General features: G+C 47.2%; 1 protein-coding gene across 1 annotated transcript; it reads right to left on the bottom strand.

The window, feature by feature from the left end:
• Positions 1-25780: 25780 nt before the first annotated feature.
• Positions 25781-57748, bottom strand: LOC125946558 (uncharacterized). The gene is made up of 9 exons (XM_049670056.1): positions 57670-57748; positions 57531-57573; positions 53487-53584; positions 52228-52317; positions 47804-47836; positions 39209-39241; positions 31984-32049; positions 29923-29973; positions 25781-25865 (listed from the first exon to the last, which is right to left on the bottom strand). Exons 1-9 carry the CDS (start codon positions 57718-57720, stop codon positions 25800-25802), a joined length of 531 nt encoding a protein of 176 aa, XP_049526013.1. The 5' UTR covers positions 57721-57748; the 3' UTR covers positions 25781-25799.
• Positions 57749-72089: the final 14341 nt, after the last annotated feature.

Below are 72089 nucleotides of genomic sequence, written 5' to 3'. Positions count from 1 at the left end.
AGTTTTAAACCCCCAAGACACGTGATGAGAATTGAAGTCACCAGCGAGTATTATGTCTTTTTTGCACGAAGCTAATGCGATGTCTAGGCATCGGGTATCCTGCACTCCTGCCGGGAAATATAAATTAACTAGGGAAAAAGGGGAGCAGTCTGGAAGTGTTATGTCTAATGCTAAAATTTCACATTCAGCAGACATACATTGATACGATATCGTGGCCTTGTGACTAAATTTTGTTGAAATCAAGAAAGCAATGCCACCACCTCTAGAAGGGCGATCCAAACGAAATAATCGATAATTTTTTAGGAAAAACTTTTGATCATTTGAGAGCCAGGTTTCTTGTAATACAATTATGTCTGGGGAAAATTCAGAAGAAATATATGATAAATCTGTAGCAGCAGAAGCAATCGAACGGCAATTCCACTGTAAGATTTTTAGAGAGCCTATGGTGAAGATAGAACGGTGGCGGAGACCGCCTGCTCTAAAATGCTCTCTTTCAAGAAGTCTTTCTTGGAAAGATTCTCTTTTACAAATTTTTTAGGTTTTGACTTAGGGGAAATTTTGGGGGGAGGAGATCTGGTGCGTTTCATACTCTTAAGTTCCATGTCTACATCCTGAAATTCTTCATAATCATCTGTTAGGGGTGCTGGTTCCGTCTCTACACGAGTAGAAGGTCCTGCGCAAGGAGAGTTAGTTACTGGGTTGGGTGACGATGTTTGGTTTGGACCTAGATTTAGAATATTTGAAACTTGGCATGCTTGAACCTGGGTAGAGGTTGTGTTAATGAGCTGCGCCAGCTGACTAGACAGCATTTGTGCCAAGGACTCAAAAATAGTTGTCGCAAGACGTTCCATGGCCTTTTCTGTAGCCTTCTCTACTGCCTCTGCTATGGCCTTGGATACAGAAATATCTAAGCCAGCGGGTTGACGAGCTGTTACACCTGCATAGCCCTGGGTTCTTCCTTGAACCTCAATAAACGCTTCTCTACGTGAGCATCGCCTGCGTTCCACCACTTCAAGAATTCTTAATTCTTGCTCCTTCGCCGTGCAGTTCGAATAGTCTGCCGCGTGAGCTTCGTGACACAGACAACATTTTTCCTCCTGAGATTTACAGTCTGTGCTGTCGTGATTTTCTCCACATAGTCGGCATCGAGTGACAGACCTGCAGCCTTTTATGCTGTGCCCGTAACGCCAACATTTCGAGCACTGTAGTGGTCGTGGAGTTAGTGGCTCTACTTTGTATATTAGGGGCCATGCCTTAATTTCAGATGGACGGGCTGTTCCCGCGAACGTAACAATGACCGATTCCGTAGGCGACTTCTTGTTCTCGATAATTCGGCTGCATCGGTATACAGAAACAGCACCAGCAACTGAAAATAAGTCTAATACCTCTGATGGGTCCAGGCTCGCGTCGACACCGCGAACTAAGCCTTTCGAGCAAGCAAGGTGTGCTGGAATAAGCGGGCTCACCGGATTTGATGCAAATTCGGAACAGTTGAGAAGTTCTTGAACACATTCCTGGTCTGATGAGCAGCACAGAATACCACCGCGACCAAATTGACGGACCTCGGTGATCTTCTGGAAGTGGGTGGTGGCCTTTCGAAGCTCCACTTGAATGGCTTTCGGGTTTTTCATTTGAATTGATCCCCCATTGGTAGGTACTAGAGCCACAGGGACAATCCTGTTGCCACTGCTTAAAAATTTGTCTATCGGCCACTCTCGAGCTGGGAGAGAAGCTAGCAAGGGGAATGCCCTTGACCGGGAGAAGAGAGAGACATCAGGTTAGTCTGACTGGCTCGCAACACACTAAACGAGAAGGTGAAAAAAGAAACGATATACAACTCAAAATAAAAACGAAAACTCCAAACGAACAGTATAATACCGCCGCCCGATACTTGACCACACCGACTTAGAACATGGTCACGTTCACTGATCCAGGAACCAGAGAAAAGGCGATCCGCTTCTTCGGAGGTGAAGTCCGAATGGAGGTGAGCACGTAATGCGCGTGAATTCCAAGCAAGCGTGCCTCTTCTTCCTTGTCGTCTTCTTATCGCCGACATATACAGAGCTAGCTGGTCGCGCCAACAAACAGGCAAATAAAGGTGGGGATGATGATGATCACGTTTAAGATTGCACAAACCCGCTGTGTGGGGGATGGGCCAAGAATGGACTTGTAATGCACGTATAAGGGAAAATACAAAAAGGAACAATGATAAATAAAAATAATTACGCTTGTAAAATGAAAATTAGATGGAAGAACTAAAAGAAACATTCAGAGAAAGAGATGGAGAAATGGTATAAAGAGTACGCATATTGAAAGCGGTTCAACCTTGAAAGTGCCCCTGACCGACGCGCTGAGCACGACCTTGCGTGCGTTGCACTCTGCCTCTGCATTTATACCGAGAAACGTCCACCCGCAATTCAACGAGGGGCGCCGAAAGGCGAGGGCCCAAGCACTACTGAAATCGACCGCCAACTGCCCGGGACTGGCGGCATTTGTAGACGCGGCCCAGTATGGGCGCAGCGACCGGTACGCGGCCGTCTCGATACGCTGGGATGGTACGATCATTAACGCGGCATCGGTCAAGGGGGTAACGTCCGAAATGGCCGAACAGGTGGCAATAGCCATGGCAATGAGGGACCCCGAACGTCCTTACGTGTACACAGATTCGCGATCAGCGGCCAGAGCATTCGCCTCGGGCTCCATATCGGGGGAAGCGGCGGCCGTCCTCGGCAACGAGGGAGCCGCGGGTCATCACATCGTCAAATGGTTTCCGGCCCACATGGGGGCCGACGTGCACCCCGACTTTCCCAACGCCAACGAGCTGGCGCACGACCGCGCGCGAGGACTCACGCACCGCGGCGATCGTGGCGAGCGAAGTGGCGGGGAGGGAGGGGAGCATCGAGACCCGCTGCTCACCTTCAACGAAATAACAACGCACTATCAGCTGTTGAGGAGGGCCTTCCCGCTCCCCCACGCTAAACTCAATAGACCACAGTCATGGATATTCAGAATGCTTCAGACAGGGTCGTTCCCCTCGAGAGGCAGACTGAGCCTTTATTCACCAGAGGTAGAGCCGCAATGTCCGGATTGTGGCGAATCTTACTGCTCGCTAGCCCACATGCTATGGCAATGCTCCGCGTTAAGCGGCACCATGTTCCGTAAAGAAGAAGACTGGGAGGACGCCCTGCGAAGCGACGACCACCAGACCCAGCTCCGGGCTGTCCAGAGGGCTCACGAAAGGGCGGAGGCTCACGGGCTTCCCGTCCTAACGTGGGTGCGGCCCGCGACCCCTGCCGACCACTAAACAAAAGTGGGTGGGGAGGGGTTCCTCAGGACTCATAAAAGTTATTTCCTCCTCCTCCTCCAGTACGCATATTGAACTCAGTTTTCGAAATTTCTCCTTGTGGAGTCTGAATTTCGAAATTTTATAAAGGAGAAAGAAATCGTGGGAAAATGGCAAAGAAAGATAAATACAGGACGCATTAACAATGTAGTCTTTATAATTGCCACAGAGACAGAGAAGGCAGGCAGGCAGGCAGTGAACTTTATTTTAAGTCCTGAGGAGCGACTCCGAGAACCCCTTACGGGGGAGGAGCCACCGCGGGCCGCTCCCACGTTGGGACGCGCAGGCCGTGCCTGACCGCCGCGTCGTATGCCCTCTGGACAGCCCGTAGCTGAGCGGTGAGGTCGGAACTCTTGAGCGCCTCCACCCACTCTTCTTCCGTGGTGAGATTATCGTGGTCCCGTAACGAGGGACACCGCCAGAGCATGTGTTCCAAAGTGCAGAAGGGATCGCCGCAGTGCGGACAATCGGGCTCGAACGAGTCCGCGTACCTACTGACCCTGGCTAGACTGGGATAGGACCCGGTCTGCAGCATGCGAAGGCTGGAAGACTTGAGGCCTGGAGAGCTTGGCGTGAGGCGGGGGATAGACCCTCCTGCCGAGCTGATAGTGCTTTGAAATCTCGTTAAGCGTGTGGAGCGAGTCCTTGTGGAACCCCGCGTCCGTGCCCTCGAGCGGCGTTTCCCCGGCACGGTGGGTGAGTTTATTTTATTTGGGAATACTGTAGCCCTCACTTGGAGGGCCATTACAGGAGAGGAATTGTCAAATAAAACATAAATATAAATATCATCACTGACAATACAACAACATAAAGCACTGTAAAACACAAATTACAGGGAAAATGAACTATAGGTATACACGTGTAAGGACTGTAGATATGCAAGAAATAACAGAAAGCATGATCAATTCTTACGTATCCCGTTGCCTGTAATACAATTCTAGTTGTGTATAAAACTCTTAACATTTTGAGCTGTTACAGTGCAGTCCGGAAGGCCATTCCATATGTCAATACATGAGGGAAAGAACGAGTGTTGGAAACCATCAAGGCGTGTTTTATAAGGTTGTATACTGGCACTGTGGTTTAAACGCGCACTGTGTTTTAGAGGGGGACGAACGTACGTTTCTTTGTTTATTTTTATTTGATTTCTGGTTATCTGGAAAAACAATTTCATTCGTTGTTTTTCTCGCCGTGTTTCTAGCAGTTCCAAGTCGCAACATTTCAACTTGTCTGTTACAGAATCGGTTCTCCGATAACGCGAACAAACAAAACGCACAGCAGTTCTCTGAATTTTTTCAAGTTTATCTCGCAAGTACAGTTGATGAGGGCTCCAAACGGAGGAGGCGTACTCCAAAACCGGGCGAACAAATGTTTTGTACGCAATTAACTTTAAGCTTTTTGGTGCATGCTGCAACTTTTTTCTCAAGAAGCACAATTTTCGGTAAGCCCTAGAGCAGACCTCCTCCACCTGGGGGCGCCAGCACAGATCACGATGAATGATCACCCCTAAATATTTAAAGCTACGTACATTGAGCAAAGGGTTGTCACCAATTTTATAGTCAAAGGAAAGCGCGGTTTTCTTTCTTGTTATATGAGCAAACGTCGATTTCGAGTAATTTATTTCCATTTCCCATTTTATGCACCAGTCATATAAACCTTGCAGGCATCGGTTAATTTTCCTTTGATCGGTTTGATCTGCCACGGTGGAATATATTAAGCAATCGTCGGCAAAAAGTTTTGTTTTAACAGGTGATTCAAAAACACTGGGAATATCATTGATGTAAATCAAGAACAATAGCGGCCCCAATTCTGATCCTTGTGGAACCCCGGATAAGACTTCTATTGAATGAGACAAGCAGTTTTCAATGCGGACGGATTGCACACGACCACTCAAATAGGCTGCAATCCAGTTCACAATGTCTGGAGCAATACCTGCATTCTGAATTTTAAAAAGCAATTTACAATGCGGTACCTTATCGAAGGCCTTCGCAAAATCTATGCAGATGACGTCAATTTGTTCTTGCGCATCCAAAGCTAGATAAAAGTCATGAACCGTCTCAATGAGTTGCGAAACAGTGGATAAACCGCTTCGGAATCCATGTTGTGACGAAGAAAAGAAGTTATTCGCCTCAAGGAAAAGAATGATATGCTTGGCTATTGCGTGTTCTATAAGCTTACAACTCACAGAAGTGAGCGATATTGGACGATAGTTGTTAACTTGACTTCGACTGCCGGATTTAAAAACCGGAATCACAACAGCGCTGCGCCAATCTTGAGGCAGTGAACTGGTTTCCAACGACTTTCTAAAGATTATTGTTAGATAAAATGAAACCCATTCAGCATATCGCTGCAAAAATTCACTTGGGATCCCGTCTGGTTCGCTTGCTTTTTTGGTGTCAAGCACAAGCCATTGTTTAAATATACCTGCTTGAGTGATTTCTAGTGGGTCCATTGCGCAAGCTCCCAATTCACTACGCTCATTGTTTCCTTGCTCTGTTCTCGTCTTCGTAAATACTGACTGGAAGAACACATTGAAACAGTCTGCTATCTGATTCTTTTCCGTGATCATTTCAGAACCCTTTTTTATCTGGTCTATCTCTTCCTTTTTATCGCTTAAGTACCTCCAAAATTTTTGTGGAGAAGACTTCAGGAACCCAGGAAGCGTTTCGTTAAAGTACTTTTTCTTGGATTCCTTTAACGCTAATTTTAGTTGAGCACACAAATCGGATATTTGGGTTGGGTTTTGTTTATTTTTGCGTAACAATTTTATTCTACGCTTTGTGTGTATAATTTCCCGAGTTATCCATGGGCTATGCTGCTTTGTTTTTTTCATGCGGGTAGGAATAAATTCATCTACGCAATGGTGGACGATTCCCTTGAAACGTTGCCACAGTTCCTCTACTGACTCACTAGACGACACAAGTTCAAATTCACTAAATGATAGACTTAAGTTATTTACTATCGTTGCATCGTCTGCCCGTGCGTAGTCTTTTATAGGTTTAAAAACAGGTGATCGCCGACTACTTTGTGTACCGACTGGTATATCGACGGATATCATTTTGTGGTCCGATATTCCTGGTTCAACTGACACCCTACTAGCAGCTACTTTGCAAGATAAGAACACAAGGTCTAACAATGACTGAGAACATGAAGTCTCTCGTGTATTTTCTTCAACAATCTGCCTTAAATTGTGATAAAAAATAATTTCCAGGAGTTTTTCAGCACTCGAGACTTCTGTGTGTCCGGGCGAGAGAGTTTCCAGTTTATGTGCGGTAAATTAAAATCTCCAGTCATTATTAGCCTCGTACTATTATTCAAATGAGCACACAAAAAAGCGTTTAATTCGTCTAGGAACTCAGGCGTGGTAGCAGGGGCCCTGTAAATGCCTCCCACTAAGAACGCAACGCCATTTAATGATATTTTGCACCATACTGCTTATGAAAAGCCACAGTCTATTCTTTCGGCCCTAAGTGATGATTTCACAACTATAGCTACGCCCCCACCTCTTGAGCCCCTATCCCATCTGAACATTTTATACCCTGGAGGAACAACACAGTCATTAGGAACTGAACTATTTAACCACGTTTCTGTAATAATAAGTACGTGTGAGCTATGAGAGAGTAGTATATATTCAAGTTCTGCGATTTTATTTACGACACTCCGTGCATTCAACAAAAGCAGGCGTAGCTATGAGTGCTGCTCAGAATTAGGAGCACTCTCCTGCGCAGTAGCTACAGAGAAGCCGTGCAAGTTTGGGGCAGTTTTGTCCCTGCTTTGTGGTATCTCCCGACGCTCTCCTCGAGTTTGGTCCCAAATGTAACATTTGTCTTTTATTTTCAGTTTTTCATGGCTCAGGGAAACCTTCACCCCATTAGCTCTTTCCGAAGCAGCACTTTCCCATAACTGCTTTCGAATTTCCACTGTTTCTGGTGCATAGTCATTGCTGACGGAGTAGGAGGATCCCTTGAGTTTATAGCAGTTTTTCATCACGTGCTCCTTTTCCTTATAGTCGTAGAATCGCATAATAACCGGTCTACTTTTCCCTTTTTTAATCCTGCCCAGGCGATGTATTCTTTCTAACGTCTTTATCTCAACGCCGAGCTTGTCCTGAAATACCTTTTTCATGACTGCTTCTTTCAAGTCAGTGTCTGTTTCAGAGGCACTTTCTTTTATACCAAACACGAGAAGATTGTTGCGTCTGCTTCTGTTTTCGTATTCTACCAGTTTTTTGGCTTGTAACCGCACAGTGGTCTCAAGAGCATCTATTCTGGTTTTCATTTCCTGGATAACATCTAGTGCACTGGATAGCTTATCTGTCTTTGCATTCAGTTCGCAGATCTGAGCCTTAATGTCATTCAAACCACTATCAGCCTTGGCCTGGTTATCTAGTATCATTTGCAACAGTTGGGCGGTCGTAGGCCCAGGGTTTTCTTCAATATCACCTGACATTATGAGCAGTAACACCATTGACCAACAATCAAGAGCAATCTGGCAAAATCTACGAGGGCACGGCAGGACTAACAGAAAACGGTTGTCGCTACGAAAAGACGGAACTTCATATCGAAAACGAACCTGCAAAAGCAGCAGTAGTGGCTTAGGCATGCTGTCCACAGGCCGAGTGCCGTGCCCTCTGAACTGGCCCGTGTCTCGATGGTCCTTTAGTACTGTTGGCACCGATGACGTCACTCCACGAGGCAGATGATTCATCAATGCGTGGGCGATAATTCTGTCGGCGAGATGATGCGGCAAGTGTGGCGGCCGATCGGTGTCGCTTGAAGAAGCCAGGGCGAAAAAACACGGCAAGACCTGCAAAAGCAGCAGTAGTGGCTTAGGCATGCTGTCCACAGGCCGAATGCCGTGCCCTCTGAACTGGCCCGTGTCTCGATGGTCCATTAGTACTGTTGGCACCGATGACGTCACTCCACGAGGCAGATGATTCATCAATGCGTGGGCGATAATTCTGTCGGCGAGATAATGCGGCAAGTGTGGCGGCCGATCGGTGTCGCTTGAAGAAGCCAGGGCGAAAAAACACGGCAAGACCTGCAAAAGCAGCAGTAGTGGCTTATGCATGCTGTCCACAGGCCGAGTGCCGTGCCCTCTGAACTGGCCCGTGTCTCGATGGTCCTTTAGTACTGTTGGCACCGATGACGTCACTCCACGAGACAGATGATTCATCAATGCGTGGGCGATAATTCTGTCGGCGAGATGATGCGGCAAGTGCGGCGGCCGATCGGTGTCGCTTGAAGAAGCCAGGGCGAAAAAACACGGCAAGACCTGCAAAAGCAGCAGTAGTGGCTTAGGCATGCTGTCCACAGGCCGAGTGCGGTGCCCTCTCGCGGGCGTGGGCCCGCTCGTTGGCGTTGGGAACGACGGTGGAGACCTGAGGTCCGATGTGGGCCAGGGGGAGAGGCGCTCGTGGGGGGAGACGCTCCTGCCGCAAAGCAGGGGGCCGCTTCCCTCGAGACCATACCCGTGGCGAACGCCCTGACCGCCGCCCGGGAATCCGTGTAGATCTGCGGCCTGCTCCCGTCCCGGAGGGCAAGGGCCACCACGACCTGCTCCGTCAGTGCCGGAGACGAGCCCCGCACCGACGCGGCGTTAAGGAGGTTGCCCCTGTGATCTACCACGGCCGCCACGAATCGGTCGGATGAACCGTATTAGACGGCGTCGACGAATGCTACCGATCGCGGATCGCCAGCGACGGATCTGAGAAGTGCGGCCGCCCGGGCCCTGCGTCTGCCTACATTGTGTTGCGGGTGCACGTTGCGCGGGAACGGCGAGACCGTGATGGCCTCCCGCGTATCCGCGTCGAGCGCGCACCGACTCTCCCTGACGGCAGTGGGATTGCAGCCCAGCGCCTCCAAGATCCGCCTCCCCGCAGGCGAGGAAGAGAGCCTGACGACCTGGGGCGTCTGCTGTGCCTCGACAACCTCGTTGAGAGTGTTGTGGACTCCCAGCTACATGAGCTTCTCCGTGCTGGCGGCCATGGGGATTCCGAGCATCTTTTTGATGCTCTTGCGCATCAGCGCTTCGAGCTTTGCCCTCTCGTATCCGTGCCAGCGATTTGCGGCGGCCACGTACGTGATGTGGCTCATTAGGAAGGCGTGGTACAACCTGAGGAGGTTGTCCTCCCCCAGCCCTCCGCGACTGTTGGAGACCCTAGTGATGAGCCTGCCCATGTTATCCGTTTCGGTGGCGATACGAGCGATCGTCTGTCCATTACAACCATTTGCCTCGATGAGCATACCGAGTACGCAGATGACCTCCACCTTGGGAATGACCTGCCCGATGGCCGTGCGAATGGAGATGTCAATCTTTTCCAGAGGCACCTGACCCTCGGGGATGCGCCCCCTCCTGGTCCGTCAATACAAAAGGAGTTCGGACTTGGACGGGGAGAGCCGGAGCCCCGTGCCCGCGAAGAAATCCTCCGTGCAGCTCAGGGCCGCCTGTAGGGATTCCTCGACTCTGCCTTCACTGCCGCCATCGCACCACACCGTGATGTCGTCGGCGTAAAGAGCGTGATTAACGCCATCCACTTCGGACAGACGGGCTGAGAGACCGCGCATGGCGACATTGAAGAGAAGTGGCGAGATGACCGACCTCTGAGAGCTGCCCCTTGCCCCCAGCTCGAAGGGATCAGACTTTACCTCGCCCACCTTGAGAGTGGCGCGCCTTCCCGAAGGAGAGACAGAGAAAGTGAAATAAAATAAGAATTGAAAGGCTGGTAGGTTAACCAGAGTAACGGCCCGATTGTCTATTCTGCACTAGATCGGTTAAGGGCAAAAAAGATGAGGAGAAAAACAAAGACAAGATTTGAAGAGAAAACCATTTGAAGAGAAAACCACCCTTGAAACAATCAATGGTGTCCCGTACGTAAACTGGAAATCTCCCGCACATAATTACGATGGCGTATTCCACCCCTAATATTTATCTACACAGGTCTGGTCTGGCGATGTCTCCTTTACGTGATTTCTGCAAAGAACCTGAAACCATTGATCATTTTTATTAACCTGCCGCCGAATCGCAATCCAGTGAAAGAAACACTTCGAAACTCCATTCCGAGAATTATGCATTGCTATAAATACTGAAGACATTCTATTCTTTGGGGAATCTGCATTGGGTTTTAGCTACAGGAACGCAAGTAGGGCCATATGCGAGTTCCTTGCTGACACAAGGAGAATACCTACAGTTGGGTACAACTTTAGAGGGCAGCGGCATTTGCTCCTCAAAGGCGGATGCACACGAGCCTCCACCAATAGGCGCAAACTTAAGACTGACATCATGAACCGGACGGCCGGTGAGCCCGCCGACGGAGAGCATGCAACACGCGCTTCAAACGGGGCCGAGTCGCGTCAGCGGAACTATTTCTTTATTCGCGCAGGCAATGGGTTGCCGCGTTTCGGTCATCTGGGCGGGGCCTCTCCTATCTTCTTAAGTTGTACCCGACTTTTTATAGTTAATTTACTGATTTATTGTTTATTACTTTGCAAAATTCTAATTACGTTAATATACTGATGTATGATTAATAATTTAGAAAATTCCAGTTATATTAATTAACATTTATTACCTTCTAGCTTGCTCTCCTTTCTAAAAGCACAGGTTCTCCTTTAAAATAAGAAAAAAAATCGACTAACAACAGTGTGGTACATTGGACAAATTCAACTGTTTTGAGGCAACAACAACAACAACATGTCAACTTTTCCCTCATAATACTTTTTCCATCCAGTTTTCTCCCCCCCCCCCGCCACACCCGTCTAATTAACGGCTTCTTGGCCAATTCCCCGTAATGCGTGTGCATCATCGTATAGGAAGCAAGCATGCAAGCAAGAAGCAAGAGAGAGAGAGAGAAACTTTAATGAAGAAAACAAAATTTGAGGTCCAGTTATGGGGGCCCCTAGTCCAGGTCTCCACTGGCGCGAGCGGCTCCCTGGGCTTGGTCCAGGAGAGCCAGTTGGCTGTCCTTATCCTGGTCCGCAAACAGCGCCTCCCACTGCCTGTTAAAATCTTGCGTTTTTAGTTGTGTGGAAAGAACCACGCAGGCAATTACCGGCCCAATTTTCTTGCCAGACTAAAGGCGCGCATTAGAATCGGGTAAATACCGTAATGAGCCATTGTGAGCTACCGTAATTACTTGCAAATCATCCTAAGGTGGACCTAAAATAGGTGTTTTTGACAGATGACGTGTTCAACGCACTGTGCTCTAAACTCCGCCGATATAGACGCTGCCACTGAAGGGGTCGTAATTGTGGTCATCACAGGGGTCAGGCGCATGCATGCTGACTGGTCAACTTCCAATTACCGGTCGAATGCCAATTTTAGAATCGAAACAACGAACGTGTACGCCAATAAAAATACATGAGTGCTTGCCGAGACTTTTGGTCGACATCGAATTAACCGAAAAAACAAAAACAAACCACAGTCGAATCTACAATAATGAAGTATTGCTGTGACTATGTGCAAAAACAGAAGGATGTACAGGTGCGCTTTATCAGCAAACGTATGATAAACGTTTCCAGTTGCATTGGCGACGTAGGCGCCATCGTAGCCAGCGCTAAAATACTAAGCAATATTTTCCTCTTGGCAGCACACCGCTGTCGTGTGGACTGTCGACCAACGTATATTTCTGTACGAAAGCCAGTTATTTTCTTTACAGCATCAACCTGTAACTTAGACACAGTCGACGGCTTAAAAAAATACAGCCAAGAATATGAAATCTGAATCGTCATTTAATACCACGCCCAACGTACGCAGTTCGGGCCACTTCGTTATAGTCAGTCATAACTACAAGCAAGCGCGTTTGGAGCTCGCCATCGAGTCGAATCGGTTTGGTCCAACGAGACAGCGGCGCGTGATGAGGTTGCCGCTGGACGCCATGACGCAGCGAGCCCGGCCATCAGCGCGCACGTCGGCGAAGTAAGTGTGCCTAATCTGGCGCGGCGCGCAGGTGCCGGCGTCGGGAGCGTCGCAGCGGCGTTGTTCGTCGCTGTTGTCTCGCTCCCGGTGCACGCACGCCGCGTCGCACTCTCGGCGTGAGCGAAACACTCGTCCATCTTGTAGCGGACACTTGCCCAGGGGGAAGTTCCACGGGGCGCAGACGGAGCCGTCGAAGTGCCACCACGTTTCCGCTGCGTCCTGCCTGTGGAACCACGGCGCGAACGATGACATTTATCTGTCTCAATAACAACGAGAGTAAGAGCCGCTACTTGTGAGTAATTTTAGATCTGCGCATGATTTTTTATTGCGTTGTATGGACGCTCCAAGCGCATTTACACCGACGCCATCGGTTTCGCCGTGAGGTTCCGCATAAATTCCAAGGGCGATAAAATCGTTGCCGCGTGCCGTATGCTACAGGTGCGAGTGAAAGCGTGCGAGGGTGAGCCGGCGATCCCGGCTCAACCTCGCGCATGCAAGGGAAGAAAGCGGAAATTGTCGCGCTTAAAGCTGCGGGGGGAGGGTAGGGAAGGGGGAGGTGCGTTCTACTCCGGGCGGGGACACAGTCCGCCGTGCGCTGTGTTTTCGCGGCTTAGTTCGCGTTGATGCGAGTGGCAGCACGAAGGTCAATTCCCTAGCCGCCGCGCTTCCTCACTCTAGCGTTTTGACAGCGAGTTTCTGCTGTCATCGAGTGAGATGTGTTCATGTTTGCTTGTGCACGCGTGACACCTTGCTTGTTAATTTAGTTAGTATGCCTATGTTTACAAGTTGATACGACCGATAAAACTAATCTCCTTACTTCGTATAGCTGTCCACTAATTTGCTATCGCGATGGATCCTTCGCGAAGGATCCTTCGCCTTTTGGGCGAAACTGCGACATTCTATTTCGTCCACCAATGTATGTATAGGAATTAACTATGTAATACTGAGCACTGCGTCATCATTCTATGAATCTTATCATTAAGCGAATAACGATGAATTTTTCGCACTAACTTGCAAACGTAAAACTTATTTATGCAAGCGCTTGGACCTTGCAAAAGTGTTTCTACACTGTAAACGGAAATAACTCTCAGGTGGGAGTATAATGCTTGTCCTCTAGCGACCCCCCGGTTGGGAGTTTATTATGCTCCGAATGATCGGAGTATAATTTTTACTCCGTGCGGGCGGAATTTTTGCATGGTGCCTTCGGAGTTTTTTTTTTTTTTTTTTGTCATTTTTATTTTTTACTTCGAGCTGGACGGAGTTTTTTCGAGGTGCACCGGGAGTATAAAAAAAGACACGTGAATTTGCGTGGAGAATTTTTATGTAGAGGCTTCGGGTCAAATTCCGAAATATACGCTCAAGAATAAGCCAAATTCTGCGAAACAAGTGAACGAGACCAGACAGACCAAGCAATACATAAACACCAACATTTGAGAAACACCCGATGAAAGGCTGTGAAGACATCCACCGCACACTCGACACACAACAAGAAGCAACCCTGCCAGTATATATAGCCACGATAATGTGGGCCTCGAAACGGCCTAGCGAGCAGCTGTAGTGTTTTCAGAATTACGACTCACAGGCTCGCACTTATGAGATCGGCCTCTCTGAAAGAAACATGAAACCTAAATCCACACGGAACTGTTAACTTACAATGTTGAAAAAACAACGTTCATAGCATAATTTTTCAAAATTAAAATGCCATTCCGTGAGCGCTGAAGCAACTTCGCACACTGCCGGCGTCCGCGGCCAAAAAGTAGTGCGTTAGTTACAGTACGCAAGAAAAATGTACGTGCGCGTGCTTCTTGACAAAATTAGCTTCGTGCGAAAGAATTGTAGCGGGACAACAATTTATTACATGTGAGCATGACCCGTAGCAGCCTACGTAACACCGAAAATTGCGTAGTCATTTTTTTGACCGCACTAGTTGCTCCGCGTCCAAGCAATGTCTCTCGGCTGTGAAACGGAGCCATATCGCTGATCTGGCAAACGAATCCGCACGCTCGGAGCCAGCAGGTATGCTCCTAAATCAGTATGTTGGATGGAGCATGATGTTAATGCAATATCCGAAGCAACGACGTGATCAAAACAGAACTGCGCGATAACAATTCAATTCACATCGCTCAGTAAGAAGCTTTATTCACAGTACGTACTTACGTCCTACCGTATTTCTTGGGCGAGGATATCCGTACACAGATTCATAAAAGAGTTGCTTGCACCACGGTCTAACTTACTGGCAGCACAGCACCGTGACGAAGTCGGAATATGGCATTCATGTGCGGCTATCACGGACGTTGTCGCTCGAACAGTGGCTGCTGTTGCCATTGCTACGCGGCACTTTACACCGGACGTTGTCAGAATATACTCAAAAGGACATGAAAGTGGTATTGAACACACTGAGAAACACAAGTCAAGGTCACGCAACACGAAAGCACAGCCAGAAACCCGAGCCGCCATCACGAGTCAACCGGCAGCTTCGTGGTCCCAACTAAGCCTTTTTCCGCACTTGAAATTGTTGCTCTTGCATTCATCGTTGTCAGCAGAGTGATCACAGCTAACGCACATGAAGATGAGATACAGTGAGCTTCAGGCACGCCTATAACACTTTCTGGAAGGAAGTATAGGAAAGAAAATCGGCGAAATGCTGGCACGGAACGACACTTCACAGATGTAAACAAACCGTCAGCCATGAGCACCGCCGACTCCGCCCAACGCGGCCGGTCGCTGGCGCGGCGCACAGCCTTATGGGAAGCACCACGTGACCAACCTGTTCCGGCTGGGGAGTTTTTTAAAACTCCCTGTGCGGAGTTCCCGGGGAGAACAAAATTTTGGAGGCGGAATAAAATCATGTCATGTCCGCCCTTATCCTCCCACAGGTTGTGAGCGGAGTGAAACGAGGGAATTCCGTTGTATTCCTCCCATACATCGGAATAAATATTCAAGGATGGGAGTATATAGGGCACATCACCTTGTTAAAATTCCCATGTGGGGGTATTTTCGTTTACAGTGTAAGGGAAAGATATCTACGCTATAGGAATTCTTTCTGTCATCTTATAAAAGGACGACATTATCTTACATCAGTCCTGATATGCTATGCACCTCAAGTTTGCCTTGCCTTCGACACAGCAAATGAATGCCGACGTCCATATTTTACAGTTCTACTGGGTCTACGCTGCTAACATTGCGCAGCGATTTCTGGCTACCCGACGGAGTTTCCGAGTAATAATACGTATATCCAATGGAAGTCCGGGATAGTGAATAGCCCTTTTGCGATTGTGAACAGGAATTTTGATTTCAGGCGATACAGACACCACAAGGAACCACAACTGGAGTGGTAATGTGCCTTAGAGAAATTGACGAGATTCAGCGATTGAGGAGGAGTGTGGTGACTACAGGCGCTAATTTTCGCAGTGCAGAGAAATTTTCGCGCTGTCAATTTTACGTTTGCCTGATTGATTGTCACATATTCCACCCGCAATAATGTTTGTTAGTCGAAGCTTGCCAGATTTTTTCAAATCTGAGAGAGAAGAACTGGAGTGTCGATCGATACAATGTCGTATATAAAGTACGTGATAAATAGCTTCATGTAAATGCACCTGATCAAAACTGCACGCTACAACAAATCGCATTATATTGCAGTAAGTTTTATAGGAGGATGCAGTTTTTCGTATATTGAATTCACGCTGATTTCATTATCGGCAAAACGTAGGCAACTATAATGGGCACTCGCTCTTAGGGAGTCGGTTTTCTTTAATACCGGTAATGGTGCTTAGCGAATGGCCACAGAAATCTGAAAGACCATGAAAAAAAGCCTCGAACTTTCTAAACGGTAAAAAAAAACAATACATTGGGAATTATAAAATAGTGTCTATAGTTTTGCGCGAACATGTGGTACGATGTGCACAATATTAGAAGTATATGCACTAGAGCACTGCACGGGCCGATTTTCCAGTCCGGGCCCGGCGCGGGCCCTTTTTTACGTTTTGCTGCCCGCCCGAGCCGGATCAAAACTTATATGGCGAGGCCCGGGCCCGGCCCGGGCCCGGAAATCTACGTTACCCGCCCGGCCCGGCCCGCCACCCCTTTACCTTAGGCCCGAGTCCGGCCCGAGCCCGGCTCGAAACCAGCCCGAACCGGGTCCGAGACCGAAAAATACATGTTTTTCAGAGTTGAGACGCCCGAGAATAACTAGCTGCACGTTACATGCACACCACCAGAAAGCCTGAGCCCGGCCAGGGCCCGCGTCAAAAAACCCGAGCACGGCCCGGGCCCGGGTCAAAAAGCACACGCCGTGCCCGAGCACGGCCCGAGCCTGTGAAAAAACTGCTCTACCCGGCCCGGCCCGACCCACGGGCCGGGTCGGGCCCGGGCTTTCGGGTAAGCCCGAGCCCGTGCAGTGCTCTATTATGCACAGTGCTCTATTATGCACAGTGTTGCTGTTTGTACAGATTGCCAAGTACCCGCCTTCAACACATTGATCGTGATTTGCATATCACGATCATCTGATCGTGATATGCAAATATATTTTTCTCCCTTTACGCTCTGTTCGTTGTCCGTCACCGGTTTAGCTGGCATTAGAACCGTTTCCACCTTCTTAAGTCTACGTACATGTATGGGCTGAATAGAAATGAAAGACTAAAGATATGCTCCGCCTCACCAACTCAACCAGAGTGCAGAGATGACTACGCATTGCGTCAGGCAACCCCGAAAGAGAACGAGAAGAAGGGCTACTGCATTGTCCGCCGTTGACTGGTGTCTGCGCGATGCCACCTGAGTAGAAGCTTCAGGAACGCATTAGTATCACACGATGGGCGTCTTCTTTAAACGGGTGACTAGATCCCTTTACTAACTGGGGGACACTTGCGCTATATCCTTCGCTGCACTGCAAGAAGTTTGGCGAGATAAGGTATAGCAAGCTCTTAGAAATTCTCTTGACAAAAATTATCGGAACGGAGGAAAATACAGTGATATTTGGGACGTCGCTCCCAGTTACTGATGCTGAAGCTTTACGGCTATGTTGAAAAAGGAAAATTCTGACCTTCATTTTCCCCACTGCAGTGATTAACGTTTGTTCGCCAAGAAAGTCCCCAATATAGATTTGGAAAGAATACCGTAGAAGTCTAAGCTGACTTAGTGTTACTCTTTAACGTGCTGATTAAACGTTAATCAATTCGTTGGCTCACCACGAGCACGTGGCGAAGAGGGCGCCCTCGTAGCAACGACGTTGCGGCCTCCCATGGCCGACGTGCACGCAGCTGACGAGGCAGCTGTCGAGGCTGGTGAACCTGTTGGCGCCGTGGTTGCAGACATGCACGCTGTCAGCCTCCGTTGAGGTACAGGCACGCAAGGTGGCGCTGTAGTAGACCTCGTTGCGGCCGCGGTGGCAGTAGGTATGGAAATGGCTCCGGCACCGGCGCGGCAGCTGCTGAAACAGAAAACACGCAAAACGACAAAAAGAAAGCCATTCTCGTAGAAAAACACTAGGTGCTATTAGCGGTTATCTCATTCAGGAGGAAATAGAAAACGTTCAGGAATGACGTCACTCGGCAACTATGAAGCTGTGAACGGTGAGAGCCTACCTTGTGCCCTCTGCGAAAAAATGCACGCTACCTTTCCTATTGAATTCTTCGACAACAAAGCGTGACGAAGTGCACGCATTAATTATGACATGACAAGTGGTCATATCGGCATCGATCTGTTGACTTCTCCACTAATGGCAGTGCGTCATTCTCCGGTGGTACTGTCCATAGCGCTTTGTCTACTGGCTGTCTTAAACTACAGCTATGACTAACGTTGATAACTTCCTTAAAAATGCAATTGAGATCCCCCCCTCCCCCCCCCCCCTGTCGGTACGGTAATTTGCCTGTAGCCCTGAATTGTTGTCTGGGGAGATTCAATAGTCGGATAGGCATCGAAAGCGCAGAAGCATTTACTGGTATCTTAGAAAGGATGCAGATTTGAATCGCACGAATGTCACCATGCTACCTGGAAATCCACAATATTTTACTATACGTTAAATGCCCGGTAGAGAGAATACATTTTCTACGCATCATCAAGGACGTGATCAGCGACTACAAAAAGTAATGTGGACCTGCTCATAAGATAGCTAGAAGTGGGGTAAATATTCTAATTTTGGAGCCTTTGCATTTTAGACTACGAATGAAGAAGCACTGTTTACATTATTACCTTGCCACTATCATATGCGTACTCTAATATCTCGCAGAAATAAGTTGAACACGCACAGTATTAAACACTATTGATCTAGCTTGACCTAACATTTTTCATTGGGGTCTCTTTAATGTAAGTCCTGCGTGCGTCACCGTTACTGTCGTAAGGTATGGGCTGTTCTTAAGCTATTGTCGAGCTCACTGTTTGCCAACACCTACACCCTGTCGCTTAAATCTTGGCGAACTTATAGGATCTTTGTAAAGAAAGAAAAAGAAAAACCATCTCGACAGTTTTAAAGTGAGCCAAGTTAAAGAGGTCTGTTTCCGTACTCTCAAACAAGATGTCCAGAGATGCTGTTTTCCTACCGGGGGGTCGAATTTTCAAAGTGGAGCCGTGACAAGCTCTCAATTTTTTGACGTCTTTTCAGGCGTATCGTTGTTTCCACACAACAAGCGCCATCAAACTCGCGTACAGTTGTGTTATTTATCTATCTGCGCTTGCTTCTGACCTGTCATAAGCGCCATGGCAAACTGATCTACATATGCCATGGCTACCTGATAGTACCGGCAGCGCAGCTTCAAAGGAAATCACTGCACGCGCGCGCGTGTGCGTGCGTGTGATGTAAATTGGAGAAAATCACTTATCATTGAATTTTGGGGTGGACCTTATTATACCGCAGAATTAGTTTTCTGAGTCCTAGGATGGCACAGTTAACATCCATGTATTTCATTAAAAGTAGGCGCACATCGAGAAATTAAAACGGTGAAGACAGGCACTGCTGTAAATTGCTTGCTTGCGGCTCTTAGCAAATTGTGCGAGCATCAGGTGACCTATAGTACGAAGGGCCCAAGTTGAGCACCTCAGGACATCTGATTTTCGTCAAGTAGTTTTTGCTAGCTGAAGCTGCTGAAAGCTCCATAAACGAGATCAAGTCAGGAGGTAAGGAGCAAAGAACCTGCCAGAACCGCCCTGAATCATGACCGGCGGTGGGGCCGTATGAGCGCAACCTGCCCGACCGGCTAAAGAAAGTGGCAGGAAAATGCGGCACCGCGGTATTATTCTCAGATCTTTACTAGCCGGCACGCCTTTGCCCATTTGTCTAACAGCACTAGTTACCTATCTGGTTGCTGCGTTGCTCACACGTACTGCCGGGAGGGTCTTCTTTTTTATTTGTTTTTGAGCACAGTTACGTGTTTGCAGGTGTGACCAGGTGACCATAATTTCGTGGCACCAAGTTGTAGGTCACGAGTGCTGGTGTAAAGAACATACCGGAAATTGTCGTTATGTTCGAATTTACTAAATTGCTTATTACATAGAATTATGTTCAGCACTCGAAGCAGTTCGTAAGAAATCTATTTTACTCAAGCTTTAGCAAGCGCCCGTTCACTCCCCGAGGCGTGGGTGCATCGTAGTCGTGTATTCGTCATTGTATGCTGTCATCGTGTAGTCGTAGGCTAAATATAGCGATTGCACTAACGGGACATCACCGTCCGGTTACCTATACAAAACTTCTCGTCACTCACTGTAAGGTTGTTGGCGGCAGGCTGCGGCAGGCGGGGTTGCTGCACTCCCAACGCCTTGTCACGGCGTTCCTCTTTGGCCGAACGTCGGTGATGCCGGGTCACGTTGCGCGCCTTTGACAGAGGGCGCACTTTCGCTGCCGGTCTTTGTTCTGGAAGCACGATCATCGGCCCCAGCGGGATGCTAACCCTGCTTGAGCCGATCATCTCCATTCCGCTCGGCACTGGCGAGGTTGGCCACGGCGTGACGTCAGAGTCCTGCGTGTCTATGGTCAGCGCAAGGGTCAACGCCACGGTCAGCATCGCAGCCACCATCACGCCGACGCCGATGTTGCGCAGCCAGGAGAACGCCGAAGTGCCACGTTCTTCTCCAGGTGGCGCTGCTTGAAACGAGGGCGTCTCTGAGCAAGGCTGCTCTAAGGTGTCCAACCATCTGCAACCGATCGGCTGACGCACCCAGTAAGGACTGCGCAGAAAATGATAAGATACCGGAAGGGATTCATGGGATACCGGAAGGACTCGTCATCTCCGCTGGAGGGGCGGAGCTGCTGCAATACTTACCTTCGTCGCACGGAGTAGGGACTAAGAGGCATCGCCGGTTCGCAAGCGCGCAGACGCGCAGTCGGCTGACCACCAAGCAGAGCGGTCATCGAGGAATCCATCGGCGCGAAGTCGTGTCCGTAGCACCGTGGACGCTGGTTGCTCCGGAAACCGCCGGTAGCCGAGGTGCGGCGGGCAGGCAACGAGGACGACCGAAGGCCACCGCCGTGATGAACTGGGAACGACTGCGAGGCGCTTCGGGTGGTTTCGTGGGTGCTGGTCGCGACAGTCGCTTCGGCGAAGGACACTCTCCGGCCGCTGGGCGGAGAAGAACGCTTCGACGACCGTTGACTTTGGTTATCCGAGGAGGCAGTCATGATTCCGTCGTATGGTTTCTGTCTCGGAGCGCGTGAATTCCAAGCATGCGCGCCTCTTCTTCCTTGTCGTCTTCTTATCGCCTACATATAGAGAGAGCTGGGCACGCCAACAAACAGGCAAATAAAGGTGAGGATGATGATGATCACGTTTAAGATTGCACAAACACGCTGTGTCGGGGACGGGCCAAGAATGGATTTTCAATACAAGTATAAATGAAAATACAAAAAGAACAATCATAAATAAAAATAATTACGCTTGTAAAATGAAAATTAGATGAAGACTAAAAGAAACATTCAGAGAAAGAGATGGAGAAATGATATAAAGAGCATGCATAGTGAACTCAGTTTTCGAAATTTCTCTTTGTGGAGTCTGAATTTCGAAATGTTATCAAGGAGAAATAAATAGTGGGAAAATGGCAGAGAATGAAAAATACAGGACGCATTAACAATGTATTCTTTATCATTGCCACAGAGACAGAGAAAGTGAAATAAAATGAGAAATGAAAGGCTGGTAAGTTAACCAGAGTAACGGCCCGATTGTCTATTCATCACTAGGTTGATTCAATACAAATGGTCAAGGGCAAAAAAGGTGAGGAGAAAAACAAACACAAGATATGACGAGAAAACCATATGCTTCACTCTTGAGACAATCAATGGTGTCCCGTACGTAAACTGGAAATCTCCCTCACAAAATTTCGATGGTGTATTCCACCCCTAACATTTATCTACACAGGTCTGGTCTGGCGATGTCCCCTCTACGTCATTTCTGCCAAGAACCTGAAACCATTCAACACTTTTTATTAACCTGCCGCTGAATCGCAATCCACAGAAAGAAACACTCGAAATTCCATTCCGAAAATTACGCATTGCTATAAACACTGAAAACATTCTATCCTTTGGGGTATCTGCATAGGGTTTTAGCTACAGGAACGTATGTAGGGCCGTATGCGAGTTCCTTGGTGACACAAGGAGAATACCTAGTTAATTTACTGATTTATTGTTTATTACTTTGCAAAATTCTAATTTACGTTAATATACTGATGTATGATTAATAATTTAGAAAATTCCAATTATATTAATTAACATTTATTACCTTCTAGCTTGCTCTCCTTTCTAAAAGCACAGGTTTTCCTATAAGAAAAAAAATGACTAACAACAGTCTGGTACATTGGACAAATTCAACTGTTTTGAGGCAACAACAACAATTCAACTTTTCCCTCATAATACTTTTTCCCTCCAGTTTTCTCTCCCCGCCCACCCGTATAATTAACAGCTTCTTGGCCAATTCCCCGTAATGTGTGTGCACCATGGTATAGGAAACAAGCATGCAAGCAAGCAAGCACGCAAGCAAGCAAGCAAGCAAGAGAGAGAGAAACTTTAATGAATAAAACAAAATTTGAGGTCCCGTGATGGAGGCACCTAGTCCAGGTCTCCACTGGCGTGAGCGGCTCGCTGGGCTTGGCCCAGGAGAGCCAGTTGGCTGTCCTTATCCTCGTCCGCAAACCGCTAGTCCCACTGCCTGTTAAAATCTTGCGTGTTTAGTTGTGTGGAGTTTATATGTGTCGGTCTGTTTGGGCATATCCACGTGATGTGCGATAACGTTGGCGTGTCCCCGCACCATGGGCATCGTGTTTGGTGAATACGGCTAAGTGTATGTAGGTTTGGGTAGTAAGTGTGTGTTTGAAGTCGACGCCAATTCCTCGCCTGTTGACTGTTTAACTTTGGGTGAGGGCGTTCATATTGCCTCCGCTCCTGTCTTTGGTGTTCGGGGATGTCGCGAGGTACAGAGGGGGGGATCGTCACTAGGGTGGTCGGCAGCTCGGATGCTTAGTACGTGAGCTAGCCGGTCCGCCCTTGTGCTGACCTCCATGCCCTCGTGTTCGGGCGCCAAGTGAGGTTGTGGAATCCGGTAATTTGACTCCCTAGACTTTTTAGTACTAAGCATGGCGGCGTCTCCGAGAGATACAGGCGACAGGCGGTTTGTGAGTCCGTGAGTATGGCCGCAGATAGGTCCCTATTTCCCGCGTCCCTGACTGCAAGTGCGATCGCTGCGGCTTCTCCTGTGCTGGCAGATTTTGCTCTGACCGATGCAGCTATCGCACACGATTTAGGTTCGTGGCTACCACCGTATAATTGTCCTTGCCCTTTTGACTCGCGTCTGTGTAGTACACGTCCGGTTGTCCTCTAAATCTCTGATGCAAAGTTCTCGCTCGGGCCTTTTGGCGCCCCGCATGATATCTAGGACTTTTCGGAATTGGGGACACCACTATGTGCTGCCTGACTTCCCGGATCATCTGCACTGTCTCTTCAAGCAAACTCTCCGCGCAATCTCATCGACTCTTGACCAATCCCCATGAGTGGGTATGTCCAAAAGACGTTAAGAGCATGATCATCATCAAGAAGGGGAAAGGCAACTGAACTTTGCCATAGGTAATCATAGATGGCTCAGTGAACTTTCACACGGCTGTAGCGTAACAGCGACTTTTCATGTGAGAGTACGAGAGTATGCTAACCATACTATGCAAGAGTACAGTGAACCACAAAATATTACGGACCATGAAATCTGAAAAGCAGCCGAATATCTCTACAGCCTCGCAACGCATCCTGGTATTAGCACGTCAGGGCCTCGACTAGAATATGCTGACAACATTGTCGTATACAGTTTTACTGGTTATAGTGCTACAGGATGCTCGGGAATTGAACGTTTTCTGAGATCCCGTGGTCCGTAAACTTTTGTGGTTGACTGTACTGCATACAGTGTGTCCCGGCTAACGTTAGCCAAGCTCTTAACAATACAATATAAAATATGCGAGGACACAACCAATGGTGTTTTGTCAGCAGTGACGTACCGCACCAGGACGATTTCTTTCATAAGTGAACGATCGATTAATTTCATGGAATTAATAACGCACTTTCTAATTAGTGAATTGAGGGCGCGAATTTCAATAGAAGAGTAGGAATTGTTTTAAAATATACGATTCAGTCGTCTTAAGTGTGCTATGTCTCGCGTAATTACTTTTTTCACGTTATAAAGAAAACGTTCGAAATATGAAAGTATCCGTATGATTACGCGTCCGCGTGCCGCGACACCAGCGGTGCCAGGCGTTACTCGGTAAACTGGGCTCAATACCTTTGTCCTCCTCCTCAAAGCCGCTGCGCACTGCATTGCCTTCGCGTTACGCAGCGGAAAAGGCTGCTCGCACGTCGCTGGTGGCCAACGCCAATACCGATGCCTCGCCACTTTCACGTCGGTCACATAGCTATGCATAGATAGATAGATAGATAGATAGATAGATAGATAGATAGATAGATAGATAGAAACAACGTTGCTGAAGAAGCTTAAGAATGCTAATTGCGATAAAAAACGTTACAGAGGCACAGAAGTCTCCTTACGTGCAGTGAACGCGAAAGATTATGATTCTTCCGCACAATACCTCTCGCTTGGTCATGAGCTCGAATTCGGCAAACAATTTTGAGGGTGGGCCAAGTCAATTTTGGGAGTGGGCCAGGTTTGTTTTGAACGTAGGTCAACTAAATTTTCGAATTGGGTCAAGTAAATTTTGTGGGTGTCGGCCACGGCGCTCGTTCGACGCCATGGCTGTTCACCGTGAGATTTCGTAGCGCGAGCCGCAGCAGGTCTTGCTCTAGGAACGTGACGTCATCACTTGGTCACGCGGGATTTGGTACCATCGGATCTTAACACCGGACGCTCGCCGGATTTCCCGCTTTATTGGGCATATAATGCTTTGGCATTAAACAGTACAGTTCCCCCAAGTAATCCGATCCTACAGAGCGACAGTTCGCATGATGTTTTCGTTATTGGTTACTTGGCATAAGATCATTATCAGCCTTTTTTGTTTGTCCCCTGTTGAAGGAAAGTATCTCCCAGCGAGCTCCAATGACCCCTCTTTTGTGCCAGCTGGCCCCATGTTATGCCTCAATTTTCTCATTTGATCATACGCCCTAATTATTGTCATCCTCGACTGGCACCACATGCAGAAACACAACACGTGCTAAAAACGCCTGCTTGTTCTGAGGAGTCATTTAACGGCACTTGAGATTCGCCAGCTCATTCAATAAACTGAACAACACTGGGTCAATGCATTGTGCACTTCCTTAATGTAGCCGAAATTTTTTAGATGGTTGTGGCGAGTATAGAAGGCACATTTATTTCGGTAGGCTTACAGCCATACGCGTTTACCACTCTGCCGATGCTACAGCAGAAAAAATCTTGCGTCTCGGGCCAATCCCGGCCACGGCGACCGCATTTCGATGGAGGCCGAAATGCGTTAAGGCTCGTGTACTGAGATTTATGTGAATGCTAAAAAGCCCCAGTTCGTGAAAGTTAATCCGGAGTCCCCCACTGTATGGTGTACCTCATATTCGGATTGTAGCTTTGGCATGTAAAATCCGAGAATTTCATAATTTTTTGTTACATACGAGTGGGCATAGCCTATTTCATTCACAGGCAAATGGCAGCTGTCGGCGAAATGCCTGTCCGATAACTGAAAGTTCGCACATGCACGGCCGTGGCACATGTTTGCTTTCACTACGAGAGCGCTTGAATACTGCAGACTGGGTTTGCTGTGCGTACCTCCGCCGGTCGTTTCCATTACGTTGCTGTAACGTTAACGGGGGCTAAGAAAAATTTTGACCAGCTCTCGTGTAATCTTGACTTAACTTCGAGTGCGCATGAGTCTCTGAGAATGAGAAAGGACAAGGTGACCAGAAGGGGTGCATTTTATTGCTTCTGGATGACTGTTGCATCTGGGCATTCCGTTGCTCTCGGCACCACAAAGTTGCCTTTCTCACTTGAGTTACGAACACGAATGGAAAAAAAGGAATACCTGTACAATTGCTTCACCACGTGTTCACAGTTAATGCGTTCGCGCGCTAATGAATAAAGAGACGTTGAGGAGAATCTCGGTCAATTTTTATTTCTCAGAAAAACAGGCCCCTGGAGATCATCTTTTCCACATACAAATCCATTCGCCAGGTAGCGTAGACCTGCGGACGAGAGAGACGGTGAATAAATAAAAAAAAAAACACTCTGTGGCCATTTAGGGGTAAATACGAGAGAAATGCTTTAGTATAACGGGGCGCCTCTTGGAGGTTCCGGATCCATGATTTAAGCCGCGTTCACCACATCGCAGCAAAGTGTTGTGCAAGAGCTCACTCAATACACGTCCTACCTTGTCGAGGAGCGAAGTGCAACTGACGGCAGTGCTGAGATGTCAATTGCAATATATGTATATATAGATATATATATATATATATATATATATATATATATTGTAGCGAAGAAGAGAGACGCTAGTGGGTTCAGCGCTACTGGCTTGAAACGTTAGTGGGTCGAGCGCTTCTACAGGTGTTTATTTGGCAGCGCTCGGAGCAGCGCAACGTCGACGGGCAGGGCAATCACAGCTTCCAAGCACGAGAGCCGTTGCCCAGCGAGAGCGCTCGATCCACTAGCGTTTAGAGCCAGTAGCGCTCAACCAACTAGCGTCTGTCTTCTTCGCTACAATATATATATATATATATATATATATATATATATATATATGTGTGTGTGTGTGTGTGTGTGTCTCAATAGCGCGTGTCCCGTTCCTAACTTCTTTCACGGCACCGGTTTGTGACACCCAGTGGCATTAGTCTTCCGCCTCAAAGAAAAGCACAGTCTCGATCAACTACAAAATACAAAGCGTAAAAGTAACAAAGCCGTGCACACACAGGAAGCATCGGACAACATTAAACGTTGTCAGGAAAGCAACCGGAGAAGTCACGTGAAGGCAGGAAGGAGCCGCAATAACGCGCGAAATGCGGCTTGAGGTAGTGACGCGTCTCGTTATAATTCGTAACAGTATCAACGGGCCGATCTATATATATATATATATATATATATGTGTGTGTGTATGTATATATAGTGCTATTTCTGGGTGTCGCTAGGTCTACGCAGTTCTTGAGAAATGCACAAAATAGAATAACCTAAATATCTGCTTCCCAGTAACGACACATGACATTAGGCGACTTGGAGGACCCTTAAATGGTCGTAAATTGAAAAAGTACGGTTCATAAACCTGTTCAACCTATGATAGATATTAAACAACACTCGCGTTCTGTATGGTACTCGTTCTGCATGTGGCGCAGCTGAGTGTTTAATTGGCTACGGAAGGATGATCCGGTATCTAAATACCCACGTAAACGTCAGCCGCGGCAAAGCACCCACTTTCGAAGAATATGATGGTGATTGATGATTTCTAATCGAATTCAATCCAAAACGGGATGGCTATATACAAAGAGTCACCGATCCTGTACGATCTAATCAAGTTTTAGAATGTATGTAAATACACGTAAATATGTAAATATTGCAGTCTGGCACTTTAGTCCCTCTGCTTATCTTGTAAGGTTACCAATGCCTGTACCGAGTCTGGCTCCTTTTATTCACATGCTTTTTTTTTCATGAGTAATCAAAACGTCTGCAGCTGATCTCGACCGCTGACCTATTAACGTTTCCTTCACCCCATGCCTCCGGAAGGTGGAGCCCCCTACTTGTTCTCTACTGTCGAGGCTGGGTGAACATCGTGGAATTCCACTACAATATGCTGGGTCATCTCTGGATCTTTTGCTGCTGCAGAGAGATACCTAATCCTGTTGCGAATATTTGCTTTTTTATGTCCTTGCTCTCAGGTATCCACATCGGGCTTCAAAAGAACAAGGCACTGCCATTTGTTGTCGTAAATGTTTGTTTAGATTTCTTGCTTGCCGTCTTTATAAAACTCCGTGGATATTTTTTTTTTGTTTCTGTCCTCCGAAACTAATTTACGGTGTCTGTTTCTCTTACTTTCATTTCAATTGCTCCGGGTTATCTATTTACCATTTCAATAACCCATTACTTATTTGCCAACTTTCCTTTCCTATTACTCCATTTCACGCCTAAACGATCGAGGTTGCTCAGATTGTATGGCGGACTCCTAAATAAATTACTAACAATATACACAACGCCGGCCATCTAAAGATAGAGCAAAAATAAATATTCTTAAGGTAATAAAGGGCGGTCGTGCCTTTTAACCGGCATCTTAACTACAGTGCTGCCTGAAGCACATCGCATAAATAGGTTCGTTCTTCACAGGCCCTTAAGGAAAAGCAATGTATTCAGAAACATTCATGCAGTTTTCTTAAACGCAACTGCGATTATCGGACAGCGAGCTTGAAAAATAAAATAAACCAATAAAACAATATGATCACAGGCGGGAATACTTAGTTGCAAGTGTTTCCGCTTAGTCCTAAGTGTTTTTTGAAAAACCACCGAAATATAAGTTAGCGGACCATAAGCCTTACCGATGCCCTAATAATAGATTATTGTTGGAAATATTGCTTATGATATTGCCATATTTGCCATCGGGCCTGACAAGACTGAGCAAAACCATAAAACTACAAATACAATAGCGGACTCGCGTCTTCTAGTCTGAACTAGACACCTAAACTTTAAAAAAGTTAGAATAAAGCAAGCATTGCGTGAGCACGTGTTTTCAGCTTTGTGAGGCCACCATGGGATATTTTGTTCACCAGGACTCGTACCAGTGAATATGTAATAAGTGGAAAATAACGATATGGAGGTTATTATTGATCAAGGACACCGCATACTCATTACCATTATAGGTATTTTTCTTAAAGTATATCAGGACCGACTACTCGTTCTAAGCGATTCCGGCACTCGATCAGCTGAACAGTATGCCACAATTTCTTTATTTTTAAGAAGTTTTTCATCCTCTGCTTTGTTATGCACTTTGACTCTCCGTACTACAGCTTTAGATAAACGTATTGAGGAGGGCGCCTTACCGCACATTTTAGTGAAGCAAATGGCATGCGTAAGCAATAAAGCCTAACTACTGATACGAATGGTATCTTCGGCTGGTCGTTCTCGAGTGCTATAAGACGCTCTGACACGCGACACCGTATTGGGTTGGTTGAAACGGAGCGCTCGAAAGTGTTTTGGCTATTTCCATCCATGTGATCAGATCTGCTCAAGAGTGTTCAGAGCCGCTCCGACTCTTTCGCCGGAGCGGCTCCAAGATCTCGGCCGACCTCCAATCACGTGACGCCTGCCATTTCCGTTTGTTGAGCGGTGAAAGCGGAAGTCGCCATCTTTCTCCGGTCTGTGCTGTGCTGGGACGTCAGCGCCGCAGTCACGTATTCGCGGAAATTGCCCACGGATCCGTTTCCGTCGCTTTAGGCATGTTCGTTTGAGATGATCTGACACTGGCTCGGACTAAGAGTGGCTCAGATCTGAATGCTCCTAACGAGAGCCTTGGAGCGTCAAGCTGAAGATACCAAAAATTTAGTTTGTTTGAGATTGTGCAACGTTCGAAAAATGGCGTAGTTACTAGTTATACTACGCAATTACCGAGCATCAACTTCACAGAGCTATAAGAAAAATCCGAGGACAGCAAAGCACTTCTTATGAGTTGTGAATGCGAAAGCATTAATGTCCACTTGAACGCCGCTGAGCGGTGCTTCGAATTTTGTGCTGCGAGAAATGTTTCTGAGTTTTGCTGCGGGCTGTTACAAAACTTTGCGATTAAATTGGTGCGGGTAATTTTTCGCACAGTTTCTACGTTGACATGTTGGCTGTAGACCGGAATCATTTAGACGATATTGCTGAGAAATCAAGGACGCCAGATGCCACCGACGACCTGTGCGACGAGAGACCGAGGAAGCAGCAGCGGTCACCAACGGGGCATCTGCGTGACGCCCCGTGGCATCGCGTCGCCGCATCTACTCCGTCGAGGCGCGTTGGTGACGTGGCGTCGCGGCGATACCCTCTCCCCTCAGGCAACGCCTGGCGCGCTCGGTTTCGCTCGTTCTGCTACGTCGAGGTCCGAGCCAGTAAACGCGAGACAGCGTCACGAGCGCGTGAGGCACGATCGTGACGTGGCATCGCAGCTAATGGGAATTTAGGTGCCATTTTGCTGCTACAGACGCCGCCGGATTTTTCGTTCAATGGGCCATTTGACGCTTTAGCATCACAACGCTGCTAATTTCATCCCGCTTCCAAAACACTTACGTCTATAATCAGCAAGCAGGTTTCCATGCCGATGTAGGACACGTGGTAGAACTGTGTCGCACCAAAGACAGAACCATAAAAAGCGATCTTTGTGAATCATGAAAGCGTTCATGAACAGGCAAGACTGTTTCCGTGATTGTAATACAAAAAATAATTCGAAGAATAAGCGGCGCAGTTCGACAAAATACTCGATAGCTTGAGAATTGGGGACCCAAGCGGCTTGAGGACCCAAGAAAATTGCGGACCACAAGTGTGCGTGCGCAGAACCCAAGCCAGTCTTGGGTTCTTGGGTTAGCGTTGATCCAAAACCCCAAAATCGAAATTCAGCGTGGGTCCCCAAGCCGTCTTGAGTCGCCCTCGCCAATGACAATTCAATGATGACAATTCGTCACCGTTTTCCATCGCAAAACGAAACATTATTCGAAAAACGTCGTCTTCGACGCTTCCGACGTCGAGCCATTTTTTTTTGGGAGACCTACACTGCGACCATCCACGTGGTGGGTAAATCGCTTGTGGCAAGGGTAGAAAGAGATTGTCGACGTCAGCCAACCTCAAATAAGCCTACAGCAGATGGTCGCAGAGCAAACTTGCTGTCCTTTTACAGATTTTTTGGCATTTTACACAGGAGAACTCGCCGTGTTGAAGTGCGTAATAACAAAGCACCATCTGAGAGCCCTTGTCTTCGATTGGATTTGCTTGGCCTAAAACAGCACACTTAATTCGTAATATTCACACAGTGATAACAATTGTTACGTTTTATTGTTTGAACTTGTTGCTCAAAAATGCATTCGGTTCGTTTTCACTTGTAAGAAAAACTTTTCTCCTTTTTGCTTTCAAGCCCCCTTTTATTTTCCCCACTGCGCCGTCTCGACCCAACGCTGTCAGAGTTTGACCCATTTCTCATACTCTGCCGCTCCTCCAAACCCAACAGCAGCCTACCCAACGTGACCTGGGGAACCAGAGTTTTGGGTCCCCAATTCTAAAGCTCTCTAATGAAACATTTTAGCGTTTTTTTCGCTCTCGGATATCGCTACATTGCAGCGCGGTATGCAGGAAAAAGGCAGTGAAGAGCCCCACGGTCGCTCGATAAAAATTGGCCGCATATCTGCTTGCTTCGCTGCAAATGACGTCGAAAGACGATAGTCTTCTGCCGACCCTGATACATAACTCCCTCTCTTCTCACCCCTCCCACCCTTCGCGCTCTTCCCCTCCCCTCTCATTCCTTCCATGATGGATGCAATGGGAGTTTTGCTGAATTCAATTCAAATTTCCCGCGTTCGCCCTGCTCTCGAGCCATCTGTTGGGACCTTTTATTGCTGTTGGCTTAAAGCCGGCTACAGAGCTGCGGCTCCAGTCGGCTTGTGTTTAACGCGTAGTGTATCTTCGACACCATTTATAACGCATTGATTTTTTCATTTGCAGCGTTTCATTTTTCATTTCTTTCTGTCTCTCTCTTTCTGTCCATCTGTGTTTCATTTTCTGTTTCTCTCCTTTCTTTAAACGTCTCTCTCGCTCTCATTTTCTCTTTCTCTTGCCCATAGCAAGTTCTGTTAGAATCGTTGGTACAACGCAATCACATTGTTCCCATAAATGGATATTCTACAAGTCTGGGTGTATAGCCTAGTGGGCATAACGTTCGCCTTCGGACCGTGGCTACCCGGGCTCGAATCTCGCCTGTAATCGCCAGACAGACCAGGGCCGCGATATTGTAGCGATGCCTTATGACTTATTCTGTACTAGTCTTACCATCCATCGCTCACGGCGGGCTGATCCCGTTGATAACGCGAGCGGACCATCGCTATGACCCCTGACAAAGCGCGATAAACGCGAAAAGTCATAATTACCGGAAAGGCATCGCTACAAAATACCGGCCCAGACACGCGTTCAGGGTGCCCTGGCTCTCCGTGGAAGATACGAATTTGTAGCCAGCACTGTCCGTCATTCGTATGCAGATACAACAGCACCGGGAGGAAAAGTTACGCTCTGGTTAAATACTAGAAACTCCATGGTTCCGCCTGTTCGCTACACGTGCACTAAAACGGTGGGTTATTAATACCTTACCTTCCTCCACTCCTTATCACTCCGTGGTCTTTTGTTGAAAATGCTCTGGCTGGCTGCGGCCAGGGGCTGCAATAAGATGAGTCGAACATGATGTGCCACAAGACAAACGAGCAAGCGCTACAGAGGAAACGTTACACTCACTTCTAGAGGTTTACTGGAAAAGCACAAAGTACTGATGTAGGCGAAGAATTCCGGGTGGGTGGATACAAGGTTAAAGTGAAAGAAACGATTCACTGACGATTGCGATACTCCCTAATGCGAAATATCAGTGCAGCTTTAAACGGGTTTTCATTTCGCGATATATCGGCTGGCGCGGACAATCTGTCTCGTGCGGCACGTTGCAGATGAAGCGAAGTGTGGCGCGTCTGCCTCGTTAATCAAGAGATCGCGAGAGGAAGCACGTGGGTGACGCGTGGGCGCGATTTACAGCAGCCGCCGTAGACAGACTTCCCATATGACGCGCGCTACTCCGGCGCCATCTCGTAGCCATCGTCGTCGCACTAAGCTTTTCTTCTCACGCTTTCGCTGCACACCCTCCTCCTCCGCTTTCCTCCTCGCGTCCTTCATCCCCCGCTGCGCTCCGCGTACGCTCTTTCATCCTTAGCTGTTCTCGTTCGCTCGGTTACGCCGACGCCGATGCTCGCCCCAGGAACGGGCGCCTCAGAGCTGCGCTCTAAAAGTGCACGCATTGCATCCGCTGCGCGAATTGCTGGACGCGAAACGTTCGTTGGTGTCTGCGTAGAACGGCGTTCTTGATGAGCGACAATTCGCAAGTACAGAACACACGACCAAGCTGAATACATTTTCACCGGCATGTGCCTCGCTCAATATGAAGGTGTTGCGCCCGACATGACGAAGTCGGTATGGATACGTTGGAATGGCGTTGACGGAATGACGACGATGGAATGGTGACACGCAGTGATGATGATGGCGTGACGCCGAAACCTGATGACGACTAAATTGCAGCGCAATGACGACTACAAAGTAAATACGGCAAAACGATGACAATGCTATCACAGCGAAGGGCTGATCACAATGGAAGGAAGGCGATGAAATGACGATTACTGAATGGAGACGATGCCGTATTTCTGGTGGAGCCCCTACATCACCCGCCGCCGCGGGCCACCTCGGTACTATGTGCTAACGGTACCGAGGTGGACCGCGGCCGTGGGTGGTACTGGTACCGTTAGCACTATGTGCGGTACCAGCCAATCGTGCAAAACACTAGCAGCCAGCAGCGAGCGTCGAAAAGGGGAGAGGTGGAGAAGCAAGGAATGCTCCGGTTTAATACAAGAGAAAAAAATTCACAGCACTATCATGTGGCATCAATGACGGCAATTTCATCGTGCTGAAGTAACTACTTATACACGTGTTGCGGCCAGAAAGAACAAAGCACGCTTCGACTACTGCTTCCAATAGCTCCATTTCGCTTATTTCATGATGGCGTTAGCAAACACGCGTGTTTTCGGAGAGTGGATGACGTCCATACGTGACACTTTATGTTCAGTCGATGCCAAGAAGCCCAATTTTCTGCTCCGATAAGGAGAGGTGGTTGCTATTAGCGTCACTTCCGTTTTGTAGTGGTAGAAAGACGCGTGCACCGGGCATGAGGCCAAGGAATTGTGCACGACCAATCAAACGAGAGGCATCCGTAGCACTCGATAGAACAGGTAACTGCCATATCAGTTCAGCGGGCTCCAGCAAGTTCGAAGAAGGTTTATGAAAGAGAAAAACTGCCATCTCCCTGAGTGTGACACGAAACTACAACAGGAAACTTAACTAATTTGAAAAAAAAAGAAAAAAAAGAAAAGCTTTGTAGCTGAAGAAAAAGTTGCCCTGGCCTGGGAATTAAACCCACTACCAACGCTTTGCCAGGTTGGTCTTTGTACCATCTGAGCTACAAAGGAGGCTAGCCTAACGCAAAGCGAGGGCGAATTAATCGACAACGCGAGTCGCAGGAGCATAGACTAAAGCAAATTAGTTGTGCGGAAACGCGCAAGGTCGAGGAACGCGAATGAACGGGAAAATTGTTATTCACCTGACTGTATCACGTAGCGACAAAAGCAGTTTTTTTGCTATTTGTTCGACAACGGCTTGCCGTAAACAAAGCTCGTCGCGGTGGCTCAGTGAGTACACGGCGGTTCGAGCACGAAATCGTGAATTTTACTCTCGGCTGCGTTTCGGTAGGGGGCTGTTTCCAAGTATGCCATGAGGTATACCTACCTATAGGTACACGTTATAAGAGACCCCATGTGGTTAAAACACAGCCGGAGTGTCGCATTGCGTAAACACTCTAAATGAAGCGTCACCCCGCTCTTCGCGCACATTCTTCTATTTACAGTGGGCTACGGGTCCTACGCCATCTAGGGATTATTTACGTGACGTCTCATACGCAAAGTTGTTGTGCTATTCGCAGCTGCCACTGTCCTGCTACGGGTAAGCAAATCGAGATAACGTGTATCACCGTGCTAGCTGTACAGCAATATAGCGGCCTCGATACTGCCAGTATAACCAACGCAAACTCCGTTCCCTCCCTTTATTATCAATTTGTACACCAGTCACTGGTTTGCTAGTGCAAAAGCTGCCGTATTCACATGTATTCCCGTCACACCTAATCATTTTCCATTCCATCACTCATTGAGTGGTGCATTCCGTTATTATTCGGGCTTCGGCTCCATTGGTTAGTACTTCATGGTTGAACGCACTGGTTGTACTGCATAGTTGTACAGAGGCCGTATTATGTAAGAATTGCTTCCCACTGTTTATATTCTCTTATCGCGATCTAGACGAGAGGCAGATAATGTCGAAAACATATACGCGTCGCGTCCTGCCTTCGTCATAAAGAAGGTAAATCAGGAAGAATCCTTACTTAAGACCGCCTTATATTTTTTTTGTTTTTCAAGCAAACCGGTAAGTGAACTGGCGCTGACCAGGAGGCGCCGCGACAGTCTGACGGTCCTACCAAGATATGCTGACGCCGTCGGCAAACGAACCCCTGAAAACGGTACGATATTTTGAGCGATAACAGATGCTCGCCTGTGTAAACGTTTGCTTTCGCCCGATCGGTCCAGCCAAGCTCTGTGTGTGGCCAGGTGCGTTGAGAGCAGCGCAATGCACTCCTCTCTTGCTCTCATGCCGGTGCCCAGTCGGGTCAGACGCTGGACACCTGTGCCTCAAAATTATCGTGGGATTTGCTGGCGCGAAATCGCGGTTTGTCCTATACTGAAAACTGTTTCCTCCGACCGCTGTAGGCCTGTGGGGTATGCCGCTGTCGCTGACGTTCAAAGTTTCAGCGCTGTTTGCCCATTACCACTGCCGACCTGAGAGTGTCTGCCGAATGCAATTTTGGTCCTGCGAAGATTTCTTATTCGATGAGCGGGATCGCCTCTTGACTAAGTTGCCCACGATACACTTCAAACAGGTTGAGACATGTTCTAGCATGTTCTCTGTCTGAAGTGGTGACAAATGGCTGAGCAAGGAAAGCGTCAGATTGGAGCAAACATTTTGATAGGAGGTGTTGCGAATATGAACATGACAGACGGGGCGACGTGTGAACTTCTCCTTACTCGATTGCTTCGACAGGGCAGGAGCGACGGTGAAATGCGTGAACATAGCGGTAAAAGTGCCGCCAAGTTCAGCGGCCAGTATCTTCGTTTCGGCTACACGCATTTTGTGTGACGGACAAGCCTACTTTTTACTGATCAGCGTCGTGGCTTTTGTAACAATTTTCAGATATGCCGCGTATTTGAGCATCGACTGTGCGATATTCATTGATTTGCATATTTATTTCTTCTACCTCGCAGGTTTATTAAGGAACATCGAATAAAGTGGGTATAACATAGTGATAGAATATACGGTAAGGGGAAATAAATAGGTGTGGTAAATGGTGCGATTACGTTTTTACATGACCGTACAAATAGAAAAGGTACAAATGTAACGTAAGGATTACGGTATAAATATACAGAAATTAGAGGTACCAGAAAGAATATGGCAACCTAAATCCCCCTCGCACCCCACCTCAAGAAAGAAAAAGAAAAAGCAAAGGATAAAGCACTGTGAAAGTCATAACGCAATGTTAAAAAATAAAAAAATGATAAAAAAATGCAATTTTTGGCTATAGCAGCATAATATAAGCACATTTATTAAGCTCATTTAATAAGCAACGCATGTTTTACCGCTTGTCGGATTGGTGATTGATTGATTTAACGTACCAAGGAATCGGGACTTTGAATCTATCCCCAAAGCGATTGTTAAGAAATTGGAGCTAATTATGGTTTTCATTACCAGCTGCAGAAGACATGCTGTAATCGCGAAATTCACGTCGACCAATACAGAAAAGGTTAGCTTCTGATAGAAACTCTGCGCCTTCCACGAGTTACAAGAAATAAGACTTAGTACAGAAAATGTGTAGCAAAATTCATTGCTGCTCCAAGCAATATATTTGTGCACCATGAAAAAGGCAGTACAGATAAAAGTTAACTGGAAAGGCAATGCATTTCGCGGCACATTCCTTGTCCGTATTTCTGAAAAATGGGGCTAGGCACTTTTTCTTCCAAAGGGTTGTGCTTTGAATACTGGCTGATCTTGATTATTCAATCAGAGGGTGCCCCGAAAATTACTATAATGAGTTAAAATATAATTATACACTAATAAAAGCGCCGACTATACCACATACTTTCTCTTAAATTTTAGAGAGAGGCAGAATTTTGCAGCGTGTGTAGTTTAATAGCAAGTTTGTGGGTATTACTTAGCGGTATCGTCCACAACAAGTGCGAGTGCACGTCGTCTATGGCAACGTAATTGTAATTTTTGGCTAATTAGTCACTATAGCAACATAGTAAGCACATTTATTAAGCTCATTTATTAAGCAACGCATGTTTTACCGCTTGTCGGATTGGTGATTGACTGATTTAAGTGTACTAAAGAATCTGTAGCAAAAGACTCCACTGCAACGCAACAATGACGCCATCTGTCATGGCTACGGTGAACACCGCGCTTTCGCCGTAGCCGTGACAAGTGACGCCACCGTTCTATTGCAGCGAAACCAACATTTTTTTTTAGGGGCATCGCAGTATACGACATCCACTCGCACTTATTGTTGGCGATGCTGGTAAGTAGTGCCCCCAAACCTGGTAATAAACTCAGCGCAAAATGCTACCTCCATGGAAAGTACGAGCGATAATGAGCCAACAGTTTACGCATGAAGAGTCGTGCATTTCTGGCACTCTTATTTTCGCACCCCTTAATGAAATTAGTAATTTAACCTTGCAGAATAACAACTCTATTGGCGATTGTCCCAAAAATTCAGATGTGCGCCGCCGCTATGAAGCAACGCCAGTGAAAATTGTCATTCTCTCTCGAACTTCCTGTCCTCCCAGGGTTAGTTGTAGTAGTAAAACATAAGTACCCCAGAAAGTGGATAGAAAACGGCGCCGCGGTAGCTCAATTTGTAAGAGCATCGCACGCGTCATGCGAAGACGTGGGATAGTTCCCCACCTAGGGCAAATTGTTTTAACACGAAAGTGTTTTATGCCGGGGTCCACCAAGACTTCACTGACGTATTTCCGTGACGGAAATACGTCACACGAACATACACGAACATAATACAAAGAAAGAAACCAGAAGAAAAAGTTCCACAAACATGCAAAATTTGGAAATCGAACCCACGACCTCTCGGTCCGCGACGATAGATCGCCGAGCGTTTAACCCATTGCGCCACAAACGCATTTGCAGCGAGCTACACAGACGCGCCTTATATATCTAACACTCCTCCGTGTACCCGCGCTCTTGCTCGGGGCGGTGCCGCCGCCTACGAGCAGAAAAGAGAAGTACTGCATTATGACACTAACGCGCACCGACAGTGAACGCTTCGGTGGTGTCAGCACTACGACGCCTCGATGCCAGCATTCGAAGGGACGCTGGCATCAAGAAGCACTACCAACGCCACCTAGGTGGCGTTCACCGTACTCAGCACAGCGGAGCGTGGCCTCCGCAATTAGCTCTGAAAATGTTTCTGAAGTTGATCGCGGAGGCTGCAATTACGACGCGCTGTACGCGCTGATTTGACTCGGTGACGATTCAGTTACGTGCTTTGTCTTGCGCGTTGTATTAGTGTGTCAGTTACGTGCTTCGTCTTTCGCGTTGTGCTAGCGTGTGCAGCGTAGTGCAGCTTCCATATGCACGACGGTTGCTCATGGTCATCGACGTTGGTAGTCGTGATGGAGGAGACGTGCCACCAGGCGTCAGCGTGGGTGCATCAACGCCTAAGGGCGCTTTAGCCACAAAACACCAATAGACATTATATATCAATGTGCAATAAACATTACACTACTTCTGTGAAGACACGTTTCACTTTCGTGTTCTATACCGATTCCTATATAAGAGGGATCAACCACATTTTTTCATCCATTTTCATCTCCGTGAATTTATCATTTCTTTAATTCACTTAATAAGTACACGTAAGTTCCCCCGTGGTGTCCTTAGTATCTATGCTTGTTGGCTTCCTATGATATGATTAATAAAAATCGGGCCCCTCGGTTCTCTTTCTTCTCGATCTGTCCTAATAATGTTAGACAGCCATCGCGGAAACAAGTGGTACTTTTAATTGTACGCCACTCTTGTGCCAATTTACGGCCTATCAGAGAATAAAGCACATTACTGTATCTTTTTCGATGTTTGTAGAACACAAGTGCATATCAGAGAAACGGGAGGCCCTACGTAGATGAAATGGGGTCTATTCGGTGCATAAAGGTACCTTGCAGTGGCTTCACAACAGTCACAATGCGTGGTCTAACCACGTAGTCACATCATAAAAGAGCTGCTTTTGATTTTGACGTTAGTACAATCCAGTTTCATAACAAAGAAGCAGGCGGTCTTAATTCAATGAAGTGTGGTCTATTCGGTGCCTAAAGGCGCCTTGCAGTGGCGTCAGAGATATTACAATGTACGGTCAGGTCGTGTATAGTCACAGCTTGAGCACTTTGCTTTTAGAGCTATGCTCTGCCGAGGCAGAACACAACTAGTTCAGCCGCGTCACGCCTATGGCTTTGGTCGCGCAGCATGACACTATAATACGTTGAAGTGCACCATCGGTGGAGGTGTTTGCACGTGATAGTCCATTCATCCTGAATTTCGTTCGCTCCTTGACGGGCAGCGTTTCTACACCGGTAAGTTCACTCGAGCGCAATCTGGCCCCTTTCAAGAGAACTTGTAATGCATTCCTTACCACCGCGTTCCTGTCGTTTTGCCTCTTGAAAAACTGCAGAAAAAGAAAGAAATTATATACGACCGGCTGCTACAGGATGCACTGCGATTTCGTCGGTAAACAGCGCTTTTTGCCTTGTGTAAGGGTAGAACATCCGTCCAAATTTTGATCTTCTGAATACTTTTCGCGAAACCCACGTTTGACACACATCGTAGTAAAATTTACAGAAGTGAAGAGTAGCAAACTGCGGCGGCAGATGTCATGTTATAAAGCATGCGTATAAAGTCACCTTCCAGCATGTGAAACATGACTCCTGGCGCTGCAATTAAGTGTATATCTTTTGTAAATTTTATTAACGTCTGTTCTCCCTTCAGGCTTAACGACAAACCATCAAAACGTCCGCCCAGCGCGGCGTCCATCATTATTCGAAGGGAGACTAACGTGAAAGAAGAGCTTGAACTCTCACATTTGAACAGGTGAATATGTAAATTACTCTTCTACATCACCAAAAATTCCACTTTTGCCGTGAAAACGGACATGCCAAGCCAGAAAATTCGCAATGGCAAAAGTTGGTTGGCGACATCGTCCAAAAGTTATGGCACCAGGATGCCGGGACGTCATGGTTTTGGCAGCACCCGTATAGGCCTAGTTGATTATTCATTCGTTGAGGAGCATGAAGTGCAGCGAACTCTAAAAGAGCCAAAGACTGAAATCATCTAGTTTTGAGAACATTTTGTCTACTACAGCGGCTAAAATGCGGCAAAATGCTTGTAAATCCATGATGTCGCAGTGACGCACCGATGCTTGGGATGCGGCATGAAATAAAAAAAAAGAAATGGAAGTTGCCCAGGTTGATTTGCCTCGACGAATTGAACTGTTTGAAAGTGAAAGTGTTATATCGGTGCAGTGATTATCAAGTGTTACTTTGTTACTGTGCGCCGCGTATCTGATGTCCGCTGTCACTGTTCACATGTGCTAGTGTATCGCTTGCCAATGGCATGCCTCAATTGCACCCAGGATCCCTTTATAAGGCGAAGCCACTGAATCGTTTCTGTGTGTTATGTTCATGTTGATGTCCGAATAAATACTTGACCTTACGGCGTCTTTGTCCAACAGAAGTTTAGTCTTATTTATCCTGTAACAGCCTGTTTACGCTTACAGTATTGAAAACAAAATAAACAAAAATTGTTTCCTCCTATAATAAGCAACGCGTAACCGCGACATGGCTGAAAATAGAGTTTCCAAGAAATTCTGAACCTGTCTACAGTGATTTAGAGCTTCTATTACAGGTATATTTCTGGTAACCAGAGTTGGTTACATAAAAAAGTTTAAATACGTGCACCGTAAGATGTGTTAGTGTGCTTGCAGCTGACAAAAGCAGAGCATCCGAAAGCAATCAAAATCACTATGACATTGTGAGTCAACAATTTTTGCGAAATCTAGAAAAAAAATCACATATTGGTTAGACTGACGCGCCAGATAGAAAAAATACCCGAAATTTATTAGTTTTTATGTCGTCCAAATTTATGTCCTATATGTCACTTTCTAAAAAAATAAAAAAAACATGACGGCTACATGTTCTGACTGCGGAATTGAAGCTCAGCAGTACCGAAGTCATGTCTGGAGCGCCACTTTCGATATATCCACCGACAAAATGTGGCAAAAAATTATTTAGCGCTACATATGAGATCATCCCACACTTCTCCACGCATACTCTTAGAAACTGTTAGCTGGAATGCCAATGTAATTTGTAACACACTTTAAGGCAGAATATCTGGAAAGTAGTGCTATAGCGTTATACGCTTTCTGTTAATCAAAGACTACTTCTCGACTGCTCTGCTTCAATTTAGCAGTTGCAACTTCTGCCTTAAAGTCATAAAGTTATTAAGGGAAACGTTTTTAAGTAGTTAGAGGACTTCCTCTCGAATTTTTTAAATCGTATCTTCAAAATAGACGCCAATGCGTACAGATAAATAAACTTCGGGTGCCAAGAAATATTTATACTTTCCGGAGTACCACAAGCCAGCATTCTGGCTCTTTTGCTTTTTAATACCTTTGTTAAAAATATTGTCAATAATTGTTGCAATGTAAAATTTTTAATCTACGCAGACGACACCCGCATATTCCTAACCTCACGTTCTTTCATCAAGCTTATCACAATATCAAATGAAGTGTTCCTGAAACATTGTACATAGTCAAAGCAAAAGTGTTTATGTGTCAGTTCAACCAAAACTAAAGCTATAATTATTCGCCCCAAAGGCAGCACCTCTCCTTTGCTACATCGCATAGCGTACAATAACGTACAGATTGAAGTTGGAGATAGCATCAAATCCTAAGCGTGCATTCTTCTTCATCACTGCTATGGAATGACCATGTAAATTTTGGAACGCAAAAACTTAGTCAGATGACAAGGTATATTATGGGCTCAAACCGTACCTTCTTCCAACATCAGTTAAAGGACTAATATATAACGCCTTATCGCTTCTCATATGTATTACTATTACCTCGCATGGGGCCTACAACTGAAGCGAATTTAAACAAATTGTTCGTATTGCAAAAATGATAGTACGCGCCCTCGCAAATGACCGTACGATACACACATTCAGCACTTATTTGAGAAGTTTAAAATTATCACAGTGCACGAAACTTATAGACTTTCGCAGAAGTTTTATTACACGAACAGGAAGAACAACCTATCCCTTGTTAAATTCTCATGTTTAGAAGAACGTGTCCCTTCACGTTAAATGTTAAAAATAATTTAGTAAGCTTTTCAAATGCTTACAACAAATCTGGAATTGATATGTGTGCCCTTACCCCCTCAAAATTTTCCCGACTTAATCAGCAGGACAAATATTTATGTTTATACGGTCAGCTATATTGTTACGGGGAGAAAATATATTACGATATATACAGAGGGTTGTAGCTCTGTGGCCAGGGTGACACCATCTACCGAGCTCCCAGACACTTCAGCCTCTTCTTCCCCAACCAACGTCATTTTGTCCACAGCGGTACAAACTCGTACGTGACATGAACCTCCCGGCGGCCGAAGCATCGTCTCGATGCTTCTTAGGGTGTCGAATCAGCGTGCGAGTTATAGGGCTTTAGTCGCGAAACGTGCACGATATCAGTTCCTGGGGTGGTAGAAGACTTTGAATTCACAGGTGAGATCTCATATCGGTGAGATCTCACAGGCTGGTGACTTGGCGAAGAACTCGGTATGGCCCGACGTATCGTGGCAGCAGTTTTTCGCAAAGGCCGACGTGACGGGACGGTACCCAAAGCAGAACAAGGGACCCAGGGCTGAAATGAGTGTCCCGACGATGACTGTCGTAACGGTGCTTCTGGATAGTCTGAGATGCCAGAAGACGGTCACGGGCAATACGACGTGCTGCGGCCGCGCGAACAATGGCGTCGTGAGCATAGAACGTGGTAGTGGTGGCGTCAAAGGGAGCAGTGAGTCAAGAGGCAGGAGAGGGTGACGGCCATATAGTAGATAGAACGGGGAATAACCAGTGATATCGTGACCCGACGAAAGGTAAGGTGCAGTCCCAATCCCGGTGATCATCACACACGTACATGGAGAGCATGTCCGTAAGTGTACGGTTGAGACGCTCGGTAAGTCCGTTTGTCTGTGGGTGGTAAGCCGTCGTGAACTTGTGGGACGTTGAGCAAGAACGAAGAAGGTTGTCGACAACTTTAGAAAGAAAACAGGGGCCTCTATCGGTGAGTAGCTGACGTGGGGCACCATGATGTAGGATCACTTCATGGAGGAGAAAATCAGCCACATCAGTTGCGTAGCTTGTAGGTAGGGCCCACGTTATGGCATAACGCGTGGTATAGTCCGTCGCAACAGCCAGCCACTTGTTGCCCGAGGATGAGGTAGGAAATGGGCCAAGGAGGTCCAGGCCGACGCGGAAAAATGGCTCACTGGGGATATCTATAGGCTGAAGGTGGCCAGCGGGAGACAATGGAGGCTTCTTGCGGCGTTGGCAAAGTTCGCAGGCAGCGACGTAGCTTCGAACAGAGCGATATAGCCCAGGCCAGAAAAATCGTCTGCGCACACGGTCATATGTACGGGAGACACCCAAATGACCAGCGGTAGGCGCATCGTGTAACTGCGAGAGAATTGTCGAGCGCAGATGCTGGGGAACGACGAAGAGCAGTTCAGCACCATGAGGATTCATATTTTGTTGATATAAGGTCCCGTCCTGGAGAACAAACATACGGAGAGAAGCGTCCTGTTGCTCCGAGGTAATGCGTTCGATGATGGATTGCGAATATGGGTCACGACGCTGCTCGTCGGCGATGCGTGAGAAGTCGGAGATCGACTAAACGCAGGTATCTGTATGGGTTTCGGTGCCATCCGGTGGGTCGACAGGGTAGCGGGAGAGGCAGTCGGCGTCCTTATGTAACCGCCAAGATTTGTAGGACACGGTAAACGTGTACTCTTGCAGGCGTAAAGCCCAGCGGCCAAGACGGCCTGTCGGGTCTCTGAGTGAGGATAGCCAACATAAGGCATGATGATCTGTCACGACGGTGAAATGTTGACCAAACAGGTAAGGGCGGAACTTAGCAATGGACCAAACAAGGGCCAAGCATTCACGTTCTGTTATCGAGTAGTTTCGCTCTGGTGCAGAAAGAAGACGGATAGCATACGCGATCACGCGATTGGTGTCCCGCTGTCGTTGGGACAAGATAGCGCCAATGCCATGGCCGCTTGCATCAGTGCGAACTTCTGTGTAGGCATGCGGATCAGAATGACCCAACACGGGTGGATTGGTAAGGCGACTGATAAGCGTTGAAAATGCTTCAGCCTGGTCTGGTCCCCAACGAAAAGTGTGTCCTTTTTCAGAAGGTCTGTGAGAGCACGAGCGATTTCGGCAAAGTTCTGGATAAATTGCCGAAAATAGGAACACAGCCCTAGAAAATTGCGGACATCGGTAGGAGAACGCGGAAGGGGAAACTCCCCAACGGCACGAACTTTGTCAGGATCAGGCTGGACGCCAGAAGCGTGAACCAAGTGACCAAGTACTCGTATTTGACGGCGGCCGAAATGGCATTTTGCAGAATTGAGTTGTAGGCCGGCACGTCTAAAAACATCAAGAATAGCTGAGAGTCAGTGAAGGTGGCTCTCAAACGTCGGTGAAAAAACTATGACGTCATCAAGGTAGCAGAGGCATGTGGTCCATTTGAATCCGCGCAGAAGAGAGTCCATCATGCGCTCCAAGGTAGCAGGGGCATTACACAGTCCGAAAGGCATCACTTTAAATTGGTAAAGACCATCTGGGGTGACGAAGGCGGTATTTTCGCGATCTCGTTCATCCACTGCGATTTGCCAGTAGCCGGAGCGCAAATCAATCGATGAAAAATAACTGGCACCGTGTAAGCAGTCCAGCGCGTCATCAATACGCGGAAGCGGATACACGTCCTTTTTCGTAATCTTATTCAGGTGACGGTAATCGATACAAAATCTCCAGGTATTGTCCTTCTTTTTAACCAAAACGACAGGTGACGCCCACGGACTGCAGGAAGGCTTTATAATATCTTTGGAGAGCATTTTGTCCACCTCCGTTTGGATCACCTGGCGTTAAGCTGCTGACACACGGTAGGGCCTCCGGTGTATAGGAGGAGCGTCACCAGTGAGGATGGGATGGGTGACGACACGGGTGCGACCTAGCGGGCGATTTCCAACATCAAAGATGTCTTCATAGGACATCAGAATACGGCGAAGGGCGTCGGCGTAAGCAGGCCGTAGGTCAGTAGCTATCATGGGCGTAAACTTCTCGTTGCTTGAAGTAGGACGGTCGGAAGCTGCAGCAGTGTCGAATCGTGGTTCGGGCGTAAGAGCAGCTACTCCACACTCTTCCAAAGGGGACAGCAAAGCAAGAGATAAACCCTCAGGAAGCACTTGCAGACACGAACCAAAGTTCAGAAGGGGAAGCCACGCTCGATTGTTAACAAGAGTGACAATGGAGCTGGGTAGTGCGATTTGGCGTGCCAGGAGAATGTCGCAAAGTGGGGACACCACGTAAGGACCATCTCGAAGTGGAGGAGAAGGCGACATGAGGACGTAGGTCGCAGCATCAGGTTACAGGCGAACAAATTCAGCAGAACGAAGTCGGGACTTGTGGTCTTCGGTCGGGTCGGCAAAGTAATGGGGCAGTTCAAGGCGAAGGGTGCCGGTTGCACAGTCAATAAGTGCTGAATGAGCAGTCAGGAAGTCGATTCCAAGAATCACTTCGTGGGGACACTCGGCCAGTACAGTGAATAGGACTAACACAGGACGACCGGCAATGGTAACACGGGCGGCGCACATTCCCATCACGGCTGTTGTACTGCCATTAGCCACTCGGACGGCAGGCGACTCGGCAGGTGTCAGGGCTTTACGGAGACGGCTACGAAGATCTGATCGCATAACCGACACATGAGCGCCAGCCAGTATCGATGAGGGCTTGAACGGGTACATCATCAACAAAAATTTCAACAAGGTTCGGTCGAGCAGCAGGGGTCAGCAGAGGTTTAGCAGTCGGAGTCGTCAACGCAGCCTCACCTCCGGGGGCTGCATTGCTTAGTTTCCCGAGAAGCGGCCCGCGTAGGACGGGGACGAGGGACGTCGAGGTGTAGGCGAGCGGGAATGACGGCGTCGCGGCGAGGGCGAGCGGCTAGTGGTGTTTCCCCGAGAGGGAAGGCCGGCATGGTATGGTTCAGAAAGGGGCGACAGAGACCGATGGTCTCGGTCGAAGCGGCGATCAGCGTATGGTCGAGGCGAGGAGTACCAGCGGCTACTACGGCAGTGGCGGGAGATGTGACAGGTCCGGGAGCAAGCAAAGCAAATCGGCCTGTCATCCGGTGTTCGCCACTCAGATGGGTTCCGATATCGACTCGGGAACGACTGGCGAGGTGCAGCAGAGGCAATGACAGGAGTGGTAGAGGTGGGACGTGGGCGGACGGCAGACTGGATGTCCATGTTGGCAATTTCTTGGCGGACAACAGCTTGAATAAGCGACATGGTCATGTTGTCGTGCGTATGAGGACAGTGAGAACTTGGAGCCATAGCCTCAAGTTCGCGGCGGATGACCTGTGTCAAGCTTGGCGTGGGAGGCGGATGTGATGCCGGAGGTTCGTTGCAGGAGGAAGTGGCAGCCGTATTGGGAAGTCGGTCGAAGCGTTGTACGATGCGTTTGCTCTTCGCTTGCTCAAAATTCCGGCATTCCTTTATGATGGATTCAACCGTTGAGCAGTTCCTGCAAAGCAGGAGGTTGAACGCATCGTCAGCGATGCCCTTCAAGATGTGTCCAACCCAATCGGCCTCTAGCATGTCCGCGTCCGCTTTATGGCAGCGAGCCAGAACGTCTTGAATATACGCGACGTACGATTCGGTTGGTGTTTGGACACGAGACGCCAGCTCTTGCTTGGCCTCCATTTGACGTCCCACAGGCCTTCCGAAAAGATCGCGTAGCTTTTCCTTGCAGGAGTCCCAGCTTGTAATTTCGGTTTCATGCGTCTCGAACCATACCTTCGCGGTTCCTCCCAAGTAAAAGATCAGGTTGGCCAGCAAATGTGTGGCATTCCACTTGTTGTGCTTACCGACGCGCTCATACGACGTCAGCCAGTCTTCGACGTCGACCTTGCCGGTGCCAGTGAAGAGTCCCGGGTGACGTAGCTGGGTTAGTACCACTTCCGCCGGTGTCTGAGCGGCGGAGGCAGCGTCAGTAGCCATAACAGCGGAACCGATGTGACACCCGCTGCGAAGATCCAGGGCCGGCTTGTGGCGAGATTACCCCGCACTTCCACCAAAATGTTACGGGGAGAAAATATAGGTATTTACAATATATACAGAGGGTTGTAGCTCTGTGGCCAGGGTGACACCATCTACCGAGCTCCGAGACACTTCAGCCTCATCTTCCCCAACCAACGTCATTTTGTCCACAGCGGTACAAACTCGTACGTGACAATATAAGAATTGCAGATTAGCTCAGTCTGCAGCTTGTTGTTTGCATTTACATTAGCTTTCTTTTCTTCTGATGTGTGAAACGTCGTGTGACTGCTCTACGTGCAACGATTCGTTTTGAACTTTTGTTTTGGAGCATGTTTACTTAGTGTTTCTCATGTATTGTTGCAAATATGTGTATTTTTGTATTGTACAAAAACAGGTGGCAGCTCCGCGCTGCCCATGTCTTCTAATCATAGGGGGCAGGCTGTCCCCCAACCTGTCGCAAATAATGACAAATTCAAATTCAAGTAGCTACTCGGATGTTTCTATCTCTAATGCACGTAATTTGCGTCTCTTGAATGAAATGCACCCGAAGAAGTGCAACAACGCTATCTGCCACACGCGAGTTAAAATAAAGTTGTTTTAACAAACACAAACAGGTGGTGTAATTTATTAAATGCAAAGTATAAAAGTCCATCGATCTATTGCATAGACTAATACGGACAAGCACGAATGCTTCATGTCTCGAGAGTACATGTAGATTTAACGCTTCCTCGTCACAGTGCCGAACGTTTCATGTGCTGCTGTGAGCATCTGGTATGTCATGACTCATGAAAGCGCTCTTGGGTAATTGCGGCCCGTAAAAAAATTATAAGCGCACATGTTACGTTACAAATACTTACGTGCAACGGCAGGTCGTAGTGGCCCAAGGCAAACTGCATAGAAGATAATAGGTGAAAAGTTAGTTAGCTAACTTTCTATTGCTATTGCGACAATTATATGGGAACTCCAAAACGAATCGCTGCCGTCGTTGTCGCCGTCGTCGCCCCCGTGAGGTTCCGTACAAAGTCCAACGGCGATGAGATCGTCGCCGCGCGCCGTATGCTGTATGTGCGAGTGAAAGCGCGCGAGGGACGCGCGCTTTCACTGGGAGCGAACGCACGGTGGAGAGAAAACGTGAGGGAGGGAGGGGAGGCGACGTTTAGCAACAAATGCGTACTTATATAAAAAAGTTGTCGCAGTTTCACCTGAAAGGCGAAGCATCAATTGCGATAGCAAAATTGTAGAGAGCTATACGGAGCAATGATATTAGCTTTATCAGCTGTATAAACTTGGACATGCAGCAGCACCGGCAACACGCAGAACTGTTGTCGACGCCGTCGGCGTTTTGCCCGCGTTCGCGCAAAATGCGTGCGGCGTTGGTGACTGTTGTCTAATATAAATAGGCACTTAGTGCCGCAGCTAAACGTCGCCTCCCTTCCCTCCCCCTCCCCCCCTCCCCCACGGCCTTTCGCGCGTCGGAAGAAGGCACGTTTGCTCTACATATATGGTGATTGTAAAGGAGGAAAGAGACGCCTACTTCTGCAGCCCTTAAGCGAGCACGGCGCCGAACGCGCGTTTGTTCTCCGCCGTGCGTTCACTCCCCGTGAAAGCGCGCGCCCCTCGCGCCCTTTCACTCGCACATACAGCGTTCGGCGCGCGGCGACGATTTCATCTCCATTGACGTCATACGCAACCTCACGGCGACGGCGACGGCGACACCGACGGCAGAAATCAGCTTTTGAGTGTCCATATAATTGCTATCGCAATAAAACGTTGCGAGGCGAGAAGGTGGTAAAGAGTTGCGGCGCTGCTCGACGAGTGTCCCGTTCTGATCTCGTCGATAACTTTGGCGCTGAGCCGTGCTCCCTCAAGGGCTGCAGAAGATAGCGCCAACCTTTCCCTTTCCCTCAAGAACCACTTATCTCGTCGATAACCTCCGAGCCGTCGCCAGAGGCACCGGCAACCGTCACCAACGCCGAGCGCGTTCGGTGCGAACGCGGGCAAAACGCCGACGGCTTCGACAACAGTTCTGCGCGTTGCTGGTGCTGCTACATGTCCAAGTTTATACAGCTGATAAAACTACTATCCTTACTCGGTATAGCTCTCTACAAATTTGCTATCGCAATTGCTGCTTCGCCTTGCAGGAGAAACTGCGACATTTTTTCCCTTCGCAGTTACAATTTTAATGCAATGCTAGTAGAGCACATTTAAACAAGCTGGGAGACGCTTAGAAAACGTGGCACGCCCGCCGCTGCGATTGCTAGCGAGTTTTTGCTCACGCTCAACGCCGTTGGCGCCGTGCTCACTGTGTAACGGATTGCTTTAAAGCAGCACTTTGGGCGATTAAAACAGAAAGCCGCGACGGCATTTTATTGCGATATCAATTATATGGACACTCCAAAGCCTATTTCTGCCGTCGGCGTCGCCGTCGTAGTTGCCGTCACCGTCACCGTGAGGTTCCGTATGACGTCAATAGAGATGAAATTGTCGCCGCGTGCCGCCGAACCCTGTATGTGCGACTGAAAGGGCGCGAGGGACGCGCGCTTTCACGGAGAGTGAACGCATGGCGGAGAACAAACGCGCGTTCTGCGCCGTGCTACCTTAAGGGCTGCAGAAGTAGGCGTCTCTTTCCTCCTTTACAATCACCTGTCTGGCTGGTGGACCGGGCCTGCCTAGAGATGTCGGCCAGGGGGCTCCCGGACATATAGGGGCCCAACCACATTTAAATAGATGAAATAAAGTTTTTATCCATCCATCCATCCATATGTAGAGCAAACGCGCATTCTTCCGACGTGTGAAAGGCCGTAAGGGAGGGGGGGGGAGGGGGGGGTGAAGGGAGGCGACGTTTAGCTGCGGCACCAAGTGCCTATTTATGTCAGAGGCTCCGGCAACAGTCACCAACGCCGCACGCATTTTGTGCGAATGCGGGCAAAACGCCGACGGCGTCGACAACAGATGTGCGTGTTGCCGGTGCTGCTGCATGTCCAAGTTTATACAGCTGATAAAGCTACTATCATACTCCGTAGCTGCTACATACTCCGTATAGCTCTCTACAAATTTGCTGTCGCAATTGATGCTTCGCCTTTCAGGTGAAACTGCGACAACTTATTTAATGGTATCGCAGCCTTTTTTGTAGAGTACATGAAGGAGCTACGCAAGCGGTTACCTGTCACGAAAAATTGAAAGTGTTGTTGCTAAATGTGCTCCACAAACCTTGTATGGAGATTTGTAGAGCACATACGACCTTGTAACCATAGTCTTAGTAATGTTAAAGGTTCGTTAAATATTGAATGATCAGTATACTTACTATGTGCGAAAATACTGGAGGTTTCCTTACGATGAGGCTAACAACATACACGTGCCTTCATCCGCACTTTCCCCACCACAGGGCTTCGCTTTTTTAGGAGCCAAGCTCCTTATAGCGGCACCCGTTCCGTCCCCGTCGTAGTAGTAGTAGTGTGTAACCAGTCTGAGAAAAATGAGAAAAAAAATTCCGAAGTTGTGTCCGTAGCGCGGAATCGAACCAGGGACCCCTCGCTTCCGAGCGCGCGGCGTTAGCCCACTACGCCACAAAGCGCACTTAGACACACGCACCACGATGGCGATAAATACCCAACATTAACGAAAGGCCGCGTTTCTAGCGCGTTTCTAACGCGTTTGTGCTAGCGCGTTACGGCCCGTGTAAGAAGCTGGTGTAAGACGCTGTGGCCTCTCCGCCTAACCTTCAACGCGTTTTGAACGCGCTGCCCAAGGCGGTGGCAAGTCAAGTTCAAGTCGAGGAGCGTTTATGAATTCGTGGGGTATACTCTCTCAGCAGTCATGTGATGGCGTCGGCAAACGCGGTGCACGTTCCGGCATGTGTAAATGGCTGCGTAAGACGCTGTTGCCGCTCCCCCTTACTAGAGAGTACTGCACGTTTCTAACGCGTTTGTGCTAGCGTCCCCTTATGCGTGAGATCCGATGATTCCCTCCGGAGCTTCGCCCACTCATCATCATTCACCCCGTGGATATGCCGTGATATTTTTTTTATTCTAAAACTTGCCCCGTGTTAGGACACCTGGTACACACATGCCTATTGCCATGCATCGTCTCTTTATATTTTGCGTGCATTTGTGTTTGCCACATTGCCACTGTGATTAAGGTGTTACTCGGTCAGAACCGCGCATGCTGTATCCGAACATTCTTTAATTATGTCGGGCATTCTACAGCGCAAGAGTCTCGTCTAATCAGATCAGCTTTGCGACGCGTTTGCTGATGCACTACATTCCCCAATTTAAGCGAGCACGAGCGATTGCGCTGGGACGTGCGATGGTTCAAGTATAACAAATGGACTGGAACCGCGGGATCGCATTCGATGACCGACGACCGGTCGCTATCATTGTGCTCTGAGGGTTCCTTATTCTTCTGGGTGCAAGTACGTCCATTAGTGAGTTGGATTGTTAACTCGTTGTAATGCCAGCGTTTTATTCTGTACCGTCACTGCGAAGTGACTGTGTAATCTGACCTCCATACTAGTGGCCAATACGCCTTCGCGGTGCTCGACAAGCCGTGGCACTGGCGGCGGACACAGAGCATTGTTTGATGGCGCTGGTGGCACGTCGAAAGCAGTCTTTGATGCAGGAAGTTGGCTGATAGATCACTGGCGTTACTTCAGTACAAATGTAGAGGAAACGCCGAAAAAAAACTAGAAAGAGAATTGGCCGAACGATATGAACTTTTGAATGAACTTTTGAATGAGTGAGGCGAGAGCAGCATTGGCAGTCAACCACAAAAGTTTGCGGAGTACAGGATCTCAGACAACGTCCAATTACCGAGCAGACTGTAGCAGTAGTCAGTAAAGCTGTATACGACAATGTTAGCATATTCTAGTCGAGGCCCGAAATGCAAATACCAGGCTGCGTGGTGTGGCTTCGGAGATATTCAACTTTTTGTCTGATTGCACGGTCCGTAATATTTTGTCGTTCACTGTGCGGCTCCACGTTTCTGCAACTGCCCATGCGCGTGCGCTTCCTCCAGCAGCAGGTTTTTTTCCGCAGGGTATCGATTGTTTGTAACTAATCAGTCAATCAATCAATCACTCAATCTTTATTTCACTAAATATTTCGCGTCGGTGAAAAAGACAAAGGGCGAGAAAGCTGTAAATAATGCAGCTGGAAAAGGCCCCACACGCCCATCACGGAGAAATGACAGGGTAAAAAAAAAAGCAATGTAAATTAGTTGTGCTCATTTCGTCGTAGTTTTGAAACCCATGACGTAGCGGGCAAGCAATCTATGCGTGTCTTACCCGGTAGCCGAGGTAACCAATCTCGATGGCCGTGATGGCAATCCTTGCTTTGCAGAGAAGCACTCCCACTTCCATAGTCGTCGCTCGTCTCTGCCATTACCAAGAGAAAAAAAATTGAAGCTGGTTGCACGTGAACTGAGGGGACTACAAAAATATATTGGCTATTGCGACTCAGACGTGCTTATTTTAGGGTAGTTCAGAGGTACGAAGTTCAATTCCAAGTAGCAACTTGGCAGTAAACTGACACTCTCTCATATGTAAATAATCTGGCCACTTAGAACGATGCCGGTACATCAAAACAGACCACTCTTCGACTGTCTCAGGCCTTGAGCTAAATGACATGCTAAGAGAGAAAGCCAAGTGCCGTCTCACAAAGTCCCCTCTTCTCTGACGAGGTATTGTTTCTACCCTGGCGTTTGAAGTCCGGGTGGCGTTTTGCTTTGCATCGGAATTTACCAAGACTTTGTTTTATTTGGTTCACCAAGTTGAGCACGTCAGAGGAAACGGGGGCTAGGAGAGAAGCGCAGTGGAGGGTAAAGAATTTATTTAGCATAACCCCTTCCAGACACGGCGTCCACGGTCGTGGACGCGACCTATTTTTGCCATTTATGTGCAGTGGTAGCAAGGATTAGAGCACAAACATTGAGCTTAGGGTGAATTGGACATTCTGATAACCTGGAGTACTGACATTTTACTTCTGAGTGATACGTATCGTTACGGAAGACCGCTTAAATGAAGTCAATACTGTGTTTTGCGTGACCTTTGTAGGGCATGTCGATAGCAACCTCGAAATATTTTTTTTCTTTCCTGAAGTGCTTATGGCCAATAGACAACTTGTGCATGTAATTCAAGCGGGTGATTCAATCCTTTTTATGAAAAAAACTAAGAATGACTGACCTTACGATATTCAAATATTTAGCTACTCTGTAGAATACTCTGTATCACTAATCATAAATTGCAAAAAGAGTCACTCTACTACCATCATTTGCTTTCAGTGGAACCTCAAACACCCTGGCATAAAATTATGTTATGTTTCACACATGTATCGGCAGTCGATCATAATTCGTGTGTGAAGGGGATACTATAGACTTTTTTCCCCCTGTGCTGCCCAACGCACAGTGTGCGGCCGTTTTTATTTGTATCCCACCGCCACAACAATCTGGTAGAGAATCAATTATGCGACGTGCTCAGATGCAGAACACATTATGTAGTCACGGCGCTGTCAGGCCAGGTAAGTCTAGAAATAAGCACGCACGTACCGTGAGGATGCTGACGAAGAACAGTACGGCGATGATCAGGCCCATTGAGTAAATGGCCACGTACATGCCATGCAGCTTGGCGAAGTCTCTGTGGTGTGCTGCAACCCAAAAATCAACCCGGAGCATCATGCGTTAACGGGCGTTCACTGAAATGGGCCGACTTTACACATCGTACAATAATAAAAGTAGTTATTTCTTTTAAAGAAGCCATTAGCATGACATTTCCGCCTTTTCTTTCTTCTTTGCCTTCGATTGAAACCCCCGAAATAGAAACCTAGAAACCATGCTTGTAATACTACGAGGGCCCTGTGAAAATAAATACCAGCTTTCAAGCAAACCAGTTTCAATTTAGTTTCCCGGGAGGTGTACGTGGCGTAATGTCTTACGCAGCAGAAGGTGGTGAAGGTTGCATCAGTGAACCTTCTTTAAATCTCTACGCAAAAAAAGTTTGGATACCTCGACGCGCATGTAAAGTAGTCAGGCATTTCTTATACATTGTCCTTATGTTTTTTTTTGTTCTTTTTTCTTGTGATGTTTTTTTTTTCATTTTGATTAATGTTTCGGCGCATGTGCCTTTTTCATATATATTTCATGACGACGTTGTGGAATAAACAGTTGAAAGTAGAGCATGTCCTGCGTCTGAGCTTCCTTTTGTGCCTTGTCTCTTGTTTGCGCTTTAATATTTTTTGTCAAGTATACACCAACTAGGCCCACAGAAAGTTATTCTAAGTGTACCTACCACTTCGCATATATGTCCTGCGTCACAGTGCTTTGAAAGTAATCAAAGGCATTTGAGAATTTTACCTTTGCGCAACGCGCGGTACGCTACCGCGGTAACCGATGCGTTAGCCCCACTGCGCATGTACGTATTATACATTTGACAACCGCACAGGTTGCCGTGATTGTGTAAGATCATAACGGTGCCAAAACCAGTCCAGATCATCCGATCCAATCCCAATAAGCCCATGCTACTTGCTCTCCATCATGATACCAACAAATAACACATAAAATCAGCCATCGCACTTAGTCGCATCTCACGTCGGGGACAAAGTATTAGCGATTAATTTATTGTTATTATACACGTAAGCGGTTTCTTTTCATGCTGCTAAGCCTAGAGACAACACAGAGCAGGAAACTGGTTTTGATTGCCTCGAAGCCGGTTGTGCCACAGTATGAGCGTTCCTACTGCATTGGCAGTGCGGCACGCTCTAAAAGCCCGATTCTTCTTCTTCGTCTTCACCATCATCAGCCTATTTTTATGTCCACTGCAGCACGAAGGCCTCTCCCACCGATCTCCAATTACCTCTGTCTTGCGCTACCTCATTCAATCTTGCACCTGCAAATCTTCTAAATTCATCACCCCACCTAGTTTTCTGCCGTCCTCGACAGCGTTTGCCATCCCTTGGCACGAGTTCTTTGAGTCTATGATTCACCGGTTATCTCCCCTACGCATGACATTGCCTGCCCAGCTCCATTTTTATAGCGCAGCTCTTAGGCGCCAGTTCCTGCGCTGAGCCTCGGCGTTGCAATACCTCGTAACCGAGCGAACGAGCACAGCGAAAGATTAAAGCGAACGCGGAGCGCAGCGGCAGATGAAAGAAGTGCGCACGAGGAGGAAACTGGAGGAGGAGGCTAGAGTGAGAACATGAAGAGGAAGCGCAGGAGGCGCGGAGGTGAGACGGCCTGCTGCGTACGCTGAGTTACCGGCGGCCATGGAACCTTCAGCCGCGTGGTCGATATAATCGGCGCTTCCTAAGGGGGAAGGGGGGAGGGTCATGGTGGCATGAGGTGCGGAGGGCTACGCTCGGCCGTGGCGTCATCTGCTAAGGTCAGTCCGCGGTACCAGCGTGTGTGACGGGTATGACAGCTCCTGCAATGGGTGATGGCGAGCGGCCAACTTGTATAAGGCTCGATGTGACGCTCCCTTGGGCGTTGTCGGCGTTGAGACTGGTGGCACGATTTCCCAGCGATAAAATGCCGCTATCGTCGTCGGTGGAACGAAAGCACGCGAAGAAAAGAATATATAGCACCGCGCAAGACGAGCTCTGCGGTGACGATGACTACGATATGGCGCCTCAGTATCGCGCGTCGTCTGTATACGGAAACAGAGCGCTGCATGAGCTGTAAGGCGGCGGCTGTGAATCGCGCCCACGCGTCACCCACGCCTGCTTCTCGCGATCTCCCAATTAGCGAGGCAGTCACGCAACACTTCGCTTCCTTTGCTATGTGCCGCACGTGACAGATTGTCCGAGCCAGCTACGCAACTTACAGCGTTCACCCCCTAATGAAAACCGTTGTACCTTTATAATCATAGTACTAAATATTAAATGCGAAGTAAAAAAAAACGCATAGAGCTGTGGTCAAATTTCGTGTTAGAGAGTATCGTAATCGTCGGTGAATGTTTTTCTCTTAATGTCAACTAGAATATCGGCTATCCCCATTTTCTCTCTCAACCACACCACTCTCTTCCGGTGTCTTAACGTTACACTTGACATTTTTTTATTTCATCGTTATTTGTGCGGTCCTTCCTTGACATGTTCTGGAGCTTCTTTGTTAACCTCCCAGTTTCAGTTCCACATGTTACCCCCGATAGAATACAATGATTCATACTTTTCTTTTCAGCAACAGTGGTAAGCTCCCAGCTAGGATTTTGTAGTGCCTGCCGTATGCACTCCAACCGATTTTTACCCTTCTGTAAATTTACTACTCATGTTTGGGGTCCTGTGTTTCTAATTGACTTAAATAAATACTCATGTTTGGGGTCCTGTGTTTGTAACTGACTTAGAAAAACGTACTATTGTATAGACTCTCGAGGCTGACTGGCGATCATGAATTCTTGTTCTCTTGCCAGACTATTAACATTACCTTTGTATTCCGCATATTAATCTTAGTCCTACTATTACACTTCCTCTGTTAAGGTCCTCAATCATTGGTTGCAATTCATCCCCAGTGTTGCTGAACAATGTCATCGGAACAATGAACAATGTCATCTGCAAAGCGAAGGTTGTTGAGATATTCGCCGTTGATCCTCGTTTTTAAGCCGTCCCAGTCTAAGAGCTTGAATACTTCTTCTAAGCATGCAGTGAATAACATTGGAGAGATTGTGTCTCCTTGCCTGACCCCTTTTGTGATTGGTAATTTCCTATTTTTTGTGGAGAAACAATGTAGCTGTGGATTCTCTGTAGATACGAGTATTTCTGGAGATATTCACATCTGCCTCCTGTACCCCTTGATTGCGCAATGTTTTCATGACTACTGGTATCACTGAAGAATAAAACGTCTTTTGATATGATATAAAAGCCACATAGAAATGTTGATTGTACTCCGCAGATCTGTCTATTACTTGATTGATGACATGAATGTGATTCACTTCAGAATATTCCTTTCTGAGCCACTATTTTTTCACTGCATCGATAATATGAATCGACACTAAAACGCACAAGATGAGGGTATGCTAAAACTTCAATCTCTCGGCATGTCTGACGTTTTCCCGCGGAGAGGTGGAGCATCCGCAGAGGGCTTAATATATCATCTATCCCGGTTGCACGTCACATATAAAGCAATGACAAAAAAAAAGCTGCGCACACCTAAGCACTTATGAATTGTTAACGCGAAAGCATTAATGTCCAATTGAACGCCGCTGAGCGGTCATTCGAGCTATGAAGTCTTCGTGGGCAAGTGAGCGCTTTCAGACGCTTGGCGCGTTTTGATTTGCGTTACTGAGGCCTCGCGCAATTAGAACGTAGGCGAGAGCTTGCGCGGACAAGGAACGCGCGGATAACACAGGCTTTTGAGAGTGAGGGTGATGTGGCGTCGCGGCAATGCCATCTCCGCGGGGCAGCAAGTGTTTCGCCCGTTCTGCTCCGTCGAGACAAAAGCGAACAAGCGTGACGTGGCGTCGAAGCTAATGGGAAGCTTCGCTGCTACAAACGGCGCCGGCTTTTTTTCACTCAATAGGCCATTTGACGCTTAATATAATAAAAAATTAAGCGGGAAGAATAATGGACTCAGTAGGTAAAGCGAGCTTTCATTGGGTGCACTTACCAAAATTCATGCCATGTATGAGTATGTAGGCGACGTTGTATACCTGTGAGGACCAAAAAGTACACTGCGTCAGGTTATACTCACCAGACAGTGGCAAGAGGGGGAAACCACTTCAGTGAAAAAAAGCAAACGCACTGACCGCGCACACGATTGACAAGGCGAAGACTTCACCGCGACTGTTGATACACATGCTGGGCGATCAGATGGGGTCGCTTTCCTGAAAAAAAAAAGATCAAAATAGCGTAGACCTTCTGTTGAAGTAACATTAGGCGACGCGAAAAAAGCCTTCACTCATGTTACATTTCACTAATGCGTTTCGCCGGTACGCACGATTCCTACTGTGTGCGATGACAAGTGTTTACGGAAAACATTTATGTCCTGCGAGCGTTACCAAATGGCAGAAATTCTGTTAGGTTTTTTACTGCTTGGGCATTTGAGAAATTGTGTAAGCTGGGTCGTTGGGAGTCAATGTACCAGGGTACTGGCCGTACAGCTCCTATTTAATGGATGTCTCTGCACGTATTTGTAGTATTTCTTGTTTTTCTTTTCTTTTTGCTGCAGCTATGGAAACGCATACTGATGTAAGCGGCCGAAGCTGATGCTTTAGAGCTGGCACTAAATGACCCGAGTAGAAATCTATGTTCAGGGCCACGAGAGCTCAAAATACAGGCAGCGTCAAATTACGCGGTTCGTCGAGGTGCTATGGAAATATAAGTTGAGAAAGTCAGCATGCAACGACAAAATCTACAATATTGACGTGGAAGACTTGAAGTTAAGTTGGCAAGCATGGTAACAGATTAGCAAAGCGCGAGCAAGAGACGAGGAGAAAAAATAGCACCCCCAGTTATCAATACGAAAACTACTGTCTTTCAATGTCACACGTGAGAGCCATGAAACGCAGTAAAAGGGGCCACTTTCCTATATCTGGTGTTTCATACCTTTACAGCTATATATTCCGTTGTCCAGAATAAGTAAGCTGTTGAAGTGTCCTAGCTACTGTTTACCTTTCCTTTGCTTATTGCTCCCGCTGCAAATATGTTCGCATAAGTTACTAAGTATAGCCTTAACGAAAGCGTTGGTGAAGATATATGAGCTCGTACGTATAAGCTCGTACGTATACGTGCGAGCTCGCTTTCATCAGCGTGAAGATTGTAAGTGAAAATCATTTGCACGTACGATAATTGCTAGTTGGCGGAGATTTTTAACCAAGTTTGTTCGTCGGAATGATTCATTGTAAAGCTGTTTGGTGGAGCGATATTTCTATTCAATTTCCCGATTCAGTGACTCACACGCAGCTGAAGCGTCACACGTGCAAGCTGTGCGTGTTATCATCCGTACCGATGGCGGCTACAGCTGAGCACCATTTCTAGGCGGCCCCCCGCAGTGGGTCTGAATTTTCAGTCAATCACCTTTGGCAATTTAATTTTGGTATTAATTTTATAGTTGCTTGGCGTAACGGACTTCAATATAATGCTACGTAAAGGTAACATAGTTCGAGATGCCCTTCTCGACATCCGCTTTTGCTGAATAGACATCAAGGAGAGAAAACAGAAAAATTCAGAGCCCTTCCACCACTATGTGAAGATGGAAGACCAGCGAAGCTGTTGGTGTTGTTTAAGTATATATATATATATATATATATATATATATATATATATATATATATATATATATATATATATATATTAATTTGGTGGTTATATTAAATGGTTGAAAAGACCCAACATCTAACTTGTTGCGTCGCCGCGCGCCGTATGCTGTATGTGCGAGTGAAAGCGAGTTTAGGCGACTAGATTCGCACGCCTTTGCACCATCGGCCGCAGCACGTTGGATCGCTGTGCGTTCGGCTTCTCGTCGCTTTCGCATCCATTCGCGCTCTTGAGCGCCACGGCGCTCTTTGAAGGCGCGCTCTTCCTCTTACCCATACGGTCTCTTACGGGTCTTACCCATATGGAGTCCAAGGGCCAACTGATGACGTCCCTAGGGAAATGGCTATGTCAGGAGAAAATGAGACACAGCTATTGGTATGTAGACTAATACGTTCATCACTGCCGTTTCGACACGCATCATCATAGACTAGCGTCTGGGCACCAGCGTTGATCGCTCTGGAGCATTGTTTTTGTCTCTTTGGGTCCCATGTGGGACAAGGGTAGCTCAAGGGTACGTTACAGGTCCCCAAGCCCACATGGGTATCTTTCATTGAGCTTGGACCATTTCTGCACTATCACCAGGATCGGCCCATTTTTTTCTAATTGTAGTTCTAGGCGTCATTTTGTCTGCGGACGCGATCCGCCAGAACCTACTCATATGCAGCGTAGCTGTAAAAATGTTTCGTCATGTTCTGGTGACGATGAAGAACATACGTGTGAGCTTAGATTTTAAAATTCATTTTTTTTTGGGGGGGGGGGGACTTATGCCCTGAAGGACAAGCAAATCTCAAATCACTACGATAGCGATAATTCCGCTATTGCAATACCGTGATTAACACTTTATCACTGTATATTTTAGAGTAATCGCTGGTGCTGGCTTACATTCGAGAAAGTACAACACTACTCGGTTCGCGTTCGCCATCGGATTAGACACGTCGCTTTTGCTCTAGCGTAGGCACAACACTAAGGAAATTACGGATACACGAAGGCACGTCTTGCGCGCGGAATTAACTGGATAACGGTGAAAACTATGCGAAAGAAGGTCACAGGCCAAACGGAAAGCAATGTACCGTGTGAGTATCCTCGAGTGTGATCGATTGTTTTATATCTTTCGGAACATGAGTATGCTGTAATGACAATCAAGGTTCAGCACGTAGCACACACCACACCTTTTATAGCGTGCCGTTACACTGCCTTAAGGCATGCAGTTATCCGATATCGTAATCAATATCAGCGTCTATTTAGGAGTTGAGATAAATCAAGTCCGCTGCTGGCTACCGCGCCTAAATTTTCTGAGAACGATGCTTACGCTTTCCTTGCTAACCTTATGAGTAGCAAACACACATGCCAGTTTTTCAAATATGCATGGATTTACAAAAATAAAAAAAAGTCGTGGCATGTAACTTTCCCGCCTGGCGATCTATATATATAGCAGAGAAGTATGCTTTTCAGACCGCTTTTATTTGAACGGCGCACATAAAAAAATTATTGAATACGCATCGCAAATACCATATAGCACAAGCATTCAACTAAAGAAAAAGCACGATTCTCGTCGAAAGGCTACAAATGCGTACATGAAGGCTACTAACTGTAGTGGGTACGTTTTCCTTGTACTACTTCTGCTCCAGTTTTACCTGCTTCTTCCTATGCCGCAAGTATTTAGACTTTGCTACATGAACGGCAGTATCAGAGACCGTAGCAGATATTTCATGTCAACGTGCGCTTTTCACGAATCCAGGCTACTGGCATCTGCGCGCTAACCGTTCGAAAAATAAGTGAGCTCGCGTGTGCCTAATGCTCCTCAGCATTGGTATCCGCGCTTGCGTTGGCCGAAGGTACAGGCGGGAAGCGTACATCAAAAGAAGAGGCGTGTTCGATATACTATGGGTGTGTGACGTCCCATGTCGTATAGTAAAGTTCACGATTTTCGCTGGCATGTTCGTAAGAATTCACTCGCTTGACGACCGCATGAACGCTGAGAAATTTGCTTTCGGTCTGAAATAGTCGAAGCACGCTCCTCTAAACGCTGGTGCATTTGGCTAATGGCATATTAGGCTGCCTGTTTCAAAGCATTTTGGCACTATACTACGAATTCGTTAAACGCAACCTTGATATTACAAGACTAAGAGGGCATATTGAGCGACAATTTCGATTCATTACAGGCAGCGCAGCCCTCTTATGCTCGCATCAAACCTTAGTTGCTCTCTTTCTTGCCTATAAAAACATTCACTCGGAAATTATTTCAGTAAGCCTGTGTATAAGAAATAGGAATAAGAATGAGAAGATCTGACGGGCTCATTTTTTTGTTAGTAACAAGCATACTAAAAATGGACATTGAAGCGAGAGAAAGGATAGGATAAATGAAGTATGAATTTATTTAGTATGAAATGAATTTATTTGAAGTGTACGGATGATATGCTGAATGGAAATGTATACAAAAAGGTAAGTTGCCGCAGATGCAGACCGAACAGGCATACACCACGTTGCGCATGCGGTGCTTTACCAATTCAGCTACAGCGACGGCCATTGTCCCGTTCACTTTCTTCAGTATTTCTGTATGTGTACAACATTAGCCCTCGGAGTGTTCGCCAGCACCGCTCACGGCCAAGATGGCAAGTTATCTTTGCGTCCCCTTTCATTTCCCTTTGCCTCACTATGTCGATATTTACAGTAAGCACAACAGTTAATTTCCCTAATGATTTATCTGGCTTAATTGCCTGTATCTCTCTATGACTGCAATGAGTGGCTTGCATTAAGCCCAGCCACCTGGAAAAGTACGTAGGTGGGCATTTGCCAGCAACAATAAATTACGGGTTGCTTCGCGTGTCAGTTCATTCCCACTGTGTTCTGATTCACGGTTATGACTAGTCCCGCCTAATAACGCAGCCGGAATTTTGTCTATCAACGCGCGAACCAGAGGCGTGACTGTGAAGAGCGGTGGCGGCAAATACGTGTCCTATATAAAGGCAAGACCATTTGCGCTTGCATGTCCATGTTCCTCGGTTCACATACGAATTTGGCCGTTTATAGAACAAAAGAGTAATACTAGACTAATACTAACACACACACAGGCAACCACTCAGGCACGTGCGCACACACACGCACGGGCGCACCCACACGCACGCACAGATACAGACAAACATGCCCATAGACGCACCTAAGCGGACACATGCGCAAACACAAACGCACACACGCGCAAACACATGCAGGTACACCCGCCCAAGTACGCACGCGCACGTCAATCAAGCTATTACTCGACCATGCATATTGCTCGTGCTTGGACAACGCCGTTGTTGCACCACGCATGACATAATTGGAGCTAAATTTAGCCTCACGCGTGGCCTGCAGAGAAGCATATAGTTCGGCATATTGTATGTCAATCCCAGCAGGGATGGTCGCGTTTGAGAGCGCTCAGTATGCCACAGTATAGGTATAACTATCAAACTCATAATGTTGCTGATCACGAGTTATAAGGCCTGAAAGTGGGCGTTCGGTTGCAGAAATTTCGCGCTTGTTCCGTATGCTATATAATGCCCACACACAGTCGGCACCAAGCACAAGAAGTTTCACACATCACACTGCGGCAGCGTCTCCGATAAAGCCACCTCGATTTTAAAAATTTTCTATGCACTTAGTCATTAGCAGGCAAGAAGCCACGTCCCCGCTATTGCCAAAACTAGCCGCTCGTCAGAATGGATGATAAAGAAATTCACACAAGCGGAAGAAACGAATACTTATAAAATGAGACCTTTCTGCATTAGGGAGCCTAAACGCAAGCGCTTGCATTTGGGTTTCCTATTTTGCATAAGAGAAAAGCGTCGCAGCCTCTGAGGCCCAGCGGCGGTATCAGCGGTCGCATGCTCGGTTGTTTTAGAACAGACGCCCACGTCATTAAGCCACGGAAAAAACAGCAACCATGGCGGCAGCTGGAAGGCGATGTCTGAAAATCTTTCGCGATGCCATTTGCGCACCGATCGTTGTACGTGTTCACTCAACTGCGACGTGTGAAGCTTTCCCGATCGTGTGACACGTGTATCCAGATGTCGCGATATCTGACCAGAAAGGCGGTAGCTTCAAAGCCCTGCTTGTCGCACGTACGTTCTTCTATGCTAATTAACATACACTTGGCAGCGTACGAGCAGCGTTCTTTTAGGCAGGAAAAAAGAGAACGCTTACCGTCATCTGTTTCGATGGCAAATCAGCAGGAACAGCGGCCCCCTGGCACGGCCCCCCTGCTGTGGATTCTTCAGATTGAAGCGAGTAGAAAAAATAAAAATAAACAAACAATAGCAATCATTGTGCTCATGATGACTAAGCGCTCCCTCAACCAGCTCGTAGCTCTACCCGGTTTGAAAAGTGCAATGTTTGGTTGAACAAATGTCCAATTTTTTTTTTTTGCTGTGCATTCTTATACGCCACCCTTACAGAGCAAATAAAACTCTGCGCTATGTGTATAACCATCCATTTATTGCACCCACAGCGTAAAGAGCGGAACACGAGAAAAAAGAAAATAAAGATAGCAGGAATGAAGATGACGACAGCATAACGTGTACTTGACATATTCTGTTCCATTTTCTTTTTGTCAAATATTTTTTCTGTTTCTTATTCGTATTCTATAAACTTCCTATTCTTGTCTTATTCATCGTAGATAGTTGTACTACTTCATTTCTTAACAAGAAGCTGAAACCGAGCTAAGGGGTGAAATCCGCATCGTGACTACGCGTCTATCAACGGTACGAAAGTACGAAGTACCCGTGATGGGTATGTGCCACCACTCGAGCACAACAAACAGAGCACCGTTCAACAAACAGAGTAGGCGATGCTCAAATACGGTCCCAAGCCAATGAGCAGCGACATCAGTCATGGTCATGCGATTGAAGCGCATTTACATCTCGCGGGACAAAATACTATTTGCTGTAAATTATGCATCCAATACGTCTCCAATGGAAGCATTTGAAAAAAAGTACAGACAATGCCATTAGAATAGGAAAATCTGAAGTCACAGGCTGTTAGCTTCCATCCACGAATAATTATGAGTACGAAACTGTGCAGGCTTTTTGAAGTTTGCTCGTGGCGATGGGTGCTGAGATGTGCCGAGATTGTATTACCGTATTCAACACTGTAATACCGTCTTAACTCGCTTATGCGTGGTCGTAAAATGTAATGGCTATATATGTAGCATTAACCTTATAAGATTTGATCAGTTACTTTATGCCTTTTTAACTGCCTTTTCACTAAATATTACGTTTTAGCTTTGTCTTCAGTACGACAGAAAAAGTGCAATTGGCGTTCGTGCTCTGTTAGTGAAGACTGAAGTGTGGGTTTTGTGAATAATTTCAGTGTAATGTTAATTTCATATTAACACCGAAATAACAGATGTGTGTTAGTACTAAGGACACATGGATATGCTACTCATTCAAAATCTGGGTGAACCCATTCCTCTGAACTCATGCACAACTCTCAAGGCTCACCAGTGTAATGCTGCCGTTATAGAAAGAGGTCTATAAATATAGATGGATGTATTCAGTTTCTGAAATTACCCCTGTCTTGTATTACCTGATTCGAAGAATTGCCTGCAACTTTCCTCCTAATTCATCACTCCACCCAATTTTCTACCGTCCTCGACTGCGCTTCCCTTCCCTTGGCACACATTCTGTAACTCTAATGTCCCACCGGTTATTTTCCCTACGCATTATACCCTACCTTCCCAGTTCCTTTTTACCCTATAAATTCTAAGTAGAATACCGGCCGAGCCCGTTTGCTCGCTAATTTACGCCGCTACCTTCCTGTGTCTCAAGGTTAAGCCTAATATTTTTCTGTTCATCGCTCATTGCGCGTTCCTTAACTTTCTCTCAAGCATCTTTGTTAACATCCAAGTTCATACCCTATGTGTTAGTACTTGCAGGATGCAATGATGCATGGTACACCAACGTTCTTGCATTCCGCCTCCATCGGAATGCCGCCGCAGCGGCCACGATATTACTGGCGACTTGGAGCTTTGCATCACTATGCTCTAGCTACCCAGCTATCGCGGCGGGTTCGGACATAAATACTTGTACAATTTCTCACTTTTTATTTATTTAAGTTTACTCGCGTTTTCAGACATATTCAGACATTTGAGGCATTTTTGTAGGTGTTAAATGACATTAGTTAACGAAACCTTCTCTTTGATTCGCTAGCTCGGGTAGAAAATTCAGTAAAAAAGACATGACCATGGAGGTTGGCATGCTTATTCGTCATAGAAACGATAATAAAAATGCGAACTAGAAAGTTTTCCGCCGAGTTTACTATCAAAACTCGAAACTTTGGAGCATGTATGCGTCCTAGATTTACGCGTAAGGCTCAAAGATGCCGGCTTGAATTCAAACTTAATCGCGGCCGAATAAGTTACTTTACGAACGCTGATAATTAGGCGTGTTCGCCTTCCGCCGTAGCGTCTGAAAGCGTTAAACGGTTTTCGACGCACCTGGCCAGATGGGCCCTAGCACAGCTGGTCACCGACTCGGGCGCGCTGCCGCGTTAACGCATGCTAATTGTCCGGCGGAGAATTTAGCGGAGGATGTGCCCGTAGCGCCTTCGAAGATCTACGCTTTACGAAGGACGTGGACGATTGGCTCGCATTTCAAGCAGGAGTTCGTTTCGTCATAACTTCTTCAGGAACCTGAATCGTGGAGCTTCCTCGCGAGCTTCCAGTTTCAGTTCTTTATTCATGCGGGCGATCAGTCCTCCTTCATTCACAATAGAGCCCTCGGTTTAGTAAGAGCCACCGGCCAAAAGCGCCTAAGCCGTTGAGGCGATCTTTGACGCAAGATCCTACATCGCTGAGAAAAGGACGCGACCTGAGTGGAGATAGGTTGGCCCCAGCTGTGGCAAGAATCTTCCATGCTGTCTCGGCATCGTTGTGTCCAGATCGTGGCACGCGCCCCATTCCCTGCTAGCCTCACGGGATAGATCCTTCTTGAAGTTTCGAAACCCATGTGATCTCTCCGGCGCAGGCAATAGAATGGCAGCAACCACGGTAGGCTGTTCCGTTCTTAGACTACGTCATGTAGATTTCAGCATATGCGAGTTCAGTTGAGAGTGCTGTAAACAAACCCGGCCCTAGCTTTTTCTGAACTTATTTCTACGAATGTGTCATAAACGTTTCAACTTGGTGTTTCATGGCGTTTATTAGCATTCAACTGCGTGGGTACTTTGCGCCATAGTTAAAAGCCACGAATCAGCTCTTTAAACTACCAAAGTTTGTCAACTGCATTGAAGAATAGAATGGTTGCCTACTCCTTCTGATCTTGCGGAATGTAAGTTGTCACGCTTTTGTACTAAAGTCTAATCTCCGAAAAAGCGGTACCGGGAATAACAGTTGAGCCAAGCCTCAATTTTCAGTGCACGAGAAAGTTTGGTTTGCTCCTGACCCTCCGGAAGACCATCTGTAACACACGGGGTTGTACCTATTGCCCGTAAGAGTATTCACCAGTACTACGTCTATGAGCCTTCTACGTGTTGCCACTGCATCGTGATATATGCCATTTATGTGTGCAACTGGTTTATCTGACAAGTCATAGGTTGTCACGGTTGGCAAACCATATACGCATACGTCATCAGTGAAGCGAGATTTACACGCCGGAAGCGTACTACACGCACTGCATGTCGGGAGCAGCTCGAGTGTCTGAGAACATCAGTTATGTTGGTTCATCGGCATCGCAAGTGACCAATCAAGCAGGAATCAAACAGGCGACTTTCCAACCATAGAGCACGTGACAGCCTTCAGTGCGGAGTAGAGGAGTGTCTACGTTATAAGCCATTCTAGTCCCGAGTTTAACAGTAGCCAGAAGCTTAATTCGAGGGTCCAGCCTAGATTTTATATATTATCCTTTCTCTGTGGGTGTGAGCCCCTCCATTGAAACTTAGCTCCAACAAGCGTCGTCACACAGTGTTTGACTTTTATCACGGAGCTTCAACCATCGGAAGCGCCGAACCACGCTGGTGTTTCAGGGGGTGCCTGCCGATCCGTTAAAAAGTGGGCATCTTTCTACTTACCCGACCAATTTCTATATCAAGAATGCGTTAACCTCTTATACACATCAACAGGACTGTTACTTGACGCCGGCAAAATTTTTGCGGCGGCAACAACTATTGAGATTTCTTGCCAATGGGCTATAATACTCTCGAGAACGATAACAGAACTGTAATTGAAAAGAGCTGCACCGAGGGAATTTTATGCGGGTAGTAGTACTCTGTTCCCTAAAATGGCCGCGAAGTGTGTGTTGGTCCCTTGGCCCGCCCTGCTGGTAGTAGTGTACCCGTGGTGCCTCCTCGTCACTGCCGGTCAGTCACACGGACTGTCCTTCCAAGCGGCTGCTCCACCAGCCACTTGTCTCCACGTGCCACGCCGAGAAGTGCTTCAAGGTTCCAGCGTGTCGGTGCCTTGCGCTGGGGCAGATCACGACAACGGTGGTCAGATCAGATGGTACAAGGTGAGCCATTTGTTGGAATTTTTGGGGTCAAGCAGAAGAGAGAGGCAGAGAAAGAATAGAATGATGATGTAAAAAAAAATGTCCAAATTCGCATAGTTATCAAGTTGTGGCACTGAGGAAAAAAAAAAGGGGAAGAGGGGTAGCAGCAGAGGATAATAAAAAAAAAACTTAAAGACAAATGCCGCCATCGGCACCAAGATGAACGAAAGAGGGAGCACTTACCAGAAAGTGAGCGTCGCTAATTCATGTAACTATTTGTACAGAACGCTACACGTCACTTGTGTGTGCCACCAATGTGTGGATACGGCCACTCCTTCCTTCCCTGTCCTAAACAATATGTGTTTTACTTCACAACAGTGAGAGGGAGAACTAATAATGTATTTAAACAATGGCTCGAGAGCTTTTCGGTGAAGTAGGTTAATGTAATTATGCTCTGGGCTTTTACGTGCCCAAACCACGATATCATTGTGAGGCACGCCGTAGTGGAGGCCGCCGGATTAATGTTGACCACTAGGGCTCTTTAACGTGCACCTGATGGATGGTACACGGGCATTTTTGCATTTCACCCCCATCCAAATGCGGCCGCTGCGGCCGGGATTCGATCCCGTGCTCTCGGGCTTAGCAGCGCAACGGCAATGCCACGACACCACACAAGTGGGTAAGTGGGTTAGGGGAAGGGAGGTCGAACGACTGTGGACGTTAGGCACTGCTATATACAGTTTGTTCGAATGCGTGCAGATCGAAATGCAGGCATAACAACGGTCTAAGGACGCGCGTAGGGAACCTCTATATCATAGCTAAGCTGCAGCGCACAGTAGAAAAGCCACCAGTGTTGGTAGACCCCGTCATCAGCACTGACTGCTAAGCAAAACTTTACGTGGACTCACTGTCGAGCGACAAAATAAGGCAAAGGCCATTCATAATACATGAGCGTGGTATACGCTTTCATTAATTTTAGTTTCAAGAAAATATCGCTATACGAAATAATACTTCTGGTTTATACACTCAAGGTGAGTGAAATCAAGGCGTGTTTCGGGGCTTCCGTAATAGCGCGCGCACCTGGCGATCGCCGCTGGATGTGCCAATATAGCGAAGGCCGGCTTGGAGGAGAACTCGAGTACTTCTGTTGTTGTAAGTTAGGACATGTCGATAGACCGTTTCAACAAGAGCTTCCTTGGCGTCGCCAGAATGCTATTCTGGCTGTGCTAATTGCGCGTGAACGTCCCGCGCAAACACAATGCAGACGCTGCCACGCGTGCTTTTGTACTCCCGCGCCCCAGTCCTGCAGAAAGGAGGTTCTTGCTTTCCTCAATGAATACGTCCATAGTAAGTGGCGAGCATCAGCTTCCGTTAGCTAGGAAGGGACAGTTTGCGTGTGTTTCATTCAGGGGAAGTATCGCTAGTTCAATGCACAGTGTAACAACTGATGTAAGGGCCAGCCCGGCTCATAGCGTCCGACACGCAAGCTTCTCCGCGCTAGTAAGGTTCCAAAGGGAGCAGACACACGGTTGTATAAAAGCGCGTCAGTCCATACGGAGAGAATTTTCACAGGAGTGAAGTAGGGTGAGGGATTGAGGGGAGGTGAGGACAGAGGGAGGATCTGTACCGGGTGGGAAGTGTGTGCCTGCTATTCAGAAGCAGCGCCGAACGGATTCGCAGCATGATCTTGAAACCATTGTACCTTAGAGCAGGTAGTCTGTGTTGCAATAGAAGATGCACATTGACTCGCAGGCTTACAGTGCCTGGTGAAAATTTTTGTTTCTTGACTTTATTGAATGCTCTGAAATCTACGGAAAATTTGGAATATAGTGAGAGATCCGTACCTTGCTTCGAGTCGAACATGGCTTGAGTGCTGGCGACCGCGGAAGAAATCATTGTTTTTTAGGCTAACAAGTGCGCGCGCGCTGCCTCATACAGCGTCTGTACGGACGCGACAAGTGTTAACCCATTGTGCGTTACTGGTGTGGCAGTCGCGAGGTATATTTTCTGGCTAGCTGCATTCCTTGTAATCTAGTAATATAGTTCATCGTTATGCGGATTAGGTCACGTGGAGGAACTGGCTCGTGATAATTGTTCATCCGAAGGCTACAATGAAGGTGCGCACAGAGTCCGTGGACAGCCAAAGTAAGTTGTTTTTTAAACCATTGCCTGGATGTGTTCTCACGCTTGGAAATTAGCTTCGTTAATTGCGTTTACCTATGCATATTCCAATAAAGTTGATGTCAGAGTAAAGCGAAGCAGCGCAGTTATGGTGCGTACAGAGGCCCAATAATTAGGCGCCCCCACTGAGCCCAGTCTTTAACAGTCGGTCACCCAAATCGAGCCATCACGCAATATCTATTCGATCTTCGGCTGCTTGTGATGCTATGCATCTGCAGTGTGCTGGTGATGTTTCGTTAGTGATTATGGAAGAGGTGAAAATTATTGGCATGAGAAATCGCCATGTCAAAAAGAAGTAATAAAAGTGTCCACTGTTTTTTTTTATTGAATAACTTAAGTGCACTTGTTGCCACAGCGAAACTGAAGCTGGGCAGTAGTGACGTCATGTCTACTTAGCAGAAATCCTAAATCAACCACCACTTTTGAGATATCCGTCAACCAAAGCAGCTAAATAGCCCATTTGTTTACCAGGTAAGATGATCTTTCTCAGGTTCAAGGAGGCTTTTGTGAAACTGTTAAGTTAAACACCAATGTATTTCGTAACACGTTTTAGGAATTGATATTTCGCAACTGGTGCTAGTCTTACGTTTTTTGCTAAACAGACATGACTCTTGTTGCACGCACTGTCGTTTCTGTCACTGCAAGTCCGATAGCGCGTCTTCAACGAGCGATTTCTAACCAGGTTGAAGGGTTGCAAACCACCATTATTGATATTAATAAACAGAAAAGGAAAAAAAACTAAGATTTCGTACACTTGCCGATGTTCCTTTCAAAAGTAATCTTATATTTCGTTGACGGCAAAAAGCCGACTGAAGTGTTCTTGTTCAATTTTCCGTCCAAACGACTCTGATGACGTCCGCGTTAAGTCACCGATATTGCAGCGCTTTTATTGCCGCCTTTCTTGCACCAGAATGGCTCCCGAGATGTCATTGTTTACTTACAAAGCGTTGACCCCATGCATTAAAGAAAAAAATCGATTACCTAACTCCGAGCGAGCGCTGTGAAAAAGAGATAGTTAAAAGAAGGAAAGGCGCCGATGTCAAACAGGGCTGACGAAGTGTTTCACTTGGGAAGTTGTTGCGGAAATGTCAACATGGTTGATTTGTTATTCGTTTTTAGGGAAGGAAACGCACGACACGAGAGAAGGCACACATGACCAGCAATCCAAACTAGCCCACAAGTATGTTTTGTTGAACATGGTTTAGCCGCAAATAATTTGATTTGACTTATTTGCGTCCCTGGCTTGCCGAGGCTCAAACTATAGTAAGCTGAGTCATTTGCTGTTGCATCCGTGAGAGCTACCAGTACGTATTGACGAATGTTTTCAAGGCACTTTCAACATTGCATGTCCGTAGGAAGGCAAGCCCGTATTGCCCGTGCAACAAGGCCCCTTGCCTATGAACGGCTCCTCTCTCAGGCTGACCCAAGTGGGCTCGGCTGACTCCGGTTGCTACCAATGTTTGCGGGACAACGACCGCTGGAGCTCGTATGCCCTCGAGGTCATAGGTAAGCCTAAGGACTCTAAAGGTCACAAGGGTAGCGGCTTTGGAGAGTTCGCCTGCGTTTCGCCAAGGATTCTGCGTTTCGCCAAGGATTCTGCGTTTCGCCAAGGATTCTGCGTTTCGCCAAGATTCTGCGTTTCGCCAAGATTCTGCGTTTCGCCAAGGAAAACCCAACGCAATGGCGTTGTGTTTTCCTTGGCGAAGCGCAGAATCAGAAAACGAAACGTACAATGAAGACAAGAAGAAAGAGGAAACAAAAGGAGATGGGTGTGCGGCGGAGAGGCGATAGACTTGAAAGTCTTTATTACGTGACATCGTTGAACAGCTTGATGTCGCGTACTTGCTGTGAACATTTCTCAATTATCACGTAATAAACACTTAGGAGTTCAGCGCTTCCACCTGTTAATTTTTGCCTTACCTGTGTGTTCCTGCACTCACGGCACTCGAACTTCGTGTTTTGCTGCAACGAAAAACTGCGCACACAACACACGTGTTCCTGCAAAGGCATCAATAGATCGAGCCTAAAGGGCTTCCAATTTAACAGTGTCAAACCATTGTCGCTCTTGCAGCAGAAAGTCATGCGGCTGAGCTTCCCAATAGCGATCTCACAGGCGTTCAAGAACGTCATATGCGGATTAAATATAGCGGTTGTAAAAAAATGTCACAGTTTCGCCATAAGGGCGAAGCAATGAATGCGATAGCAACACAGCAATGTCATATGAAGTAAGGTGAGCGGCTTTGGTAGCAATATGAATTGTAGTAAACATGAGCTGA

Source organism: Dermacentor silvarum, chromosome 7 (genome assembly GCF_013339745.2).
Source record: "Dermacentor silvarum isolate Dsil-2018 chromosome 7, BIME_Dsil_1.4, whole genome shotgun sequence".
NCBI lineage: Eukaryota > Metazoa > Arthropoda > Arachnida > Ixodida > Ixodidae > Dermacentor > Dermacentor silvarum.
Note: the sequence above shows the minus strand (reverse complement) of the source record. Positions and strands in the feature narration are given on the sequence as shown.

Coding starts and splice junctions, on each gene's coding strand:
- LOC125946558 (XM_049670056.1), bottom strand. CDS start 57,720: ATGTGTATCAACAGTCGCGGTGAAGTCTTCGCCTTGTCAATCGTGTGC. Junction 53,585..57,530: donor CATACATGGCATGAATTTTG/GTAAGTGCACCC, acceptor TTTGGGTTGCAG/CACACCACAGAGACTTCGCC. Junction 32,050..39,208: donor AAAACGACAGGAACGCGGTG/GTAAGGAATGCA, acceptor ATCTTATTGCAG/CCCCTGGCCGCAGCCAGCCA.